This window comes from Rhinatrema bivittatum, chromosome 4 (genome assembly GCF_901001135.1).
Source record: "Rhinatrema bivittatum chromosome 4, aRhiBiv1.1, whole genome shotgun sequence".
NCBI classification, from domain to species: domain Eukaryota; kingdom Metazoa; phylum Chordata; class Amphibia; order Gymnophiona; family Rhinatrematidae; genus Rhinatrema; species Rhinatrema bivittatum.
The window spans coordinates 328,715,091-328,776,038 of record NC_042618.1 but is presented as its reverse complement, the minus strand read 5'-3'; the positions used below and the strand labels follow the sequence as shown (position 1 = coordinate 328,776,038).

Below are 60,948 nucleotides of genomic sequence, written 5' to 3'. Positions count from 1 at the left end.
AGGGAAGAAGTAAGATGGTGCTGGGAAGACAGCATAGGAAATGGCCTACACTCTATTCTGCCTACAATATGAGCTCAGTGCAGCTGAGCCAGTCAGTAAGCTTGTGCCTTAAGTGCACCGCAGCTCAGGATCAGGTTACTACGAAAGAATTTGCTGGAGGCTATCAATTGCACTCTGGTGAGCCAGTGGAAGATGCTCCCTGAGTGGTGGGAGAACCACCTAAGGCCTCGATTGGAAGAGAGGCCTTAGGTGGTTCTCCCACCTCGCCACCTCCTCCTCCGTTCCCTGTACATCCAGAGCCATTAGAGGTCTGTTCTAGCATAGCTTTACCTGGTCCCTTGCTGTCTGGCATGAATTTATCTGTCCTCGTAGGTGGAGGGTTTTTATTTATTTATTTTGAAAGGTTTACAAACCTTTTGTATGGGGTAGGAAGCACCGTGTTCAGGATCCAAAGAGCATCCCCTGCCAGGTCCGCCTTCCTCTGGCGAAAGGAAGTGCTCTGTTCCTCCCCCTTCCCTTTCTTGCATGTGACAGACAGCAGAAAGGAAGGAATGGGGACAGAGGACGATAAGGATGATCAGGTGTCTTGGAGGGTTCCTTGGATGAGTTTAACACCTCCCCAGTGGGAGTAGGGAGATTGAGAGAGGATAGAGAGATTTCCCCCAGAGCAGAGACACAAAGAACTATGCTGTGGCTTTTCCAATCGGGATGGGGAATCCATGTTGAGCTCCCACTCACTGCAGCTGAAGGAGGAAGAGATGGATTCATCTAAGCCTCAAAAGAAGGATCCTATAATGGTCAGTTTGCAGAAGGCATCCTGTTTTTTCCCTCTCCATGAGGCGGTACAGGAACTAATTGATTTGGAATGGGGTGCTCCACAGGCTAATATTGAAAGGGGAAAATAGTGGGCATGTATGCTCTGAATCCTCACATAAAGGAACAATTTTGTTTTCCCGAAAGTGGGACACCTTAGTGGGATCTGGGACTAGCACCAGTTTGGGGGAAGGTGGGGCTGTGCTTAATGATTCACAAGAGTGGAAGATAGAATCTATTCTGAAGCAAGCCTTCAAGGCTATGGTCGTGATTTTGCAGATCTCGGCTTGCTGCTTCAGGAGGCACTGGGAGAGTGTGTGCCTTTTTTAGAGCCAGCAGCAGCTTTCTTAATTTATGCAGGCTCGGATTTGGCATGCACAGAGGGTTGTGGGATGGTCGCTGTGGGAGTAGCTCAATGTCTTCTGTAGTTATGCAACTGGCAGATAACATTTCTAAATCAAATTTCATAAAGTTGCCCTTCAAGGGATGCCTTTCGTTCAGCCACAAGTTAGAAAAGATGGTAAATAAATGGGGAGATTAAAAAAAAAATCCTTTGGTTGATGGAAGTTAGAAAATCATCTGCATGGGCCACCTGTTCATGACTACAGAAGGTTTCACTCAAACAGAGGATCAGGAAGTCTCTGTCCTTCCGGTCTGGAATGTTGCTTCTTATTTTTCACAATGAAGTTTTGAGGATCCATTCTACAGTACCAGAGAAAGATGGACATCTGTCTCTGATAAAACTGAGGTGGACTCATATTATTTCCAATCATGGTGAGGAACGGTTATGCCCTGGCGTTTATCTGACTGGTTGCAGACGTTTTTATGGTTTCTCTAATGGCTCCATAGCAAAAAGCCACCATGCTAATCAAGTTGCAATGGCTAATTACATTAAAGGCTGTAGTCCCAATTCTGAAGGATCAAGAAGGTACGGGTCATTCTATTTATTTTGCAGCTTCCAAAAAGAAGGTTCTTTTCACTCCATATTGGATCTGACTTGGGACAAGTTTTTATGACTGACCCATTTCAGGATAGAAACCCTGCAGTCAGTGGGCATGGCAGTACAGAAGGGAGAATTTCTCACTTTACTAGATCTGATGGAAGCCTATCTTCACATTCCACTCCAGAAAGAACATCAATGGATTCTGCACTTCACGGTGCTCGGCCGTCATTACCAGTTTCGGGCCTTGCTGGTCGGCTTGGCTTCAGCAGCTAGAACTTTTTTGAAGGTAAGGGTGGTGGTGGCAGCAGCACTTTGCAAAGAAGGAATCTTAGTCCATCCATATCTGGATGACTGGTTAATCAGGGCCAAAGTGGCTGTGAAGAATCTTACCATGTCTTGCAGAGTAGTTCAGTTGTTGCAGGAGCTTGGTTAGGTGGTCACTCTGTCCAAGAACAATTTACTGCCCTCTCAAGATTCTTGGCGTATTTGGGAGTTTGGTTCAATACAGCTGGAGGCAAGGTTTTTCTTCCAGAGCAGCAAATTTAGAAACTTTGGGGGCAAATATGGGCCTTGCGATTGGCTGAACAGTCAGTCAGAATGGGCATTCCTTCAGACACTAGGGTTGCTTCTGTGGACAAGGGCGCACTTGCGTCTGGTTTAGAAGACATTTATCTTGGTGGAGCCTCAGTCCTACGAGTACATAGTGCTGCCTCTTCAGTCAGTGGTGAAGCAGCATTTATTCTGGTGGCTGCAAAAGAAATAACTTTCCAAGGGGGTGCACTTGGAGATTCCTGATTGGACAGTAGTCCCCACCGATGCAAGTCTCCAAGGCTGAGGAGCTCACTGCCAGAAACTGGTGCCAGATGGTCAGTAGTCTCCTGAGGAGATAGGTTGGTCCATCAATAGGCTGGAAGCTTGAGCAATTCGGTTGGCATTTCTCTAATTTGCAGACCGGTTGATCAAGAGAGCAATAAGGGTGATAGACAATGCCATAGCAATGGCCTACATAAATCATCAGGGAAGAACCCAGAGTCAACGGGTTTCTCTGGAAATGGACATCCTTCTACCATGGATGGAGAAGCATTCTCAAGCGCAGTCAATCTCTTACATAGCAGCCATAGACATTGTCCAGATTATTTCAGTCACGCTATGGACCCAGAAGAGTGGGAATTGGTAAACAAGGTTTTCCAACTTGTCAGATTTGATACCGAGCTACGTAAATGCAAAAGGACGTCGCTTTTACAGCTGCAGATGGGATCTTCAAGCACTCAGAGTTATGTTCTCGTACAAAGGTGGCTACAGACCAAGATGTTAAATTTGTTTCTTCAGTGGCCCATGATCAGCAGGTTGCTGCAGAAGATAACTCAGCACCCAAGTTTAATAGTTCTGATGGCTCTGGACTGGTCTTGGAGACCTTTGTATTTGGATCTTCAGCATATGACCATCAGCAGTCCTTTACCATTTGCGATATGCAGGGACTTGCTGCACCATAAGAATACAGATCCATTAGCTTCAGTCATTAGCAGGGGCTTCTTCGTCAAGGGCTCATCTTCTCGGATCCAGTGGATCACTTTGGTCTCACAACTTGGCTTGTGAGGAGAAACTCAATTGAAAGGGTACTCAGTTTTGTCTTACAGTTTGGCCCTTAAGAGGGCTTGAAGCAGAGTTATTCTTTAATGGTGGTGAGCACCTTGTTGCGAAGTCAATTTTTGTACATCATTGGCATACGTGCAAGTCTGGAGAAATTTTGAGAATCGGTGCTTGGAGTGGAAGTGTCAGCCCACTCGAGCAATGGATTTCCTTAATTCTGGAATTTCTGCAAGAGGGTTTAAGGGGTTGGCCCTTAATGCAAGTTGCATTAGGGACATGTTCAAGGTAGAACTCTCTCCTTGCACCCAGATGTTTCTATATTTTTGAAGAGGGTTAAAAATATTCAACTGCCACTGAGGAAATGTACAATGTTTAAGTTTAATGGTTGAAGTTTTGTTTGGTTGTCCACAGTTAGCTTTTCCAGGAATACTGGTAGGCTGATCTTAGTACAGTGGTATGTGAGAGTGATATCAGCGAGTCTGTTAATCTAGTCTCTCCATGTACATAAACCCAGTTGTGTGGAATGGAATGGCCTGCCTATCCTAGAGGAAAATAAATTATCAGGTAAGAAGTAATTTCAACATTTAAAATAATGTTGCTGCTTAATGTCACTCCTCAGAGTGCTACAATATTTGATTACCACAGTGCTCTCCTTGCTTAGTTGTTTGTGCATTCCAAAGTCTATGTTTCAGCTGCTGTGTACAAAATATTCCTTCTCAGGCCTGATGTATAATTGCATTTTGTTTATCGTAACCTATTCTAATTATATATTTTTAATGAAAGCTGCCTAGAACACTGAATGCAGCGGCATACCAATCTTTTAAATAAAAATAAATCAAATTCACATCATAATAACAGCAAAAAAAAAAAAAAAAAACCCAAATTAGGTTTTGTTGTGGAGAGTGAGGCTGTGCAAAGGTCCACGATTTCATCAGCTCCAAGTCAGTCCAAAATGGAAATATATTCTGGTAAAGACCAACTTCAAAGCAAATTTTAGCAATGTTATTAAAATATTTCCACATGAGACAGCTTCAGGCTGCCTATAGAAGTCAAATGCATTTTTAGGATTTCTGCCTGGATTGCCCAGGCCCAGTTTCCCACTTTCAATACACATCCATACAATGGGTGCATAAATACAATGGGTGGCTTGATCCACAAAACATTTTTTCCTGTAGACAAAATTTTGAAAAATTGGTTAAAAACAGGCACTAATATTCTTAAAAACAAAAGTTCTTTAAAATACATCCATTCTAAAGATTCAGTTGTTTTAATCTTACAATACAATGAATGTCCTTTAGAAGTTTAAAAAAAACACAAATTAAGTCAGCAAATATTTTTTTGTACCTTTAATAATGGAGGCGGATGTCAATTAAAAAAAAAAAAGTATAAAATTACAAAACATAAAAAAACCCTACTAAAGTCAGAACAAATAAAAGGTAAATAACGTTCATCTCTTTCGTACCTTTTGAATGTTTCCGGTACTGAGGTGTACCACATGGTACACATTAACAGCACTCCAGCAATCTGGGGTAAAGTGTGTGATTTTGTTTAAATCATAATTAGTGACAAGCTCAATGACATTTTTTTTAAAAAAAGGTATTAATGCACAATAAAATTCAAATGTTCTCTTGTTAAATAATAGCAATAGCATCCTCACATTATCCGCTTTCTCTTTTAAGGTAACAGAAGGTAAAGAAAGCTTGGGAGGAGAAACTGAAATTCTATTGAATAATTGTCTCAGCTTTTTATATTTAATGATGCTGTATCTGTCACGCAGTATTTTTCAAAAGAGTTTCATTTCACACCCCACTAGAGGTTCTTCCAAAGCTTATCCGTTTGTCCTGCTCTCTAGGAATGTTTTAATTGCGCTAGCTTTACATGTTATACTTTGTGGACAAGTATTGCAGCACACTTTATCTCCTTAAGCACAAGCCTAGAAATACTACTAGAAGCGTGGAAACTAAATTATTTTAATCTATGCAGTAGACTGGCAAGCAGCAAGTTGGCCAGTTAAAAGTAACTGGCTAATTTCAGTTGGGATATTCATAAAGTCTGAACCAGACTGTAAACAGAAAGTATACAACATGCCCAATAATGTGTACAAAGCAGAAGAAAGTTTCAGAAAGCCACAGGACTAACAACAAATGTACATAATGTCTCTGAAATATCAGACTGCCAAATTCTGGTTTTACTAAAGATCACCTTTCACTGTAATTTTCCAGTTTCCTTACTTTGAAACAAAAGGGGGAAACCTTTGACAAGTTTTTGTGGTAACAGTACTGTGTGCTGCAACAGCTTCCGTCTCACAACTACAACATGCATTCCCTGTCACTGAAATCCCATGAGCCCTGGCATCTGTGGGCCAAGGAACTAGGATGAAATCTTTCACTAACTCAGCCATGTTACCCGTTTTAAAAAGCGGAAGAAAGAATCATTTACCTACAAGAAGGAAGATGAATAGGTTTGAGAACTGGTATCCAGCCTGTCCCATAGAAGGGGTTTTTAGAAAATACTGGGTAGAATGATGCCGTTTAATGGTTCGGAGCACACAGTTTTGTCACAATTTAAATTAATTGCTCCCTTCTGAAGAAAGGCCGAGCAAGTTAGGGTTCTTCAGCTGGGAGAAGAGATGACTAAAAGGGGCTATAATAATAGATTATAAAAACATGAGAGGAGAAGAACAGGTAAATAGGATACAATTATTTATTTCAAAAAGTATTAGGACCAAGGTAGTATTTCCCAACCAATCTGGTTTTCAGGATATCCATAATGAATATGTATGATTATAGATTTGCATACATTGGAGAGCCAATGCACTGTTGTGGATAGGATGCTAGGCTCAATGGCCTATTGTTCTGACACAGCATGGCAAATCTTCCATTCTTAACAGAGATACAAAGGCAATCAGCGTTAAAATACTAATCTTTCCTTTCAGTAAGCATTAAGGTGGTGTGCTAGACAGGATGCGCTGCAGAATTTGGCTTTTCTGATGCCCCCATGAAAATGTGAACCAGAATTATTTCTTGCGAACCATCAGTTATTGCATTTGCAAGGCCGCTTCCATGCACACAAGACTGATGGACGGAGGAAGACAGGAGCAAGCAATTCCAGACTTTGAGGACCCCTAACCAGTTGGGTTTTCAGGACATCCATATGCATAAAACAGATTTGCATACAATTGAGGCAGTGCACATGCAAGTCTCTCATGCATATTCATAAGGGATATGCTGAAAATCCAACTGGAAAGGGGCCTCATGGCGTAGAGTTGCCCACTCCTGAGTTAGAGAGTTGGGTAATTTAAATTGAGTGGGTAAGATCTCTCTTCCAAAGAGGAGCAGAGGATACCATTTCAGGGCCTTGCTACCTGGTTGGGTCTTGCACTTTTAGTCATACCTCTAGCAGAAAATCTCTCCTGCATGCTTTAATGCTAAGGAGGAAAGAGAGTGATGCCCTTCATGCAAAAATGGCTCTTTGAAGCAAGAAACAGAAAGAAGTTAGGCATGCACTCTATGCCAGAGAAAGGGAACTCTAAGCCAGGGCTTCCCACACATGTTCACATATAGGGTCTCCCATTTTTTTCTATGCCTATGCCTCACTTCCATGTGAGACTTCTATATTTTGGGACTCACCTACTGATCCAGACTATTAAGACCCACCATCTCCACACCTCATTACAGATTCTTAGTGACCCCCAAACTCTAAATCAACTGGCAAAATCGGGGTTTTATATGTGTAAAGTACCTATTAATTCACCATCTCCAGTGAATCTAGTTTTAGAAATGGAAGTCATTTTTTAGGCTTTCCATTGTCAGAGTCTAGGAGTTCTTTGTAGGATGCAATACCTATTTGCATTGAATTACCAGCACCTTATCCCTTTCTGGGCTTAGAGATTGTAGGCTTTCACAGATGCAATACTGTTTTTAAATAAATTGTTTTGCAATGACAAACATGTCATACAGCAAGGAGCATTTGGCAACAAAAAGCCAGTGCAAAAGACGTTAAATACTGTAAAAGGTATCCAGCAATGACCAGTAACTCATAGTACCAATTAAATATCAAACAAAAATATGCTTGTGGGATCAACAAAATCCAGTTCCTGTTCAAACCCCAGATCAGTGGGTTTTACATCCCTACCAGCAGATGGAGGCAGAAAATAAAAACTTTTCAGGCACTGCTACATAACAGAGTGCCACCTGCAGTCTCTCTGTATTTCTCTGTCTCCAGCAGTTGGTAGAAGTACAAACCTGCAGTATGGAGTTGAGAAAAAAAAAAAAAAGATGAAGAATCAAGAAAGAAGAGATTGTGCTCCCTAATGTGCTAGGTTCCTTTGTGGGAACCTAGGTAGAGAGGGCGAACAGGGGTTGGATACCCTTGGTCTGTCTCAACATGAAGGCTCCAGGGGACTGTAAATCCAGGGGTCCTGGTTCCCTTGGTCGCTCTGAGACCCCTCATCCATTCCTGGCATTGGCATTCAGGAATGTGTTCTCCCTTTCTACCTTTTCAAGTTACTGCCTTCTTTAATGAAGCAAAAAAAAAAAAGAAAAATACGTCCAAGTAGGGCTCAGAGGAGTTAAGAGCGCATGTGCATTCATGTTTGGTGCTCTACAGGAAGAAGGGAGCCCTCCGTCATGTGCCCAGAGTCTGGGAGGGTGAGGCGAGGAACTGGAATGTCTGGTCGGTGCACATGCGAAGTGTGACGCTGGCCACGGCAAACATCCTGTGTGGATCTAGCGCTTACAGCAGTGAACAGGATCCATTAGCTTCAGTCATCAGCAGGGGCTTCTTCGTCAAGGGCTCATCTTCTAAGATCCGGTGGATCACTTTGGTCTCACAACTTGGCTTGTTGAGGAGAAACACTTTCAATTGAAAGGGTACTCAGAGCCAGTTATTGCTACACTGCTTTCAGCTAGGAGACCATCCACTTCCCAGGCGTAGGTCAGAGTGTGGAAAGTGCTTGAATCCTTGAGCTTGGAGGAAGGTGGACATTTATCAGCTGCAGGGCTTGGCAAGGAGCAGCCCAAGAATATCTTTGAGGCAAATGACAGGGAATCAAGCTTTTCCATCCGCTGATATATAGAAAGTGTCCGGCCTGCAGCCTTAAGTTGGTTTCTGCAAATTCTAGGTGAACCTCCTTTTGAGCCTTTTTTGTGACAGTCGTTGGAGGGCTTCACCTTCAGTTCAGTCTTTCTGATGGCATTTTGGTCAGCCATGCAGATTTCAGAGCTTCAAGCTTGGTCCTACAGAGACCCTTTCCTGAAGATTTCGGGTGATGGAGGGGTAGTTGCGAACGGGGCCTTCGTTTTTAACAAAGGTGGTTTTCCTCGTTCCATTTCAACTGGACGGTGGAGTTTCCTGCGTTTCTGATTTGTTATCTGCAGCACCGCATGTGAGGGAACTTCTCTTATTGGATGTTTGTTCAGCTCTGTTGCAGTGCCTTAAGGTCGATCACAGGCTTCATCATAAGAACATAAGAAATTGCCATGCTGGGTCAGATCAAGGGTCCATCAAGCCCAGCATTCTGTTTCCAACAGAGGCCAAACCAGGCCAGAAGAACCTGGCAGTTACCCAAACACTAAGAAGATCCCATGCTACTGGTGAATTAATAGCAGTGGCTATTCCCTAAGTAAACTTGATTAATAGCAGTTAATGGACTTATCTTCCAAGAACTTATCCAAACCTTTTTTGAACCCAGCTACACTAACTTCACTAACCACATCCTCTGGCAACAAATTCCAGAGCTTAATTGTGCGTTGAGTGAAAAATAATTTTCTCCGATTTGTCTTAAATGTGCTAATTGCTAACCATGGAATGCCCCCTAGTCCTTCTATTATTTGAAAGTGTAAATAACTGATTCATATCTACTCGTTCAAGACCATTGCTTTGTTTTGTTCAGTGGAGCAAAGATAGGAGTGTGTATTCTGATTCTCAAGCAGCCATATGGGTGGAGTGGCAGTTGGTGTCGCCACAGCAAATCCAAAGGGCTGCAACATGGTCTTTACTTCATGCTTTCTCCAGACATTACCGATTGGTTGGTCGGGCACCAGAGGAGGCGAGTTTCAGTGAGGGTGTTCTGCGAGTGGGTCTTTTGTGTGCCCACCAAGGGTAGAGGAGCTTGGATACATTCCACTTGTTTGGACTGATCTGGGATACTTACAGGAAAGGAAATTTGGTTCTTACCTGCTAATTTTCATTCCTGGAGTACCACTGATCAGTCCAGAGGCCCACCCCTTGCTTTCGAAAAACCGCTCCTGACGCCATAGGTGGAGAAATTACTACTTATCTAATAATTTTTGTTTTTTCTTAATGTAGATAGATGGACTCAGGACCAGTGGGTTATGCTCCCCTGCCAGCAGATGGATTCGGAGCAAGCTGACGTCACAGTATATATACTCCTGCAGTGTTCCCAGCCTGTCAGTGCTCTCTTCAAAAGCAACTGTGGACAGAACAGCAAAAAACTTGAATAAAAACAGTCAACCATTACTGTACTCAACCAACAAAAACACTGAACTCAAGTAAGGAAAATATGTACCCCAATCTAGGGACTTGATGAACACTTACCAGTAATCCCCTGGAGCACACAGCCCCACAGGAGGATTATCGTCACAGTCATTTGGCAACCAAGGGTGGGAAGCTGAGTCCATCTGTCTACACTAAGGAAAATGAAATTCAGGTAAATCTTAATTTCTTCTTTCCTAGCATGTAGACAAATGGACTCAGAACCAACAGGATATACCAAAGCTACTCCCAAACAGGGTGGGAGGCTGCCTGTGGTCCAGTCCACACAGCACATGCAAAGGCTACATCCTCCCAGGCCTGCACATCCAGATACTAAAACTTGGAAAAAGCATATAAGATCGATCATGTCGCAGCTCAGCAAATGCCAATGGGAAACAACAATCTAATCTCCGCCCATGACACTGCCTGAGCACTAGTGGAACAAGCCTTAATCTGAGTAAGCAACGGCTTTTCGGCATCCACATACTGTGGCCGCGACTACTTCCTTAATCCAGTGGGCTATAGTAGCCCGGGAAGCTGGTTCACCCTGCTTTCTTCCACCATGAAGGACAAACAGGTGGATCCATCTTTCGGAAAGGTTCAGAAAACTCCAGATACCACATGACAATTCTCTTGACATCCAAGGAACATTGAAGGCGATACTCCTCCGCGTCCCTGACCTTATCCAAGGACAGCAAGTAAATGGACTGATTCAAATGAAATTTCAAGACCATGCCCCTGAAGTCACCCAAAGGAACAGCTCCCAGTAAGACGAGGCCTGAAGCTCTGAAATTCGACCCGCAGAACATATAGCCACCAGGAACCCTGTCTTTAAGGTCAATAACCGCAAGTAAAGGTTATGCAGCGGTCAAAACGTAGGGCCCACCAAGAATTCCAGCACCAAATTAAGACTCCACGATGGAACCAGTAACTTCAAGGGAGGCCGAAAATGCTTCAAGCCCTTCAAAAAAAAAAAAAAATGGACCACAGTAGGCTGAAACAACAAGGAATCACCATTCACTGGGCCTCTGAAACAGGTAATAGCCGTAACCTATACCTTCAAGGAATAAAGGGCCAATCCTTTATTTAATCTATCCTGCAAAAATTCCAGAATGAGCGGGATCTTAACCAAACGAGGAAGAACACCTCGTTCCTCACACCAAGCTTCAAACACTTTCCAAACCCATAGATAGGCCAAGGAAGTGGAAAACTGCTACTTTGCTCCATGCGCAGAAATCACCACAGAAGAATAGCCACGCTTCAACAAGCGAGCCCTCAAGGGTCAAATCATATGACAAAACAGAGTCGGATCTTTGTGAAGTAAAGGTTCCTGCTGCAACAGATTCTTGTTCGGCAGAAGATGAAGTGGGGGGGGGGGGGGTTCTCCACCAGGAGTCTTCATGGATCTGCATACCAGTGTCGCCTGGGTCAATCCGGTTCCACCAGGAGTACTATCCCCCTGTAGCCTTTGATCCTGCGAACTATCCAACAAGGGCCACGAAGGAAAAGCAAAAAGCAGCTTGCCTTCCAGCCAGACCTGTACGAGAGCATCTATGCCTAGGAACCAAAGATGTCTCCTGCGACTGAATAGAGGAACCTTCACATTACGAGATGTCACCTGCAGGTCTAAGCACAGAAGGCCCCAGGAATCCACTATCAGCTGAAACGCCTCATCTGACGACACCCATTCTCCTGGGTCCAGACTCTCCCTGCTGAGAAAGTTTGCTCTTATGTTGTCTTTTCCTGTAATGTGAGAGGCCGAGATCATACATATATGTCCTTCCGCCCATTCCATACATTGGTCTACTTCCTGTGACACTTGCTGGCTCTTGGTTCAAAACCCTGTCGATTGATGTAGGCCACCATCGTTGCACTGTCTGACGTCGCTCGGACTACTTGACCATGCAGTCTGTGGCTGAACTGCAAGCATGCCAACAGGACCGCCTGGGCTTCCAAGCGATTGATGCTCCAGAGGGACTCTTTGGCATTCCAACATCCTTGGGCCGTCAGCTCCTGACACTGAGCTCCCCAACCCTGGAGACTTGCATCTGTCGCGAGTATCAATCAGTTTGGGGAGGTCAAGGAAACACCCTCTCTCATATGAGCCTTCTGCAACTACCACTAGAGGCAAGAGCAGATTTCCATCAGCAAGTGAAGCCGAACCGAATAGTCCTGAGACTGGAGGTTCCAACGAGAAAGCAGTGAGCACTGAAGAGGATGCATATGTGCCCTCGCCCACAGCACCACTTCAGGATTGCTGCCATCAAACCGAGCACCTGTAGATAGGAGCACACTGTCAGGCGTATAGTGCTCACCAACTGACACACCTGTGAAATCAATTTCTGAATCCCAACTTCTGGCAGGAAAGCTTTGTCCTGCTGGTTGAACAGAACACCCAGATACTCCAATGACTGAGATGGCTGAAGACTGCTCTTGGCCAGGTTCATCACCCAACTAAGCTCATGCAACAAGGAGATCACCTTGCGGGTTACCAGGCAGCTCTCTTCCTGAGACTTGGCTCAAATCAGCCAGTCATCCAAATATGGGTGTACCAGGAACCCATCTCTTCTCAACACTGCTGCTACTACCACCATAACCTTGGAAAATGTTTTGATCCAGCCACCGCCCCCAGAAGGCAGCACCAGAAACTGATAATGGCGTCCCAACACTGCAAAATGCAGAATCGCTGCTACGCCAAACGGATGAGAATATGAAGGTAGGCCTCAGACAGATCCAGGAAGGTCAGAAATTCCCCCAACTGCATGGCCATTATCATTGAGAGTAAGGTTTCCATGTGAAAATAAGTCATTCTCAAATGACGGATTACACTGGAGATCCAGGATGGGACGAAAGAGCCCTCCTTCTTGGTCACAACAAAAGAAATGGAATATTGTCCCATACTTTCTTGAGACATGGCTACTGGAACCACAGCCCTCAGCCAGATTAACCTTAGAAGCATAGATTCCACTACCTGCTTCTTCTGTGGGGAGTTGCAAGGAGACACCCTGAACATGTCCTGAGGAATATTGCGAAATTCCAGCTCATATCCTTCTTGTATCACCTCCAGGACCCACTGATCCGATGTGATCTCGACCCACCTCTGATGAAAGAGAGAGAGGCGTCCCCTATCCTGTTCTGGAAGGTGGGTCAGCAAACTTTCACCGGTGAAGCTCGGGAGGATCCGCGACCCAAGCCCACTCCTCTCTTGGGCTGTCTGGGACGAAAGTACCGAGACCTACCCAAAAGGTTGAGTCCTCGGAAAGATCGTCGCTCTGTAGGGACAAAAACGCTTGGTTCCCTGGAGACAACCCCTCATACCAGAGGGGTGTTGCAACTGCTTCCTATCCTCCGGCAACTGAGGGACTGGAGATTCACCCCACTTACTGGCCAATTCTCCAACTCACTCCCAAAACAAGAGCAAGCCTCTAAAAGGCATTTTCTTAAGGATAGCTATAGAGGCTGCATCTGCTGACCAATTTAGCAACTATAGTTGACACCTGGCCACCACCAAAGCCACTCTCAGTATGGACCAAATCGCAGCCCACACCTGCTAAAAAGGCAGCAGCAGGTTCCATAACCACGCCAGAATTCACTCCAGAATCATCAAATTCCTGAGAGAGAAGCAGACAAGATTGTGCCACTAGGGCACAACAGGAAGCTTTCTGTAAAGTCATCACCATTGCGTCAATGGCTTAAGGACGGCCTCAATCCTCCTATCATGCACATCCTTCAAGGCCACTCCTCCTTCCACAGAGACAGTCATCCGCTTAGAGAAGGCACAGACCAGCGCATCCACTTTGTGAAAATGCAAACACTCTCTCACTGCTAGATCCAGGGGGTACAGGCCTTCCAATGTCCAACCCTGTTTCAAATTTGTCACTGGGGTGCCCCCTTCAAGATCAATCAATTCCTGAATGGCAGCCATAAGAGGGAAAAAACAAGAAGCTTTACACAAGGAAACCAAAATAGGATTCTTCAGCTCAGACATGGAATCTGCCCCAGGAACATCCAGCATCTCTAATGTCTGGGAAATCAGGGCCGGCACTTCATCTCTATGAAAAAAATGCAACATGGTTCAATACAGTTCCAGTCCCGGAGGAATTTCCCCATCTTCCAGGGAATCAGGATCTGCCTCATCATGTGCTGTCCGGGTTCCTGTCAGGAATACCCACAGCGAACTGAGGCGTGCTCCGGCACTTAAACATAGGACTATAAGAGGGAGGGGCCATGAAGAAAGGATTTCAAACCAAGAAAACACTCTACCCAAGAAAAAACAGCTAAATCCAGGCCAAAACCAGAAGGAAAGGGGAGTGGAGCCCACTGAAATGCCATCCCCTGCAGAGGAATCAGTCAAGGGAGTACCAAGATCCGGCATACCTCCAGACAGATCTTTAACCAGACCGTCATCAGGCTGGGAGGATCCAGGCTTAGCGAAGTCAGAGGAAGATAACTCTCCCTGAGCCTCTAAACAGCACAGACACGTTAGAGGACACGTCTGGCTGAGATGACTGAATATGACAGGCAACACAGAGAGAAAGCTGCTTAGGTTTCTTGCTTACCGGCGCCATCAGTGCACAGCTGATGACTAACGTGCGTCCACCCAGCTCGCTCTAAAATATTGCAAGCGCCCAGAATTTACATGCACACAATTTAGGTATACCAATAAGAAGTGCCACAAACACACACACAAACTATGCGCCAGAACCAGGGCACACCACCAAGCTTAAAAACTTGTGCGCACAAATGTCATGCCCAAAACTGGATGCACAGTGAATGCGCAGAGCCAGACACACTATGTACACTAACATACTGTTAGAGGGCAGTAAAGCACGCACAGAAGCACTCAAAATCACCACCACAGTCTACCACGCGGCGCGCAAGAAAAAAGCCTTACTGTGGAACCTGGCCCACTGGGGCCACTCAACCCACCAGGCTGCCTAGTTCTCCTAACCCCAACGTGAGCAGGAACGAATGTCGGTACAGCATGCCAAGCACGGAGCCAGAGGAAGTCCTGCAAATCCCTCTACAGTGTGTCTACCTTCACTAGATTCTTAAAATAAAAAAAAAAAAATATATATATATATATATATATATATATATATATATATATATATATATCTATATCTTTTTTTTTTTTTTTTTTTTAAACTTACCTGAGCTCAGCTTTTACAGGCTGAGTACAGAGATGGTCTCCTGCTGCGGGGGGAGAGAGCATTTGCCATCACCACTATACTCTGCCTCCTGCACCCGCTGCCTTTAAGCTGTACAATTAGTAAGTTCACACTAGGAAACTCAGCTACTGGCCAAGGCACACATCTGAGGGACCACGGAAATCACCACAGGAATTCTCAACTGAGGGAGGGACCATCTGGTATCACTGCAGGAGAGCGGGGCTTTTCTTTTTCTAATTTGAAATTCTCCTTCCAAAATCTAAAGCAATCCCCATAGGAAGATGCATGTCCACCATCTGCTGGAGATGGAGAATATTGGCAGGCTGGGGTCAATGCAGGAGTATATATACTGTGAAGTCAGCTTGCTCAATCTCCATCTGCTGGCAGGGGAGCATACCCCACTGGTCCTGAATCCATCTGTCTACATGCTAGGAAATGTTATTAATGCAGCACTGTATGTAGGTGTTCAACTTTTAGGGCTGAAGGATTTCCAGTTCCTTTGTTGGATGTGAGGGGCTCCAGTTCAGGGGATTTGCCCAAAGCGGAGAGTTAATTTGTATTTGGAGGGTTGCACTCTATTTTGGCTTGGGTACAGGTCAATAATGAAGGACTGCAGGTGGAACTCTCGGTTATGTATCAATGTCTGAAAAGTTTTTATTCTCTGCCTCCATCTGCTGTTAGGGATGCAAAACCCACTCTGGACTGATCTGTGGCATTCCAGGAACCAAAATTAGCAGCTAAAAACCAAATCTTCCTTTTCACCATTTATGACTGATAATTTTGAGAACACCCAACTGGATATTCACATGAAGACATTGGGGTTTGCTCAGCATAAAAATTGTAATGTTAAAGCAGAAGAAAGTAATTCTGTAGAACCAATGAGACAAGCAAAACATGAATTAACTTACTAGAGCCAGTGTAACTTCGCAGAAAAGCTCTGAACGAAAACTGTAACCTGGTCTAAAGCGGGGTACTGAATCACAATATGGCAAATACCTGGAACCTAGAGAGATTCTTAGGACTGTAAACTCACAAGAACTCGTGTCCTTTTATTACAATATGTCCAAACCGTGCAAAGGATTTTGAAAACCTCCTACAAAGATGCTCAGTCCTCTTTGGTGGGCTCTCCTGGGTCACTATCGTCTGTGTCACTGCTCTGTGAAAGACGTCTGTCCCGATTCACCCCGAGGTCCAGCTCCAGGAATCCAGTAATTAGTTTTGCAACTGCTTCCACATCACTAGAAAACAAAGGTGAACTTTAAAAAAGGAGATTAAGCACTAAGCAATGAAGCAAATGGTTACATCTTGTCATCATATTATAATTCCTGGCCTTCTGCCATTTGGCTTGTCTGTCTGCAACATGGATTTCTAAGTTTACTTATTTTAATTGGTTGACTAACAAAGACAGATTAAAGCAAAACACCTTGTTTTCAGGAAGCACAGGGAGAAGTGACTTGCTCAAGCTCAGACAAAGTCAGCAGCAGATGAGGCTTGAACTTGTCCCAGGACATCTGAATCACAGGCCAATGCTCTAAGCACTAAACCACTCCTCTTCCCCATGACATTGGGGACCCAGCTTGAGTACTACTGTGTAGGGGAGATGGGCACTGTCCCAACTTCCCTTTGTTCGATGGAATACTGAACTTCATTTATTGCTCTTTCTGTTGCTGTGTTCATGTGAATGTTATCATGCTAAGGAATGTACAGATTGCATAATATGAAATTAAAGACAATGTGAGCATCTTGGGGCAGGGTGCTCAGGAACACAGTGTCATCCAACACAAAGACAGAATGAAAAGCAAAAATGTTAAGAGGATACTCCAGAAGACTTAGAGGGTAACCTTCAAACAAATCTACGCAGCCCCATTTACACTTACGATTTTATAACCTATAGGTAGCTGATATACACAGATTATAAAATAAGACTACCCCCTAACATATGCATGTTATGTTTCCTTGCACGTAAAAATCTGCAATGCATTGAAAGCATAGTCTTTTTTGACCTATTTTAAAAAACATAAGTGCAAAAAAATTGTAGTTTGCTCGCGTAAAACCCTGTTTATACAAGGAAGTTGCACGTTATTGAAATCACTAGTTTGCCAAAACCTCCATCAGTTCACCCAGTCCTTCTCCAGGTCATTGAGACTCTCCTAGTTCTTCACTCTGAACTTTCCCCAGTTCAACCAAACCTCCCAGCCAACCAATAGTAAATAGACAAGTCCGTTATCAATTGTACAAGATAATTAGTAAGTGAAAAAATTACATGAATAAGTTGCCAAATGAATGCGCACAAGTCTCGTGCAAAATACCAACTTGGGAACATATCTCTTGGCCCACCCCAGAAAGCCAGTAGACCACCCCTTTTTTCCATGAATGTACATGCAAGACTGAAAATGCACATGTAATTTTGTTAATAAAATAGCATGTACAAGTTACTTGAATACATATATGCTAACTTCACACAGCCAAATGTTTTGGAAATTCACCCCTTCATTTACAGGGGAAAGACTTACTAAGCAGCAGTTAGTATCTCATACAGAAAATCCGTTTCTTAAGCCCTGATCTAATTATCTAACTGAAATTATGTTTTAAAAATGCACAAACTGCAATAGCTGAAAACTGTACAAAATAGTTCTCACTGGCTCCTAATTAGAACATGAAATGATGAAGATAAATATAAGTTCTGTAGTCGGACACCTTTACTCCTGGTCATGTGACAAGAAGTCTGTAGCCATATCAATATATCATCATCACAAACTTTGGGCCTGGAGAATCATCTCCACAGTAATCCACTTGGCTATAAAGTCCTGTACTGCAGATGCCTCGTGACACTAAAAATATTAAGTAGTGGTAGGAGTAATGTAGTTTACCATATGTCATTCAGTAAACATTTAGTTTCCAAATTGACCTTTGGGGGCTCCCTCAAAAAAAAAAAAAAATGCAGTAGAAAAAATAAAAAGGAATATGCATGCATAAAATATTTCCAAAATTGTGTGGCTGCTGTGTTAGACCACCTGAATGCATGGAAATAAGGGTCGATAAAAAAAAAAATATATATCTATATATATATAGATAATATTACAACATTTAGTCTATGATGTATGCGTAGGTAGCTATAGTGACAGAAAAATAATTCCCAAAAGAGAGCGAAAAAGAGCACTAATGTTCGATATGTGATATGATAAAATCAAATCTTTATTAACTTTCTTAAAAAATAAAATGAGCACCTGTACAGATTAATATCTAATTTAACACAAGTACATTCATACATATAACCATGCGTAATATACATAAAAACTAATAGCTACCTAAACATACATCATAGACTAAATAATGTTGTAATATCAGTCATGAAGACACATGAAGCGTGGTGGATCTCCACTTACAATGCATCCTATACAATATCAATATTTAACATATTCAACAAAAAAGTTAATTGAAAGTGCTCACAATCATATTCATGAAGTCAGAGAACTATATGCACACCAAATTAACTGTGGATGCCTCCCAACACACAATGATTTGTAAATCAATTGTCTAGCTTACAGGTCAAACCCTTTAACAGTTACAAAAAGAAATTAAAATATCCCTTGACTAGAGCTGTAAAGTCCCCTTCACCTCACTTATGCTATCTGTGATTATACATGTAAGTTACTACCTGATGTTTGAAATAAAATACATTTAATCATAGATCGGTATGCCGAATATAGGAAAATCGGTTCTTACCTGCTAATTTTCATTCCTGAAGTACCATAGATCAGTCCAGACAAGTGAGTTTATGCATCCCTACCAGCAGATGAAAGCAGAGAACAAAACTTTGAGGCACTGTTACATAACAGAGAGAGACACCTGCATTCCCTCAGTATTGACCTGTACCCAAACCAAGATGTCTACCTTAACAAATCCCAATAAACCTTGCGCAGAATCTTAAAAGTTGGAGCCCCCTGAAACTAGACCCCCTTAACACAAAGCATATACCAAACTATGTGCACTTTTCATTAATCCGAGTATAGCACATACCAGCTCAGCAACATCAAGCGAGGAAGTCTTTTGAAAGATGGGGTTGAGTCTCTGGAATAATCTGTGGTACTTCAGAAACAAAAATTAGCAAGTAAGAACCAATTTCCCTTTCCTGTTTGTACCCCAGATCAGACCAGACAAGTGGGATGTACCCAAGTCCCTCTATTCTGGGTGGGAACCCGAAAGACCTGCGCGCAACACACTTTCCCCAAAAGACACCTCTTCCAGCACCCGCACAACCAAGCAGTAATGTTTGGTAAAAGTGTGAAGAGAAGATCACATCACTGCACGACAAATCTCCTGCGGAGACAGCAGACACTCCACCCATGAGGTTGATTGCGCCCTAGTGGAATGCGCTCTCAGCCCCTCCAGCACCAACCAGCCCTTACAGATGTAAGCTGAAGCTATCATCTTTTAACCATCATGCAAGTGTGCACCTGGAAGCCTTATTTCCCTTCTTTGATCCACTGAACAGGACAGATGATCAGATCTTTGAAAGGCATTTGTCACCTTAAAATATTGCAAAAGAATTCAACACACATCCAATAAATGAAGATCTCTCGCCATAGCAGAATCCACAGACAAATTCAAAGAAGCCATATGCTCAATCACCTGATTAAGGCAATAGGAGGAAACCACCTTAGGCAAAAAGGAAGGAACTGTACACAGGTTCCCTACACACAATGCTTGCAGCTCAGAAATCCTTCTAGCTGAACAGATAGCCACCAGGAAAACAGCCTTCAGGGTTAAATCCTTTAAAGAAGCCCTTGTAACCAGTTCAAAAGGAGGACCACACAGCACCTGAAGAACTTCAGATTCCATGCTGGACAAATCTTCCGGACCGGAGGACAAAGATGTTTTGACCCCTTGAGGAAATGAACCAAATCCGGAGGAAACGCCAATTTCCTGAAACAAACCTCAAAGGAATCCTAAGGCTGCCACCTGAACCCGAAGGGAATTATAGGCCAAACCCATAGCCAAGCAGTTTTGCAAAAAGGCCAGAATCTGCAGAATGTCCACCTTCAAAGGCTGCACCCTATTCTGCAATCACCATAATTCACTCTCCACACTTGGACATAAGCCAACGACGTGGAAGGCCTCCTTGCCTGAAGCAAAGTCGCAATCACAGGATCTTAATAACCCTTCAAGCGGAGCCATCACTTTTCAAAAGCCAAGCCGCTAGACAGAAGCGATCCTCCTGGTCTGAAAATACAGGCCCCTGCCATAACAACCCTGACAGATGGGCCAAGAAAATGGGACCGTCCACCGCTAGACGAAGACGGTCCGCAAACCACGGCCGGTGCAGCCATTCGTGTGCCACCAGAATCACCCTGCCCAGATGAAGCTTGATGCGCCACAGCACTCAACCTACAAGAGGCCATGGTGGAAACACGTATAGCAGCAGATGTGTCGGCCTTGGTTGAATGAGAGCGTCAATTCCCTCCCATCCAACCTCCCTTCTGCGACTGAAAATCCAATCCGTATTCGCATTTCCTGAAGTCGCCATGAGATCCACCACTGGTCTGCCCTACCTGGCCTGAATCAAGGAGAAGGCTTCCACTGACAACTCCCACTTCTTCGGATCCAGACGCTATCTACTGAGGAAGTCTGCCTGTATGCTGTCCACTCCGTCCACATGAGAAGCAGATATTCTTGCCAGATGTTTCTCTGCCCAAATAGTTCTTGTGCCTCCAGCGCTACTAGACAACTCTTCGTTCCTCCCTGCCAGTTGATGTATGCCATTGTCGTCACATTGTCTGAGAACACACGCACCGCCATGTCTTGAATGAGTGGATGAATCGCCAGTAAGGCTTTGCGCACTTCCCTGGTTTCCAGCCAACTGATGGACCAAGTCGCCTCCTTTGACGACCATTTCCCCGGGCCAATTTTCCTTGACACATCGCCCCCCCCCAACCAGCAAATCTGGCATACGTGGTCACCACCACTCAGTCGGGCACTTCCATATCCATCCCTTTCTCGAGATTGTGCAGAGACAGCCACCATGAGAGACTGGACCTGGCATCCTCCAGCAACGCAAAGGAAGCTGAAATTTCTCTGAAAACGGATTCCTATGGGATAACAGCGCCCTCTGCAACAGGCGCGTGTGAGCAAAAGGCTCATGGAACTAACTCCAGCATAGAAGCCATGTAACCCAGGACCTGCAAATAATCCCAGACCCTGGGAACCAACAGATGCAGCAGCCGAAGGACCTGACTCTGCAACTTGACTACCCCTTCTGTAGTCAGAAACACCTTCCCCATCCGGGTATCGAAGCATGCCCCCAGATATTCTAACAACTGGGCCGGCTTCAAATGGCTCTTTGCCAGATCCATCACCCACATCAATGAATCCAGGAGCTGCTGGACTGAGCGACAACACTCCATTTCCGCCTTCACCCATACTAACCAATTGTCTAGATTTGGGTGCACCAGGATACATTCCTTCCTGAGCGCCGCCACCACTACCACCATCACATTTGTGAATGGGTTGGCAACAGCACCGCACATGAAGGTAAGGGCTTGAATTGGAAATGCTCCCAGAGTTCCACAAACCTCAGGAACCTATTGGTGTTCAGCCCGAATGGGGATATGGAGATAAGTTTCCGATGAGTCCAGAAACTCCTCTTTGCGCATTGCCACTATCACCGTGTGCACCCATCTCTAGCTGAAACTGCAACTCCCCAAGGGCAGCATTGACCTCTGCAGATCAACAATGGGCCGAAAAGTCCCCTGCTGTTCAGGCACCATGAAGTACACGGAATACCAATCCCATCCCCTCTCCTGAGAAGGCACTGGAGCAATGGCGTGCAGGAGCTGTAGCCATTGCAAAGTATCCCGCATCGCCTCTCGCTTGGACCGGGAAACGTGGCGGGAGATTACTAAGGCATTACCTCTTCCAGGACCCACTAATCCGAGGTGATCCTGGTCAAATCCTTGTAAAAGAGGGACAGCCTCCCTCCAATAGCCACCAGAGAGGAAACCAGCCCGCCTTCATTGACCAATCTTATTTCTGCCCCCTCCCTGGAACCCACCATCCCTCAGAGGTCCAATGTTGGGCTCGAAAGGACTGCTGCCTGCCAGAATTCTGGTTTTGCACCACCGGCCCAGGTCTCCTGCCAGTGAGAAACCTCCTCACCTCTCGGAAGCAAGCTCGCAGAGGAAAAGACTTCTTGGAAGTCTTCCAGTCCTCAGCAACTTATTACCCTTTAACTCCTCCAACTGCTTAATGAGCTGCTCCAGATCCTCCCCAAACAGCAGCTTGCCCCTGAAGAGGAGGTTAGACAGCTGGGCTTTAGACCACACATCCGCCAATCAATTTCACAGCTATAAAAGATTCTCTGTGCCACCACCGCAGAGACCATGCTCCTGGCGGAAGTCCAGATCATGTCATACATGGCATCCACTACATAGGCCACTCCTACTTCCAAACGGTTAGCTTGAGCCGTCTCAGCCGCCATTTTAGACCGTTTATAGTGAGCCATCTGCACCCAGCACAAGCAAGCTCTCTACATCAAGTTTCCACCCACTGCCACATGCTGACTCAAAGCTGAAACCTCAAACAGCCTTTTAAGTAAAATTTCCAGTTCCCAATCCTGGATATCCTTCAAGGCGGCTGAACCTGCCACTGGGAGGGTCGTCTTCTTGGTAACCATGGAAACTGCCGCATCCATCTTGGGAATCTTCCATGACTCCAATGTCTGTTCCAGCAAGGGATATTTAATGACTACACCAACACCTTTTTCCAATTTTAGACACCATTCCAAAAAACCTTTTTGTCTTTATATCATGACCATCATACTAGGCCTCATCGTATAAGCTTACGCTATTTAGACTCAGCCTTATTTATAAGAATTTAAACATACGTTTGACGAGCTACCTGCCGTATTCCTTTCCTGTTTGTACCCCAGATCAGTCCAGACAAGTGGGATGTACCCAAGTCCCTCTATTCTTGGTGGGAACCCGAAAGACCTGCACGCAACACACTTTCCCCAAAAGACACCTCTTCTGGCACCCGCACAACCAAGCAGTAATGTTTGGTAAAAGTTGGAGAATATTGGAAAAAGTTCCAGCACATCCGTGTGGTTGCGATATCAATAGAGAGTTAAATCTGAAAGAGCAACAGTGGATTTTTAAATTGAGGACTGTATCACCTGAAGGTTTAAATGCCTCCCTCCATTGAATAGTACTCCCTCATTTGAGAGGGGAGGAGTTCACTGACGTCATTTACTTGACAGGCGTATTCTTGTGCTGAATAGTAGCCGTATTATGTGGGTGGAGCTTTAGAGATGTCACTATTACATTATTTAAGCTAGTTCCGGAAATCAGAATATCGAAGTGAACAGAAACACTGGTTTGCCATCTTTTGAAAAAGGTTTGTTAAATCTATGAGTACCCTGGGAGTGCGGCTGTTTTTAAGGAATAACAGTTGGGCACTATGAATGAATAAATTGTTTGAATGTGTGGTATCTTCATTGTAAAAATGACTTTTTTGACGCAGGATAATTCACCCTTGAAAAAGGACTGGCACAATGAATTAGCAGTCCGAAACACGGCCCCATGTCGGGTTACCAGCTTCTTGTCAAGAGACGAAGGACCGTCATGAATAGTGAATATTGGAACATCACAAGTACTTCATTCTTTTAGAGTTTTAATTGCATAAAAAAAATTTGTTCCAAAAAATAGAGACTGTCGGGACTTTCAAACCAAGAATGATTTATGATTATAAATAAGGTTGAGTTTAAATAGCGTAAGCTTATACGATGAGGCCTAGTATGATGGTCACGATATAAAGACAAAAAGGTTTTTTGGAGTGGCGTCTTGGAACGGTGTCTAAAATTGGAAAAAAGTGTTGGTGTAGTCATTAAGTGTTTGTCGATCAATACATTCCATTACATAATTTTTATTCCACCTCCTGTTTAACTATAACCAGCAAGGGATATGACAGACATAGCCCTGGCCAGATTCAAGCCCGCTTCAGGAGATTACCACTCCCAGATCCACCAGTTTCACCATCTTCTTCAACAATGGAAAAGCATTAGAGGGTCCCCAAAATCTCTCTAGGACCGGGTTTACCCTTTCATTAGCCGAATCCTCCTGAGTGACCTTAATCCCCAGCTTTCTCCAGCACCTTGGGAATTAGTGGGCCCAGCTCATCCCTACGGAACAGCCAAGCCACTTGAGAGTTGTCACCGTCCGCGATCGGAACCTTGTCCAGTTCCTGCATTGGATCCTCCAACGCACTAACAGGATCCTGATCCTGCATCAGGTCTACAAAGGTGCTAACAGAGTCTGCATCCGCCCTCCCTACATCTGATCCAGATCATCCATCTCATCTGAAGTGTCTTCTACCGCAGCCCGTCTGAGATCCAAGGCTCGCAGGATCCTTCCAGACTCTGCATGCCCCCGATCCCTAGGTTTCTTAGCCATCTGGGACTTTTATGAGCAAAGGCCTTTTGTCCCTGCTCCCTTCCTGGCCAAATAGGCCTTCTGGAACAGAAGGACAAAATCTGTGGAAAAATATTCCAGATCTGACAAAGAAGGGTTCGGATCCGGGCCCCCCTGTGTTTCTCCCTTCCCCTACTATCAAGCAGGGTCCTGATCCGCAGGAAACAGCATGAGAAGGAAGTTCCGAGGCTCTGCCACAGCAGCCTGACTCACAGCATGTGCTGACAAAATGGCCGCCAGCTCCTTTGAACCCCCCGGGGCCTCCAGAACCAGCCCAGCTGACCTAGTGTTTCTGCCACCCTCCGAGGTCCCAGTCCCCCCGAGACACATTCCCTGCAAATCACAGTCGAAACGAGGTGAGCCCATTTGCCACAAACTTTGACACACTGAGCAGGAAGCAGCATGCCTGCACGATTAGGCCTAAATATAGCTCCTGATGATGCAATGAGAAAACAGCGCTATCCGGTGCTGAAAACAGCCCCCAGGCCCAACCAGGGAACAAATTCGGACCCCTTCCTGGCAGAGAAATCCAGCCACCTAACTACCTCAGCCCTGCTCCTCTTCTTCCTTTGAACAGGTCTCTTTTTTTTCTAAGAAACTTAAAACACAGACACTCACATACAGGGCCAGGGAAGGGAAGAAAGTTCAAACACTTCCCTGCTTCCGAAGGATGCTGAGTGCTGAGGGTGCCAGGGTCCCAGGACCCTTGGCTTTTACCCCCCCCCCCCCCCCCCCGATGACAAGGGCTTAGCCAGAACAGGTATCTCCAACCCCTGCTCGCTCTGCTCTACCCGAGGGATGGCCCAAGAAGGAACCTAACACCTCAGAGAGCCGAAATCTCCTTCAAATTTTCTCTCTTTTTTTTTTTTTGAAACTTCAGACTGCAGGTTTGCAACTCTACCATCTGCTGGAGACAGAGAAATAGTGAGGGACTACAGGTGGCACTCTCAGTTTTGTAGCAGTGCCTCAAAGTTTTGTTCTCTGCCTCCATCTGTTGGTATGGATGCATAAAATACTTGTCTGGACTGATCTGGGGTACGAACAGGAACCAGGGTATATCATCAAATCTCCAAGGCCCTTATTTCGCCAATGCCAGCTTCTACAGAGGAAACCCCCTTGACAAAACACCGTGAAATCTTTTAAATGCTCCCCTTGATAAACAAGAGGAGCCGTATCATTAATGAGTTCCAACCATCGACTAAAATACCAAGGAGGTAAAAATGTTTTATTCAAGGCACCTAATGAAACTGCCCAGAGTGGGCGAGGTGCATACTCAATATGATCGGCATCTCTGTATAGTGTAACTGCCTAAGCTGGTCGCCAGAGTGCTGTGAAGCCCAAGTGGGCATTATTACTTAAAGAGCAGTCAGCAAAAGCCAGAGTCAACTAGACTCCAAATGCTGCGATCTGAAAATGAATGTTTCTTTAAATATTAAATTACAAATAAAGCTTCATCAGGGATTTGACATCATACCGATCTATGAATTAATGTATTTTATTTCAAACCAAGGGTATATTAGACATCAGGTAGTAACTCACATGTATAGTCACAGAAAGCATAAGTGAGCTGGTGGGGGGGGGGGCTTTACAGCTCTTCTCAAGGGATGTTCCCTGTACGTACCCGGATCAGTCCAGACTCCTGGGTTTTGCCTCCCCTCCAGCAGATGGAGACAGAGAAGTTTTAACGGACTCAGTCCTATAACCCTGAGGTGCCACCTAGAGTCTGTCAGTATTTCTCTATCTCCAGCAGATGGTGGAGGTGTGAAACCTTTAGTCTGGGTTTGGTGTTAGGTTTTTAGTTTGTTGGTATTCGTTCCTTCGGGAATCTTAAAAAGACGAGGATTTAGTAAACACCAAAAAACAAAGAGAAGATATCTCTTTAAGCCTGGCTGAAGGAAGCTATTGTTTTGGCTTACCTTGTTCAGGGCCGTCTGCTTCTGGTTGGTCTTAAAGCTCATTCTACTCTATCGCAAGCGGACTCGTGGGTGGAATGTCAACAGGTGTTGCCGCAAGAAATCTGTGGGGCGGCTACCTGGAAATCTACACACACTTGTGCTAGGCATTATCGTCTAGATGTCCAGGGCCCTGAGCCCGGTTCCGTCAGGGCCAGTGTACTCCGAGCGGGACTCTCTCAGTCCCACCCTGGTTAGAGAAGCTTTGGTACATCCAAGGAGTCTGGACTGATCCAGGTACATACAAGGAAAGGAAAATTGGTTCTTACCTGCTAATTTTCGTTCCTGTAGTACCACGGATCAGTCCAGAGTCCTGCCCATGGGAAAACGGAGAGTCCGCTCGGCCGGTAGTTAGTCATATTTCTGCAAGTTTACTGAATGCCCCCCTTTTCAGGGAAAGAGTATGGGCATGGTTTCGTTCATTGGAGGTTGTTTATGTGGAAGTTATGCTTTAATCTTTCTGCTTGGGTACAGTGTAATACTGACAGACTCTAGGTGGCACCTCTGGGGTATAGGACGGAGTCCGTCAAAACTTCACTGTCTCCATCTGCTGGAGGGGAGGCAAAACCCAGGAGTCGGGACTGATCCATAGTACTACAGGAACGAAAATTAACAGGTAAGAACCAATTTTCCTTTTTTATTTCTTTTTGTAACTGTTAAAGGTTTGTCCAGTATGCTAGACAAGTTAATATGGGGTTCATATACTTCTCTATGACTTCACGAACATGAATATGTTTGTGAGCGTTTTCAATGAACTTTTGTGTTGAATGAGTTAAATACTGATATTATTGTACAGGATGCATTGTAAGTGGAGATCCACCACTTTCATTTGGCTTCATGACTGATAATATTGCATTATTTAGTCGGTTATGTTGTATGCGTAGGTAGCTATTAGTTCTTACGCTTACTACGCATGGTTATATGTATGAATGTACTTGCATTAAATTAAAGATTAATCTGCAGAGGTGCTCATTTATTTTATGTTTAAAGAAAGTATTATGATGTAAAATCAAATCTTTCTTATCACACATAGAACATTAGTGCTCTTTCTCTCACCCTTTTGGAAATTATTTTTCTGTTCAATGACTGAGCACTTCACTCAATATACATATTGCCTAATTTCTGATAGTTCTATAGATAGGCACATCATTTTATTGGACTAACGTAAAACAACCAAATCAAAGCAAGAGAGAATGTTGTCGGAATATACAAGCAAATCAAAAATATCACAGTAGTGTTGGGAAGGGGAATTTGAAGGGGGGTGAATGTTTCATAATATGGATTCATCAACTACCCCCCCCCCACCTCCGCAGTCACACCACTATATAATTTGATCTTTGATTCACTTGTATGTTCAGGCAAAGTCATCATTTGCTGTGACTTTCTCATTTTGTTTTGACCTAAGGGAGGGTCAGCTCCCTAAAGCTATCAAGAAATGTATTAATTTAGTCCAAGAACAAGATATCACCTTTTATTTTACTGGCTTTTTTCCACCTAGAAAGTAAGAAATGTTTGCCTATAAATAGGGGAGATATACTCTAAAAAAGCTCTCTCTGCATATTTTGAACAGTTGATAAATACAAGAGAAGCTGGTGGAGGGTAGCTCACCTTCTGGCGCCCAGTACCGCACACTGTGTCAGTGGGTGTGAGAATCCAGTCACGAAGCGCAAAACAATCAGGTAGCCTTTCCCAAAGTAGCGGACCTTCTCCTCCTCCACGTTTACATCGCGAATCTCTGTCAGCTGAACTACCGCTGTGCAAACAGAAAAATGAAACATACAAATTAAAAAGTTGCCAGACTTGTGTAGCTTACCTTTTTTTTTTTTGGTGGGACTAAAAAAATAATCCTTTTTGATCTGGCATATTATTAAGACCATAGGAATTCTGCTCGGGAAGAAGCTGAAAGTTTTGTAAATTCCATAAATCTTTGCAAAAAGAAAGAACATTTCTGCATAGAAAACTAAATGGGGAGCAAATCAAAAGACAATTGTCCTAATAAAATCATGAGCACGTGCAAAAAAAAAACCCTTCCTTTATTAAGAAGGCTAATCTGCACATTGGCTCTTCGCCATTCGTTCAGAGAAAGACTTTTAGCCATTCCTTGGTTTTGACCTTGCACCCTCCCCACATCCCCAGCACACTGTGGTATCTGTAGCTCTGCCTCTTCCTTTTGAAATCAACCTGATGGACACCAAAAGGAAGATGTGCAAGAGCCAAGACCAGCCTTAAAAGTCTCCAAACATTAGGTCGCTTGGCAGCTTCCACTTAAGTCACCAGAATCACCTCCCCTGTATGCAACCATTTCACCTTCAGCATGTAGAAATTTATTGCATCTACTTCTCCTCCCACCCCCCCCCCCCCCCAAACCATACACACACATACAAAAATATATATATATTCACAGCGAAACAACTCTTTGAAACTCAGCTCACTAAAATGACTTGGTAAGGGGCAAAAGGTTGAGTACTGCTTTCCCACTCAACTCACTCATTCCCTCACCTTCTCCACAGCCTCCTCGCCACAGGGTCAGGAGCCTTTTGTAAAGATTAAAGGTCTTCAGGGTCACTTTCCCAGTGTTCTTGTCAAATACAGCTTCCTATAAAATTACCCAATTGATTACTGTGTTGTTTTTACTGAAGAAAGGCAACTGAACAGATCATTTCAACTTGATAGAAAATTTTCCAGTTATACCGCATCACTCATATATAGCAATTAAAGTGTGCAAATAGCACTAACAGCAATAATTGCACAGCCCAAAACTGAAATTATATTAAATCCTTTTCCATTATTGGCTTACAGAGCCTAAAATTCCTCCTCCAATCCCACACACACATCGCATTACATATATCCCATAGCTCAGCAAAGTTAGGTTGAACATGGACAGACATGCTGTTTCCAGTCAACTGGGGGGTTTTTGGGTTTGGTTTTTTTTTGGGGGGGGGGGGGGGCTCTACTGTTTCCTCTGGTTTCTATGTTTCTCTTTTAGATCCATATTTTAGTTCATATATTTTTGCATTTCTTTGAAGGAAATAGATGCACACCTTTTTATGCTACAACCCTACTGAAAAATTTCCTTCAGGCTTTTAATGGTTTGTGCTGTATTTATACTTCACGTTTATTAGTTCGATGGTTTCCTGAGGCTCCAGTGAGGATCAGAGAAAGACACAGTAGATGATGATAGGAAGACCAACTGACCCATCCAGTCTGCTCAGACATTCCTGTTCATACTGCCAAGGATATATACCCGCTGCCACTCGCAAAATGTGACATCATGTAGGATATCACAGAGGGTGGGGGTAAATGGAGTTTATTCTAAAGAAAGGTGATCAGTGGAATGCCTCAGGGTTCTGTTCAATATATTTGTCAGCAATATTGCAGAAAGGTTAGTAGATAAAGCCTGTCCTTATAGAGGTTAAATCAAGAGCTGAAACAGAGTGGATACACATGCAGAGGTAGACAAAATGGAAAGCAACATAAGGAAGCTTTAAGTGTGGTCAACAGCTTAACAGCCGTTAATTTTACATGCATGCAATTGGGATGTAGAAATCCAAGGCATCACTGAACAGGAAAAAGACTTCAGGATGATCATAATCTTTATTTTATTCTTTATTTATATTCCACTTACCAGTACTTCAAAGCAGATTACAGTCAGGTACTGCGGGTATTTCCCTGTCCCCAGAGAGCTCACAATCTAGCCCCTAGATTCATCAAAATGTGTTACCGCATGGATAACGCCCGTGATAAAAAAAAAAAGGGGGTGTGTTTATGGAAATTTTAAAAGTTACAGCACCAATCGAAAACATGACGCTTCGCATCGGTAGTATCACATGGTGCGGTAAACTTATCGCACCCCGCGATAATTCCTATTTTCATAACTTGCGCTGAGAGAGAGAGACTATCTACAAGGCCTTCATAATAGTCAGGTATTTATATCTCTACAGGAGGGCCATCTAATAGCTCGAGGTAAAGTGTTGGTATAGGGTTTAGAGGCCATTTTCTCATGTAGAGTAAGACGTACAAACAGCACAGTACACCTAGGTGAAGATCTGACATCATTTGGAGTGAGGAAAGATGCCATTTCTACTATGTTCTCTCACCCTAGCTTGATGGACTCTATAAAAGGGTACCATCAAGCTAGGGCAAGATAACATAGTACAAAATTTCATCTTTCTGAGACTTTCCGCACTCCAAAAGATTTCAAATCTTCACCTAGGTGTCTTGTGCTGTTCATACTTCTCCCTCTACATGAGAAACTGGCCTCTAAACCACCACCAATACCTCACCTCTACCTATTAGATGGCCCTCATATAGAGATATAAATAGTTGAATACTGTGAGGGCCTCCCCAGAGGCTCTCTCTTTCTCCATTCCACCCCACTCCTCTCCCCTATCAAGCCCAGAAATGACTGAAATGCAATTCTAAAAATGTATCGCAAATTGCGTTATGGTCATTTTGGGCATATTGCGCAGCTTAACACCAGGAAAAAAGGTGTAGTTATTTCCAGCATTAAAACCATGCGATATTGCCCCTTATTTTCATAAATCCTATCCAAACTCCTTCCTAATCCCACCCCTTCCAAAAATGTGCATTCATGCCATGTGCTGCTGTAATTATTGCATGCATTATGGCGCCTGGTAGATCTCGTAGCAAAACAGTGCTACAAGACAGTGATCAGAGGCAGAAGAATGCTAGAATACACAGGAAGAGTCATAACTAGTACAAAAAAAATGATGTAATAATGCTGCACATAGCATATTGTGTCCTTTTCTGGGGGCCATATCTGCAAAATGATGAGTAAACAAGAGGCGGGAAAGAAAAAAGGACTACCAAAATAGTGTTGAATCTATACCAAAAATCCTACCAGATGAGACTTAACCTAAATATGTATACCCTAGATACAGAAATGTGAAAGCCTATAAACACAAAACCCAGTTAAAAAAAAACCAGGAAAAATTCTACCCCCACCCCAACCAGGCTAGAAGTTGAAAAATTAGTAATTCTGCAAAATTTTCAGTTTTTCCACTTCTAAATCTGGGGAAAAAAGTATGAAAACATTTGTTTTTGGAATTTTTCTGAGGAATAATTCAGGTTTTCACAACTCTACCTAGATGAGAAGAGAGAGAGATGGAGTATGATAGATTTGAAAATATCTCAATGACATAAGGCAAAAGAAATGAGCATTTTTCAGGGGGCAGGAAGTTCTAGAAAAAGACATGATATAAAGCACTAAGACAGTAGGATCAGAAGTAATACAGGTAAGCCACTCTTTCTTGTAACAGGTGTTCTTTCGAGGACAGCAGGATGTTAGTCCTCACATAAGGGTGACATCACTGGATTGAGCCCGGCACAGAAAACTTATATCAAATTTTCTAAACCTTTGACTGAGCCTCATTGAACATATTCAGCATGCATTATATCACCCATCCATGCGGGGTCCCCTTCAGTCCCCATCTGCCTTAGAGAATTTAAGGATAAAAATAAAAAAGGAGAAGAAACCCACATAATGGAAACCCAACTCCGCGGGGTGGTGTGTAGGTTTCATGAGGACTACCATCCTGCTTTCCTCAGCAAACACCTGATTCATATAAGCAACTTTGCTTTTTCAGTGGACAAGCAGGATGGTAGTCCTCATACATGGGTAGATCCCTAGCTACAAGCTGCCCCCCAACAAAAAAAAAAGGGGACCAACAAAACACCCAAACTAGATGCCAACGAGCACAACAGCAGGTTTTGATGACAACAAGGCCGGAACAGAGTTTGGTTCTACACCTCAAACAGGTTCCAGCAGACAGACAGAGCAAACCTACTATCACGATGGCCATCCCTATCCAGATGATAATGTGATGTGAATGTGTGGAGAGAACTCCACTATGCAGCTCTGCAGATCTCCTCCATGGGAAATGCTCACAAGCAGGCCACCGACGCTGCCATGGCTCTAACAGAGTGAGCCTTGACATGGTCCCCAAGATGCAGTCCCACCTGAGCATAACTGAAAGAGATGCAGTCTGCTGGGCAACTGGAAAGCATCTGTTTGGCATTGGCAATGCCCAGTTTATTCCTGTGGACTGTCTATGGGCTTCTGTCTGCATCTCTTTCAGTTATGCTCAGGTGGGACTGCATCTTGGGGACCATGTCAAGGCTCACTCTGTTAGAGCCATGGCCTGCATGAAACGTACAACTATAAGCTGTACAGAGATGGGCGTACCATCTACACCATGGTGGTATGCGCCAATTGCACTCAGATGAACTCTAACAGACAGGCCGATACAGTAAGGACGCAGTAGAAAGAGTGCGGCAGTGCCGGGCGCACCCGCGTTTGCCGCACACACAGTTCGGATCACATACCACTCGATACAGTATTTAAATGACATGCAAATGCAAGCCTCGTCCATGAAGCGCGTCCAAGAAGCGCAATCCATTTTACTGTATAGAGCGCTATACAGCGCCTATACAGTATCCTGGGTGCGCTGGTACCTGTCATTTCAAATGTCATTTGAAATTGCAACAAAAGTAAACTTACTGCATGTGAATGACAAACAGTCCTCTCTCCCCTCCTCCTGAGGCGCGCACCGCGGCTCCCCTGCCTCCTGGGGGCAGCCGGCGATGAAAGCGGCTTCCAGCAGCCCCCGCCGGCGAAGGTGGATGAACGCACGCCTGTACATGCAATTTGGGCGCTCAAGGCAGCGAAGGCGCATGAGCGCACGCCGTGCGCCGCCGGCTGCCCCCAGGAAGGAGGGGAGAGAGGACTGTTTGTCATTCACATGCAGTAAGTTTACTTTTGTTGCACTTTATTCACATTTGCTTTAACATGTCGAGTCGATTTTGACCGGAGCCTGCCTATTGCTGTCTCTCTCTGCCGGGGCTTGCCTGACGCTCCACACTAACGCAGGGGTAAGGGTAGGCGGTAAATTAGCAGGTTAAACGCGCAGCAAAACTACAGGTTAAAAAGGTGATAATTGGGGCGCACGTTACTGTATGGGAGGGAATAGCTAATCCGATTGTTTACATATCATATACATGCCGCGGGCGGAAAGGATGGGTTAAAAGGGATAGTGAATCACGGGTTGGACTAACGCAGCCAAATTGTGAGTAGAAAGCGTGTTAGAAGCAGGGTAACCGCGGCCGCGCTTTACTTAATAGGCCTGTGAGTTGGTCTTTAAGCCGGCTTCTGATAGTGTAAAAAGATAGTCAAGCAGTTTGTGTGTGGAGCCGAAGAAAGGATCTAGGGCCTTCTGCTCACACCACATGGAAAACCTCCTCCACTTCAGTCCATAGGACTTTCTAGTAGAAGGCTCTCTCGAAGGTACCAGGTCATCTTCTGAGAGATTAAGTGGCTGCAATATTAACCTTTCAACATTCAAGCTGTGAGTGACAGGGCCTGGAGGTTGGGATGTCGCAACATGCCTCGATTCTGCATGACTAGATCTGGGAAAGTCCCCAGACTGATAGTTTTCCAGATGAACAACTTCCGCAGGAGTGGAAACCAGACCTGTCTCGGTCAATAAGGGGCTATGAGGATCATAGTTCCTGTGTCCTCACAAAGCTTCAAGAGTCTTCGCTAACACTGGAGCTGGAGGATACGCATACAGAAGACCTTCACCCCAGTGCCGGGCAAGGACATCTGAGGCTAGTTTGCCGCATGTCTTGTACAGGGAGCAGAACTGAGAAACCTTCCTGTTCCAAGGTGCTGTGAAGAGAACCACATCCTGATTTTCCCAGGAGGTGGAAGATCCGATTCACGACACCTTGGTCCAGAGACCATTTATGGGGTCTGAAGGCACGATTCAGTCTGACCCCTATCACATTCTCCATTCTGGCCAGGTACATGGCCCTGAGCATCACCCCATGGGCAAAGCCCATGACCACATCTGAACTGCCTCCTGGCCCAGGAGATACAATCCTGTACCTCCCTGCTTGTTGACATACCACATTACAACTTGATTGTCTGTTTGAATCAGAACAACCTTGTCGGGCAGCCGATCTCTGAAAGCCCATAGAGCATATCTGATCACCCAGAGCTCCAGGAAATTGATTTGAGACAGATGTTCCTGGGTAGACCAGAGACCCCAAGTGGTGAGCCCCCTAACCCAGAGTGGATGCATCCATGGTTAGGACAATTTGGGTAGGAGGACTTTGAAAGGAGATCCCCTGTTCCAGATTTGAAATTACCCACCCAGGACAAAGAGTCCCAGAGAAGAGAAGTGACTCAGATGCAATCCTGGAAATTCTTCGGGACATGGTGCCACTATGCCCTGAGGGTCTATTGGGCCTTTTACATATACAAACGTGCAAAGGGAGTGACGAACTGTCGCGGTCATATGGCCCAACATGTTCAACATATGTCAAGCTGACACCTGCTGGCTCTGTTGACTATCTGCCGCAATGGTCATAAGATTGATGGTCCTTTGTTGAGACAGGAAGGCCTTGGCCTAGCCTTATCTAGCAGGGCTCCAATAAAGTCCAGTTGAGGTGACAGACTGAGATGGAACTTGGGGTAGTTGATGATGAACCCTAGTGTCTCCAACACCTGGATGGTCGAGTGCATGGACATGTTGGTCCCTGCCCGAGAGGTGCTCCTGACCAGCAATTGTCCAGATAAGGGAAAATGTAAACTTCCAATTTGCGAAGGTGTGCCATTATCACAGCCAAGAATTTCGTAAAGACACATGGAGCTGACATGAGCTCAAATGGCAGCATACAATACTGGAAGTGCTGTTTTCCCACCACGAATCGGAGATACTTCCGGTGACTTGGGAAGATCTTGATGCGAGCGTATGCTACCTTTATATCAAGGAAGCATAGCCAGTCCTTTGTTTGCAAAAAGGGGATCAAGGTGCCCAGGGAAACCATCTTGAACTTTTTTTTTTTATGAATTTGTTCAAGGCCCTTAGGTCTAGGATGGGACGGAGTCCTCCTGTTTTCTTTGGTATCAGGAAGCACTGGGAGTAAAATACTCACCCTCTTTGCCCTGGTGGAACAGGTTTGACCACTCTGGCCATTAAGAGGGAGGAGACCTCCTTCAGTAGTACCTCCTGACATGCTACTGGGCCCCAAAATGGGCTGGGGGGGGGGGAGAAATTTGACTGGGCATCCAATAGGATCAATCGGTACCCTTGGTGGATGATGGACAGAATCCACTGATCTGAAGCTACACTAGGCCACAGGTTCACGAAGAATTGCAGCTTTCCCCTGACAGCAGCTCCATCACACTAGGTATGGGTGACTGGGCTATGCACTAGTCAAAACACCATCCCTGGAGCTGACAGACGCTGTGGTTTCAGGGCTCTTTGCTGCCTGGGACTGCTGCAAGAGCTCTGGTGGTGTTGACAGGAGTGAGAGGGCAGAGGATAGTACCTCCTCAGGCAGAAGAAGGACTTCCTCAGCCCCAATCTCACCATTCTTCTAGAGGAGGAGGAAAGGTTCAGAGTGCTGGCAGAGAGCTGCTGAAGGGTCGCATGGTGGTCCCAGATTGTGGCCACTGCTTCCTTAACCTTATCTCAAAATAAATTCTCGAGTATTCAGCATGTCAACGGGTTGCTCCTGTACCTCTGGTCTGACACTGATTCCGCTGCAGAGAACCTCAATGCCACTTCAAAAACATCGTAGGTCAAGCAGACCTCATGTTTTCCGCACTTCAGGCCCTCCAGCGACAGAAGTGTGTCTTGCTGCTGCCGAGGCAGTTGCTTGGCAACATCCTGCACCTGCTTCCAGATATCCCACATATACTGACTCATATAGATCTGGCAAGCAGCTATGCAAGCAATAAGCATAGCCAATTGGAACACCTTTTTCCCAAGAGCATCCATCACTCTGTGATCCTTCCCCAGAGGCAAAGAGGAATGGGTCCGAGAACACTTGGCTTTCTTGAGAGCAGATTTGACTACCAACAATTGGTAGGATAGCAGATGCTTGTCGAGCCTTCTAGATGAGATAGACTGCATCTACCTTCTTATTCACAGGATGCACTGTGAGAGGGTGTTCCCACATCCTCAACAAGGATCTCATGTACTGGGACTGCCACAATCTCCTTGGAAGGCTCCATGAACTGGAGGGATATCTAGCATTTTGTGCCTGGTATCCTCTTTAGTCATCAACTGAAAGGGGATGGCTTCTGCCATCAACCTGACAAATCCTATGAAAGAAAGGTCCTCTGGTGGGGGAATTCCTTCACCTCTGGAGGAGATGGATCTGAGGGGAAACTATAAGAAGCCTCGTCGGATGCCACTGATGAGTCATCCCCCCCCCCCAGGGATCATAGGTACCCTCATCCACACCATCATCAACTAAGGATGGGGCCTTGGATGCTCGGCCTTTGCATGGCAGTGAAAGGCAGCAATGGAACTGAACGTGGAGCCATAGGCCCCTATGCCTTTGCTGGTGTGGGGAAACCTTCCCTCCCTTGAGGAACCAGCAACCACGACCAGATCAGGAGGGTGTGGCAGAAGTGCCCAGAAGGGTATCAATGCTGTCCTGGGAACCAACACCAGGTGGGTCAGTAACATGCTGATGAGCGTGTGCAGAGATTCTACCAGTGGCTCGAGGAACGACTGTGCCAGCACCACTGGTGCTGCAATGCTGATGCCCCAATCGCCTTTGCGATGGCCAGTTGCACATGCCTCTCCATTTCCTCCTCGAACACTGCTGATGCCAAGACAGGCTAGGACAGAGGAGGAGTGACCAGATCCTCTTCGGACGATCTTCCGGCAACTTATGTACTTTATTCTCCCCGAGCGATTTAATGAGTTGATCCAGCTCCTCTCCAAACAGCAACTTACCCTTGAAGGGGAGGGAGCAGAGTTGAGATTTGGAAGAGGAATCCGCGGACCAGTTTCTGAGCCAGAGGAGGCGCCTAGTGGAGACTACTGACACCATGGACCTGGCCAGCACCCTGAGATCATCTGCCTCCAGGGGGGGAGGCACAGCAGGCAATAACGGCTTCAAGCCTTTCTGCCTGCTGTGCCTCCCCCCCTGGAGGCAGTTCTTGAGCACCGAGCAGTTGTTGGACCCACCGGAGCCCTGGTCTCTGCATTAGGGAGCTACAAACCACAGCCCTAACTCCCAAGGCGGACACCTCAAAAACCCTCTTCAAGCATACCTCAAGTTTGCGGTCCTGCAAATCCCTGAGGGCTGCTCCTCCAGTCACTGGAATAGTGGTCCTCTTCATGACTGCTGATACCGACACTTTCAACTTCGGTACCTTAAGTAGGACCAGGGACTCCTCCGGGAGCGGGTACAGCTTGTCCATTGCTCTGCCAATCCGCAGAGAAACCTCCGGAGTCTCCCACTCCCTGGACAGCAATTGGAGGAGCATAGGATGAAAAGGAAAGGTCTTAAATGGTGGCCGCAGTCCTGCCAGGACGGGGTCACCTTTCTTTGTCGCAGTGCTGGGGCGCCTCAATATCCAACTCGGCCAGGACATGCAAAATGAGCAGATCCAACTCACCACTCTGGAAAAGGCGCAGGACCCAAGGAACATCCCCCTCGACTTGTGCAGAGGGCGTAGGGTCATCTAGATCAGGGTCCACTGCAGGGTCAGTCGGAGGTGGTGGGTCAGGAATGGTCGGATGGGCAACCGGCTGAACCCTCGAAGACTCCGGAGGAGCAACTGGTACGGAAGGACAAGGGATTACTGGTGCTGTACCTATCCTCGGCGGTCCCAATCCCTGAGGTATCCCTTCTATGTCAGGGGATTCCCCCAGTCTGACTACTTTAGGTGGAGGTGGAGCCAGGGCAGTGTCCTGGTGCTGGCTGAGCCTTGCCAGATAAGCATTATGCATCAACAGAATTAATTCTGTGGAAAAAGGCTCCAGGGGAGGGATGGCTGGAGAGAGAGCAGGAGGGTCCTCCGCGGGCGGCTCTGCGTCGGGGAGATGAGCTGGAATGAGAACCGGAGGAGAAGAAGCTTGGTCAGGGTCTGAATTGGCAGGGAGCTGCGCCGGAGCAGATATCAATGGATCCAAAATGGCCACCGTTCCCACGGTAGACGGGAACGCGGCCAACATCCTCAAAGCCTGGTGCATGTTTGCGTGCAAAACAGACCGCCCCTGAGGGCTCGAGGTGCCCTCCCCACCGGGGAGGCACAGAGCACACAGGCTTTCCTGGGAGAGCCGCGATCCGGGCTCCCCACAGGCACTGCATCGTGTAGGACGTGGCATGGAGGTAAGGAAGGAGCTTCAAAGCTAAGACCTCCGTAAGCTGTCGATCGCGGGGGGAATGAGCAAAATCCCGCGCTGCCAAAATAACTTAGTCAACCCGTTCACTTAAGGGGCTTTTTTTTTTTTTTTTACACAAGCCAGAGGAATGCTGTGTCTCTGAAGCTTAAAGGCTGCCCTGAGGAAACGGCATCTCAGGGCAGCGGGTCGCTATCGAGGGGGGAGAGGTTGGACCACCAACTTTCACCCCTAAGGCAGCAAATAACACTCCTGTAAAAGGTAAAAACTTACAACTTACCCCCAAAGAACAAACACAGCAATAATAAATAAGGTGACAGGTCTACCACTGAATGAAAGTTCTGCCTGCAAGCCTTCAGCAGAACAGCACATGACTGTAAAGAAAAAAACAAACTACTTTCTTAGAGAAAAAAAAAAAGGATAAATAAATCTTCAAAAGACTATTTTCTCAAAAGCAAACTGGGGAACCAAAGGTGCAACCTCTCATCTGCTGGAGTCAGAGAAATACTGAAGGTTTACGAGGGCGCACCAATTTATGAGAGAGCGCCCTCTCAGTTTTTGCTCTGACTCCATCTGCTGGAAGGGGGAGGGGGGGGGGGGACACAACGCACTGTCTGGACTGATCCTGGTACGTACAGGGAACACAGTTTTCCAAATCAGGCCAAGTACACCAAAAGTCAAAAAAAACAGAGGCTCTCACCTGACCGCGAAACAACAGGCTCCGCGGAAAAGAAGAGATTGAAGGGGACGCTGGGTGGACGAGTGGTATAATGCATGCTGAGCGTGCTCAATGAGGCTCATTCAAAGTTCTAGAAACTTTGATATAAGTTTTCCGTCTCAGGCTCCATTCAATTATGTCACCCATGTTTAAGGACTAACATCCTGCTTGATCTCAGAGAAAATGTTTATTCAAGGAAAGGGTGGTGCTTTCAGAGGAGGAGGAAAAAAAAAAAGAGGATTCCTTCTGGTGAAGAAGTAAGGAGAAAACCAGATCAACTGGGATCTATGACGTGTACCAAAATGTAAACTGGGAAGACTAGATGGGTCTTTTGGTCTTTATCTGCCATCAGATCTATGAGCCTCTTCCCATTTTATTTAGATTTGTAATGGTGGGAATGGTTACAGAAGAAATTTCCAAACCTTACGATAAACCCTAAAAGAATCCTACTCACAAGCTCACTAATGCCAAGCATCTTAATTGGCTTTAACAGGGAGTCGCTGTTGCTGTAACCCGGGGCTGTCCCCAAGCATGGGGACATGGAGGAGCGGGAGAAAAGGATTCTAGGACAAGGCTGGGAAGTGGTGTGGAGGCCACAGGGAAAAGAAAGAAAAAAGGAGGGGAGGTGAAGAAAGGAAAGAGGAAGAGAGGAAAGAAGCTGGATGGGAGAGGGAAGTGGAAAAGGAGTAAAGAAAAAAACAAACAAAGCAACTGAGAGAAATGCATAAAGGGAGCAAAGCCAGGATCAAGCTGGGGGAGGGAGGTGTGCAAGCAGGTAAAAGCCCACAGGCAAGCTGGTGCAGTGACACATCAGCAGTGCATGTGGGACATGCTTAATAGTATCCAATACATCTTGAATTGGCACTAGCAGGTTTTGAGTGGAATTTGAGGGTTGCTTAATCATGTGGTACAAATTCATGTGGGTGGCCTAATCATGTGGTACAAATTATATATCTACTACCAGACCGTACTTTTAGTCAGTAACATCGCAGCTAGCCAAAGTAGTTCTATCAATGCCACCGCACCTTAGCAACGCGCTGTGGAGTACCCCACTTACCTCCCACTCTTCTAAGTTTTGTGTTGCCACAAAGAGACAACCAGTCACGTAAAAGAGCTTCCAAGCCAGGTTATCTACACATTAAAAAAGACAAGCAGGCAGGTTTGTTTTTGTTTAATACTGTGTGAAAAATACAGAACCAAAAAAAATTACTGTGCAAGTTGAACGGCAAAATATACCTGTAAGGTAACAGAATTCTCAGCCAGTCAGAGGTCTTAAAAATTGCTGAGAAAACAGTACCTTACAGGAGCTCCTTTTTCAGATGTGACTCCTGCAGATACTAGAAGGACATGGAGTTGGGGGAGCCACTATTACAGAGGAAGTTAGAAAAAAGAGTGAAGATTACATTAAATCATGGGAAGTGGCTTAAGAAAGCAGAGAGATGTAAGAAAAGTGCAAAAAGTGGAATATAAAAATCTAAATAAACAAACAAACAAACAAACAAACAAACAGGCACCCTTTGGCCTTTAGCTTCCTTCCAACTGCAACTTCCAGTTTGATTAGCACGCATCAGATGCTGGGAGTTGTAATATCTGTCACTAGCATGGAAATCTGTACCTTCGCCATGACTGTTTGGGCACAAACATCTGAAGCACTACATGGTACACGTTCACACAGAGCCTGCTAGGTACAGAGGTATTTTCTTGTTCAAGAAAAAATTAAAGTAGTAAATTATGCCACAAAGATATTACAGCCTAACAAGCAGCAAGCACTACCAAAAGAAAGGCCATGGCTCAAGCTATGCATTAGATTTTTACCTGTAACTACCGACTTCTGTGACGACACACAAAGTACAGGCATGCAAAGGAGAGGGATTCAAGTGCCATTCAGTATATCAGAACAAAGTTTCGGCACACACTGAAGCACTCCATAGTGCCATATTCTATTTTCCAACTGAGGATCTCAAGATCTGAGCCCGTACCCATCTGACCCCAAACTAGGGACTCTCCTACTGATCTAACAGAGCAGCCACTCCCCCTCCTGAGCTAGGAGAATTCTACCTAATTTAGCCTCATGGCTCATATCCCTCCAACATACTTCCAAAACCAGCATTTCAAAGAAATGTCCCTTTCTTAAACGCTGGCAAGTGACTTATTTTGTCCACAATGAATTAATTTTTTGGAAACCTCTCTACGTTGTGGAGAGCTCACACCACCAAAACAACCTTGGTAGTGGCTCCAGACATCCTTGTGTTATTACAAAGTCATCACATATTTGCACCCTTCCTTATTAAATGCTGGCAAACGTAAAATAGGACCTTGCACGCACAGCCAAGTCCCACCCCCGTGAAACCAGCCCAAGCTGTACAAAGGAAACAAGACATAACATGGACAAGTATTGTTTCTTACCTGAGCTATAGTAAGCTGCAGCAAGACCTATGGATGCTATGCCTTAAAGAAAAAAAAAAAAAAACCAGAAACATTTAAAAGGTCAGACTAGCTCAAATTTATTGCACCTTCTCTGCTAAACTATAAGGAACTAGAGAGTATTCAATCAATCATTCACAATATATCTTTACTCAGAAATCTGCTGAACATTTTGCTTTTATTTGTAGATACCGCATTGCAAGAGTCAAAATATTTAGAAAATCTAGGCACCAGGCAAAAACCTTTTAGGAACCAGGGAAAATTGTACTTTTTCTTTTTGTCTATTTAGCTCTTCAGTTTATTTTCCTATTTTTTTTATTTTCTGCTTTCTGTTGCTCTCCTCTTCCCAATTCTGGCACACCTCTCCCTTCTTGCCCTCTCTTTGGGCTAACTTCTTTCCCTCGGTGTGCAGATAAGAGTCACAAATTTCCCTTGGGGTGGGGAGTAAGGGGGCTCGCCAGTGACAGCCGCTGCAGCAGCACCTGCCACCAGTGTGCTCCTCTACCCAGTGAGTGCGTTTTTCTCTTCTGTGGCTCTCGGCCTTGCCATAATCGCTTATTCAAGTAATGAAGACGCAGTGCTGTTCATTTTATAAACAAAATTAATTACTGGTTTTCCACACCATTCCCATTCCAGAGTAAAATAAGATTTGCAAACATTTTATCATCTCTTGTGGGAGAAGCACAAAGTGATGCAGAGCAGATCTTCTCCTGTACAGTGAGAGATCATCACGCTGGAGTACTAAGAAAGACAGCTTGCAGAATCTAGTAATTTCTTACAAAACACATGGAAGCAAAAACACAGTTTTTTTTAAATTAAATTTCATTGCTCAAATACTAAAGTAAAACAACTTTTACATCAGTATACTTAAATATAATAAAGAAATTTAGCACATCACAATTTTTAATATAGTTTGCATACCCAGCCAACCTCCTCTATCCCCCATGAATCCTGCACACATAACAGAGATCATAACATATTCATCTGAATTATAACAAATAAACTAAACTAAGAGCAAGCTATATCTTAGAAAATGAGTCCATCCATACAAGAAAGAAACTCTATAAACTTTCATAAGAACATAAGAAAATGCCATACTGGGTCAGACCAAGGGTCCATCAAGCCCAGCATCCTGTTTCCAACAGTGGCCAATCCAGGCCATAAGAACCTGACAAGTACCCAAAAACTAAGTCTATTCCATGTTACCATTGCTAATGGCAGTGGCTATTCTCTAAGTGAACTTAATAGCAGGTAATGGACTTCTCCTCCAAGAACTTATCCAATCCTTTTTTAAACACAGCTACACTAACTGCACGAACCACATTCTCTGGCAACAAATTCCAGAGTTTAATTGTGCGTTGAGTAAAAATGAATTTTCTCCGATTAGTTTTAAATGTGCCCCACGCTAACTTCATGGAGTGCCCCCTAGTCTTTCTACTATCCGAAAGAGTAAATAACCGATTCACATCTACCCGTTCTAGACCTCTCATGATTTTAAACACCTCTATCATATCCCCCCTCAGCCGTCTCTTCTACAAGCTGAAAAGTCCTAACCTCTTTAGTCTTTCCTCATAGGGGAGCTGTTCCATTCCCCTTATCATTTTGGTAGCCCTTCTCTATACCTTCTCCATCGCAATAATATCTTTTTTGAGATGCGGCGACCAGAATTGTACACAGTATTCAAGGTGCGGTCTCACCATGGAGCGATACAGAGCCATTATGACATTTTCCGTTTTATTCACCATTCTCTTTCTAATAATTCCCAACATTGGGGTAGATTTTCAAAAAACACGAATAGGCGTACTTTTGCTGGCGCATCAGGCGCAAGCAAAAGTACGCTGGATTTTAGTAGATACGCGCGGAGCCGCGCGTATCTGCTAAAAACCTGGATCGGCGCGCGCAAGGATATTGATTTTGTATAGCCGGCGCGCGCCGAGCCGCGCAGCCTACCCCCATTCCCTCCGAGGCCGCTCCGAAATCGGAGCGGCCTCGGAGGGAACTTCCTTTTGCCCTCCCCTCACCTTCCCCTCCCTTCCCCTACCTAACCCACCCACCCGGCCCTGTCTAAGCCCCCCCCCTTACCTTTGTCGGGGGATTTACGCCTCCCAGAGGGAGGCGTAAATCCCCGCGCGCCAGCGGGCCTCTTGCACGCTGGGACGCGACCTGGGGGCGGGTACGGAGGGCATGGCCACGCCCCCGGACCGCCCCGGGCCGTAGCCACGCCCCCGTACCCGCCCCCAAAATGCTGCCGACACACCCCGAAAACGCCGCTGCGCTCAGTCCCGCCCCCCCAACACACCCCCCTCCGAAAACCCCGGGACTTATGCGAGTCCCGGGGCTCTGCGCGCGCCGGTAGGCCTATGTAAAATAGGCTCACCAGCGCACAGGGCCCTGCTCGCCTAAATCCGCCCGGATTTGGGTGGATTTAGGCGAGCAGGGCTCTGAAAATCCGCCCCATTCTGTTTGCTTTTTTGACTGCCGCAGCACACTGAACCGACGATTTCAATGTGTTATCCACTATGACGCCTAGATCTCTTTCTTGGGTTGTAGCACCTAATATGGAACCCAACATTGTGTAATTATAGCATGGGTTATTTTTCCCTATATGCATCACCTTGCACTTATCCACATTAAATTTCATCTGCCATTTGGATGCCCAATTTTCCAGTCTCTCAAGGTCTTCCTGCAATTTATCACAATCTGCCTGTGATTTAACTACTCTGAACAGTTTTGTGTCATCTGCAAATTTGATTATCTCACTCGTCGTATTTCTTTCCAGATCATTTATAAATATATTGAAAAGTAAGGGTCCCAATACAGATCCCTGAGGCACTCCACTGCCCTCTCCCTTCCACTGAGAAAATTGTCCATTTAATCCTAGTCTCTGTTTCCTGTCTTTTAGCCAGTTTGCAATCCACGAAAGGACATCACCACCTATCCCATGACTTTTTACTTTTCCTAGAAGCCTCTCATGAGGAACTTTGTCAAACGCCTTCTGAAAATTCAAGTATACTACATCTACCGGTTCACCTTTATCCACGTGTTTATTAACTCCTTCAAAAAAGTGAAGCAGATTTGTGAGGCAAGACTTGCCCTGGGTAAAGCCATGCTGATTTTGTTCCATTAAACCATGTCTTTCTATATGTTCTGTGATTTTGATGTTTAGAACACTTTCCACTATTTTCCCTGGCACTGAAGTCAGGCTAACCAGTCAGTAGTTTCCCGGATCGCCCCTGGAGCCCTTTTTAAATATTGGGGTTACATTTGCTATCCTCCAGTCTTCAGGTACAATGGATGATTTTAATGACAGGTTACAAATTTTTTCTAATAGGTCTGAAATTTTATTTTTTAGTTCCTTCAGAACTCTGGGGTGTATACCATCCGGTTAAGGCTGTTCAGCTTGGAGAAGAGACGGCTGAGGGGGGATATGATAGAGGTCTTTAAGATCATGAGAGGTCTTGAACGAGTAGATGTGGCTCGGTTATTTACACTTATAGAAGGACTAGGGGGCATTCCATGAAGTTAGCAAGTAACACATTTAAGACTAATCGGAGAAAATTCTTTTTCACTCAATGCACAATAAAGCTCTGGAATTTGTTGCCAGAGGAGGTGGTTAGTGCAGTTAGTGTAGCTGGGTTAAAAAAAGGTATGGATAAGTTCTTGGAGGAGAAGTCCATTAATGGCTATTAATCAATTATACTTAGGGAATAGCCACTGCTATTAATTGCATCAGTAGCATGGGTTCTTCTTAGTGTTTGGGTAATTGCCAGGTTTTTGTGGCCTGGTTTTGGCCTCTGTTGGAAACAGGATGCTGGGCTTGATGGACCCTTGGTCTGACCCAGCATGGCAATTTCTTATGTTCTTATGTACTACTCTTCAGTTTGTCAATCAGGCCTACCACATCTTCTAGGTTCACCGTGATTTGATTCAGTCCATCTGAATCATTACCCATGAAAACCTTCTCCATTACGGGTACCTCCCCAACATCCTCTTCAGTAAACAGCAAAGCAAAGAAATCATTTAATCTTTCTGCGATGGCCTTATCGTCTCTAAATGCCCCTTTAACCCCTCGATCATCTAATGGTCCAACTGACTCCCTCACAGGCTTTCTGCTTCGGATATATTTTAAAAAGTTTTTACTGTGAGCTTTTGCCTCTACAGCCAACTTCTTTTCAAATTCTCTTAGCCTGTCTTATCAATGTCTTACATTTAGCTTGCCTACGTTTATGCTTTATCCTATTTTCTTCTGTTGGATCCTTCTTCCAATTTTTGAATGAAAATCTTTTGGCTAAAATAGCTTCCTTCACCTCCCCTTTTAACCATGCCGGTAATTGTTTTGCCTTCTTTCCACCTTTCTTAATGTGTGGAATACATCTAGACTGTGCTTCTAGAATGGTATTATTTTAACAATGACCACGCCTCTTGGACATTTTTTTACTTTTGTAGCTGCTCCTTTCAGTTTTTTTCTAACAATTTTTCTCATTTTATCAATGGCTAATCAGAGGTCCCCATCCCAAAGTCAATACACTAACAAGACTATGACCTATTAGAACACTGCTACCTCATAAAAGGATCCCACATCTTTTCAAAATTTCACTAAGGTACAATGCTTCAAGACTGTCAATTTATGTAAATAAAACTTCTCTAACCTACTCACTACAGCTGCCAATAATGGTGAATCAACATCTTTCCAACAATAGGCTATACCTTACCTTGTCTCAGCGCTTCCCGGTCTCGTTCCGGGCAGTCTCCAGCTATGGGGGGGGAAGAGGGAAAATACCTTCACCGCCACACTCGAAGTTGCACCCGCTGCCTCTCAGCCTCACCCCATGTTGGGGGCTAGGTCCCCACCGAGGGTCAGCCGCCGGACCGAGGCTTACCTCCGAGGGATTGCGGAAATCACCTCAGGAATTCTCAACTGGGGGAAGGACCCAAAGAGCATCACCGCAGGAGAGCGGGGCTTGTCTGTAGAGGTAAGATTTCTTCTTGCTTTGGTTTTCTTTGTTAAATTACTCTAACGCTGTGCTAGCGTGGATAGAGTCCCGAACTGCTACGGAGACGGAAAATACTGAAGAGCTGCACTTCCTGCAGGGGTATATGTACTAGGGATGACGTCAGATTGAAATCTGATCAGTCTCCAACTGCTATCAGGAGTACACTATACCCATTGGTCCTGAGTCCATCTGCTACACGCTAGGAAAGAGGCTATTTCACACCAATTAACAATAAAGATCTTTTGAACTAAAAAACAAGTAAAAGCTGATGTCTGATCAACAGGGAGGCTCGGGAGAGCACTAACGGGAGAGTCTAATTACTATAAATCACAGATATCCTTAATTAAGGACTTCCCACCAAAATTCCTTTATGTTAGGGCAAGTCCACCACACGTGGTAGAACGTAATTCTTTACAACCCCTCCAACATAATCCCCTTAAACCAGGAAAAGCTTTACGGAGACATTCCGGGGGTAAAATAGCATCTCAATAAGATTTTAGAACTATTTTCTGTAACATACACAGATATGGATCTCTTCTTCGTGTTAATACAAATTAAGTCCCAATCAAATTCAGATAACTCTTAACCTAAATCATGTTCCCAAGCCCTTATATAGGATAGTTAAGTAGTTGGGTCATCATTAAGATAGTTATATAAATTAGGTATCATCTTCTGTCTAAAAGCAACTCTTAAAATACCTCTGGATTGCAAAAAATGCTTAAATCCATATAGGAAAACGTGAATTTTATCCAAAAAGAATACTTATCACAAAGTTCCATCTGCCCAAAAAGCACCCAACCTCCAATTCCTGGTCTAAAATCCAAAATTATGATTAATAAAAGGCGCTAAGAAAATAACGCCAATTACCCACAAGCATTTTATGCCATTGTTTCTAAACGCTCAGGGTAGTGTCTGTTGACAACGGAAGAGTATTAATCGGTCTCCAAGTAGATTCAGGTTGCCAAATCATTGCCCCTAAAGGCATATGTCCTTCTAAAGCCTGTTCTAACTGAACCCACTGTTTGTGTTCCTTTTGTCTATTGCAATCTATAATAGCTCTTAGTTGTGCAGCCGCATAGTATCTCCCAATATGGGGAACCCCCAATTTAGATCTATACATAACATTCCTCAACACCCTAGGTTTCATTTCCATATAAATTGTCTCTTTTGCCACCTTTTAAGGAGTGCATTAGAAATATCTATTGGTCAAGTTTGGAAAAGATAACCCAGTCTCAGCAAAACATTCAGTTTTAATCGCCGCCATGCATCCCAACCAAGAAAAAGATTAGTCCATCTACTCCTCCATATCAGAAAATATGGAATTAATCAGAGGAGAGTAGTTTAAGGGCAATACATTGTCCAACCTGCTACTCACATTAATACCTATTTAAATGGCCAATTTAAATACCTATTTAAATGGCCAATTTAAATGAGAACTGATGCTTCAACAAAGAAGTCTGGACTTCTGGTACCAAGAGACCTAAATTGTTTCCATATTTAACTTAAAGCCTGACACCCTTCTAAAATGTCTCATCTCTTCAACCGCTCCCTGTAAAGAGTTCACTGGGTCAGTTAACGTGAACAAGATATTGTCTGCAAAGAGCGAAAGCTTGTACATGTTGGACCCCCACATGTACCCCTTTTGTAGATGTAGATTTATGAATACAAAAATCACCAGGGGTTCCAAAAATAAAGCAAACAGCAAAGGTGAAAGGGGACAGCCCTGTCTAGCACCTCTTTGAATTAAGAACGGATCAGGGTATCTCCATTCACCTTTACACATGCTCTAGTAACATTATAAAGCTGCCGGAGCCAACTCAAAAAACAGGGCCCAAAATTCATCCTCTCTAACACCTGAAACAAAAAAGGCCAGTGTACCATATTGAAAGCCTTTTCGGCATCTACAGACAATAGTCACCCACCCAATAATGTTAACTATTTTCCGTACATTGTCTGCCACCATCCTGCCAAGAATAAATCCTGCTTGATCAGAAAGAATCAGTTATGTCATTACCCTGACCAAGAGGTTGGCAAGAACTTTGGATAAAATTTTTAGATCTATATTAATTAAATGAGATGGGCCTATATGATCCACACAAGGTAGGGTCCCGCCCTAGCCAGAATAGAAATCTCTTCCATATTCACTTCGGGTATCAACATGCCACTATCCTGCAGAGAGTTGAACATATCCAATAAAGGGGAAAGAAGCTCATTAGAAAACGTTTTGTAAAACTTGGCGGTAAATCCATCCAAATCAGGGGCCTTATTCACCTTGAGGTCTTTTAACAGTAAAAGCACATTCTTTGTAGATAAAAGGGCCAATAGCTCTGCTTTCCAATAAGATAACTTTTTGATTCCCTTACTGTCTGCATTTGTTCTCATGGCAAGTAAAGAATTCTCCCTTGCTTGCATGACAACAAAAAGGTTAGAATTGTTTAAGCCTTCTTCCCTTCGTCATCACCAGCTTCCCATTCTCTTACCCCAATTTTCCTCCTATGGTAAACACTTGCCCCATGGCAAGAGTCCACCATGCAATTAGTGCAAATGTTTGATTGGATTGTTTTTGCTTCAGGGGGAGGAGGCCATCTTCTTCCCAGTGCTGTCGTACCAAGCTATCCTATAGTCTCCAGTGGGTAATGAATGCCGATAATCCTCCTCAAGACTGTGTGCCACAGTGCCACCAGAAGGTGCTCCCTAGGAGCAAAATCATCATCTCTATGGCTCCCTCAATCCAAGGCACAAGCTACATGAGGTCAGTCCCAAACAGGTGGCACATGTGTACATCATCCTAACCTCAGTCATCCTAGAGCAGGGGTGGGCACTTCCGGTCCTCGAGGGCCACAAACCAGTCTGGTTTTCAGGATATCCCTAATGAATATGCATGAGAGAGATTTGCATGCACTCTGCCTCAGTTGTATACAAATGTATGTCATGCATATTCATTAGGGATATCCTGAAAACCAGACTGGTTTGTGGCCCTCGAGGACCGGAAGTGCCCACCCCTGTCCTAGAGGGTGGGCCTCATTTGGCCTATTTAAATTGTGATCCATAAGCCTCTCGCCTAATACAATCGTTTATCAGGCTAATATGAGAATAAACTCTACGAATACCAAGCTATGAAACTGTGCTATCCAAAAGCTTATCATCTTTTTCTGTGCATGGTATGCAGTGAAATTTTGGCTCTTACCTGGCTCACAATGAAGTTTCCAGGAATCTAGAAAAATAATCCTGCTAGAGCTGCCTAAAGGAGTCTCCCTTAAGCTCTGTTCTTAGCACTCACATGATATGATTAAAGGGATTTAAAATGAAGCACATAATCACATGGCAGCCATTTTCTGGCTGCCTCAGAAACAAACCTTGAAGAAACTGCTCAGGAAAGCACAGTTGCTCGTACTAGAGTTGTGGAGTGGAACATTTTCTATTGTTTCATAAAATTATCAGTAACAATATATGGATGCCAATGCAGTATTAAGCAAGGCTGACAATGTCAATCTCTGTTTCAGTATAACATTTAAACCATATTGAATGTTGTTACTGATCTTTCCCCTAATCACATATGTCAGTTCAACTACTTGGCTACTTGAAAATCTTTCAGATACAGCATACCAAAATATGGTAAGAGGTTTTTACTAAATATATAGGTCAAATGCATGCCAAATCAAATCACAAATCTATTATGGCATCAGGAAAGTTCACATAGTAAAGTTTTTCAGGAAAAATTTGTATGCAAAAAAGAAAATAATTTAGATGGAAAATATTTCCAGAAAACCCACATCTCTGCTCTATACCGAATCAAAGAAAGAATCTGGAATACTTACCAACAAAGAGAGACCAGGACCTAATGCTGGGAGACCTCTTCAGGTGAAGAAGGGTACCTGTGCGGCTTTCTACCTGCATGTACATCTTCCACACAAGAAATTACTGAACCCTAGAACAGAGTAGTAGAGTTCATTAAACAAAACCAGGGACCAAAAGGCTTGTCCACAACACTCCCATACTAGAAACCTGTGTTTTAAGTCTTCCAGCGGAGTACAAGCACAGCATAAAGATATGAAAGGCAAAGCAATTTTTTATATTCTGTTTTTTGGCACTTCAAAGCAGATTACATTCAGGTACTTCAGGTATTTCCCTATTCGCTCGGGGCTTACAATCTAATTTTGTACCTGAGGCAAGAGGGTAAAATGACTTGCCCAAGGTCACAAGGAGCAACAGTGGGATCCTTCAAGAATATGAATATATATGAGAGATTTGCATCATATGCAAATCTCTCTCTCATGCATATTCATAGTGGAGATCTTAAAAACTAGGCCTGTTTTAGGCTCTTGAGGACCATAGTTGGCCATCCATATATGAAAGGTTTTCTCCTATGTTGTTGTGTCTATGGGAAATGCTTGGTACACAAAGCCCTAAATCATGCCAGACCTTGGATCTCCCTTGTGAAAGTGCACAGCATTATCAAGTGAGCCAATGGGATGATTTCTGGCCAAAATGTACATCTTCAGTGTAAATTTATCATACTAATGTGCCCTTCCCACCACACCCTGACAACTCAAGACATAATTACTAGCACTCACCAAGCAAGGAAAATTAGTGAGGCAGAGGCTGGGCTTAAAAAAAAAAAAAAAAGGGGAGCAGCACTGTCTCAAGCCATTACCATGCTAGGCTGCTTAGCATGAATGCATCTTATAGCAATCAATGTCTTATGTATGGAAATTAAAACCAAAAACGGAATAGTGCCCTTCTTCAGTTTTTGGCAATCTGTGTTGGTTGAACTTTAGTTGCTTTCATGTCTATTTGAAGCTGATGAAGGAAACAGATAATGTTCACAGTTATGTAATATATATTTTACTATTACTCACTATATGCTACATCACATTCCTATTTGTGCATTGCCTCTCTCAAAAACTGATCCAAAGCAGTTCAAAACAACGTAAACTTTTTCGTTTAGCATGTCTTCTGTTTTCAATGATAATTATTTAAATAATTGAATGTTAGGGCCTGAGATAAGTAATTCTGTCAGGGTTTTCAGACCTTTAATATTGTATGTACATTAGATATAGAAGGCTAGATTCCTACTGGGCTCCCCAAACACTCAAAGAGACTCGGTTCACACAAGATTAGATTCGGGTTACAGACAAACATTCATACTGGTTTACAAATACCTGTATTAGAAAAAAAAGAACCAACGATGAACATTAGGAACTACAATAACAGTTTTCACTATAATTTAGCATCATAATCCAGTTAGTAAAATGTGGTACAGTTTTATTATGCACCAATTTACTCTGTGTTTAGGAATTGTTCCAGCAATAATGTTTTATCAGATCTGTCTTTAAGGCTAAGATTAAATGTAAAATCCGAGTCATGACCTGCAGATGGTACCTCATGGCCGAGATCAAGATCTTGTACAGTATGTCTGGGGCCGATGCGATAAAACACGAGTACAAATGTGTGTCCAAAATGGGTGCCCGTTTTTTTTTTTTTTTTTTTAACGCGCGCGCCACAACTTCCTGAGAGCCCAATGCAGTATTCAAATCAAACAAATGAAAAAGGCACCAAAAAAAGGGTGCATTATTGATAAAAGCGTGTCCGTATTTCTCTGCGGTCTATTGCATCTGGCACCCATATTGCCTCCATTCTGTCAATGAAATGTGTCAGTCTATTTAAAATTATTTTGAAATTCAGAGGTGCACACACCCCCCCCCCCCCCACCATGACATCATAATGTGAGGTCATAAAGCTGCAGCATGTATAAATAGATGCAGGGAATCCAACAGTCCTTTTGTGCTCAGTCCAGACTGGATCTGTGCTCTATGCTTCCTGGTATTCTACATTCCTGGAGTTCAACACTGCTGGATTTTCCACAAGTAATTGCTTATTTAAATGTTGTTCTTTTTTCTAATCTGCACTGCTTGATAAATGTTTTTATTTTTATATTTAGTTGTCCAGTTTGTAAATTCTTAAGTTTCCACTACTTGCAATTACCTTTTCTTTCACGATTGTGATGGTTGCTGTGATCTATGTTCTCTTTCTCCCCTGTCCTTCCAGTAACTGCTTGCATTCCTATCTGTCCAAGCTAGCATGTGGCTTGTTCCGACCCCATAGTGTTCTATGCTCTGTTTCTCCATGTGCTTCTGGTAACTGCTTATGTTTCTCTCTGTTCATGGAGCCATGCGGCTAAACTTGTTTCATCCAAAGGCACCTGCGACAACTAAGAAAATGATTTGGTCTATGATTGCTGTTTGTGCCAGCACCCTTGCAAGGAAGGCACACGATGTCAAGTAGATCCAGCACTGCTGCCGTGTCACCCGCAGAGAGGTTGAGAAGACGGCAAAAATACAGGCGTCACAGCACAGGAGTGGGGGTGGTCCTCCATGCTCTATAATTTTGATCACACTAAAGGAGCTTATACTTGCCACTCTGTGTCCTGAGGTGCTGGATGGATTGATGCACCCAACGGCTGTGATACAGAAAGGAGGGAGGGTACATTTTGGAAAAGGCTACTGTTTGCATTAGATGTTTCTCTTTTGAGATCTTTGGTGGTTAAGAGCTAACTAATAAGTTATGACCTACAACTTGTGTTCCTCTGTTCTTTCTGCAGGGCAAGATATCAGCGGCAGAGTCACAGATTATGAATGAGGGCCTAAGAGAGTAAACAGCCTCCTTCCATGCCATCATTCTCATTTGCCATGGACAGTGAAGCATCCCTGCAACTGGAAAATGACAGTCTCAAGGAGAGGCAGCCCGAGAACCCTTCGACTATTAGTTTGGAGGCAACTGTAGACAAAACACCACTGCATTTCACAGAGACAATAACAGCCCCCAAACATCTGGAAGAGGAGGTGCAGGTTATGGCGCCCATCATCAGCCTCGACAGGGTGGATGAAAACTTGGTGATCGAACTGATGTCCCAGCAAGAGTGGTATGATCAAGCTGTTGCCAAGTGGTGGCATGCCGTCCAATTGGAGCTCAGAGAAATGTGTCAGTAGAACATTGCAGCCATGACCACTATAGCCAGCATAATGGCCAACCTTAGGAAGGCTGTCCAGGATCTCGCCAGTGCATTTAGGCTGGCAAATCATCCCGATGTTCATCAGCTGCCAATATGACAGATGACTGTGGTTACAGAAAAAAAAATGTTTATTGTCTGAACAAAATGAGTTGCATATATATTTATTTTTTTTTTTAAACCAAAAGAATGACTATTCTGCTTGTGGCAGTGGGGTGGAACATCTTGGGATGGTACAGAAGGGAGGTGGGAGCCATTGGCCTAGCAGAACCTGTTTCATTTCCCTCCACCTCTATCGGCTACCGTTCAAGGGCTGTTAATCATTATTTTGGGTTATTAAAGGCTACAAAGTAAGTAAATGTTTCAGGATAGGACTTTTTTTTTTTTTTTTAAAGGAGTTTTATCTTGAAGGTATTGTCCCAAACACACACATCTATATAGCATTTCCTGACAACTGGAGAAGCTTTAAGACTATAAAGGGCAAGTTGGCTGGGGGAAAACCACACTATTTTGTTTTTAGCCATGGGGCACTAATCACTATTACGTACATGAAATTATTTTTAATATTGCCCCTGCAAAAGGAAACTGCATAGTGGAGGAACAGACAATCCATTCTTCCCTGAATTCTGACCCAACTGTGTGAAAACTAGACAATCAGCACCTAGTTAAAACAAAATATTGATATTTATTCCCAGACTGAAATAAAGTTTGCATATAAAAATAAGTAAAAATGTGTATCATCAGGAAAATAAGAAGCTGCTACATCAAAATTGCGAAATATTTCCCCCCAAAAACAAAAATGGGGGAAGTGGAAGGGTCCATGAGCGATGAATGTGGAGTCTTTAGGGGGTTGGTGGCCTACATGGTCATGGCTAGGTCATCACCATGAGTGACAACTGTAGACTTTGCAGCCTGCAGCTCAATCACTTGCTCCTGTACAGTGATTAGCTGCACCTTACTGGCCACCATCACCTCCCATTGCCCTTCAACAGTGTCCATACTGTGGCTCAAATGGTCCAGAAGAGCAGGCGCAGCATCTAAGAGTGCCCCAGTGGAAGCAGGCATAACTCCCTCCTGGAACCCTTCCTCTGATGCAGTATTTTGCTCTTGTACAATTGGGCCAACTTCAGGGACAGCACTGGAGGGCACGTCCTCTAATAGATGACAACCTCCTCACCACCCAGAGACAGAGGGGGGACAACAAGCAGGGCTGAAGCTTTCCAGTGGGGGGTGGCAGTGCCAGTACCACCTATTTCACAAGTAGTGGTGAATCATCCAATTCCACCGCTGGTGGGGGTGGAGGTGGCAGCCTCTGCCCAGGCAGTGCTTCACGTCGCCGTTGTGGGCAAGGTGGGGGGGGGGGGGGGTCTCTTCCTCCAAAGTGCTTTCTGAAATGACAAAGAAAAGCGTTACCAAACTCCCTATGGGGGGTGGTGGAGAGGGAGGGAGGCAAGCATCTATCTCCACAACAGAATGGAACATAATTTGTATTAGAAATTCTCTACAGAAACTACTTGCGGTTACTTGATTTGTGCACTTACTCCCCCACTGCCACCCACGCACCAGGTCCAAATTATTTACCCAGCAATGAAGGACCCTTTATCTGATTTCTTGCATGCCCACCTCCTCTCCTTCCCCCCCCAGTACCATAACTCAAAATGGTGCCACAGACATGCTACATAAAGCAATGTAAAACTGCTTAGAAGCAGCAGCATAACTGCAAGATGCGTTTTTCTAACTACAACTCACCTTCCTGCCGGCCACACTCAGTGCGCAGGACCTGGAGCCACTCCCGATCCTCTCTGCGCAGCTTCTTCGCCCACTTCTTCAAACTTTCAGATACAAATATGAAAAAAATACATTGATAAGCAAGCTAACAAGGCTGGTATACTTGTCGTCCACCTTCAAACAAAGGTTTTTTTTCTCCTCAAGGCCGATGCAGAAGTGTTTTAGCCTGCAGTTCTGCACCCCTTTTCTGCGGGCAATTTTTACTACCAATACAGGAAGGAGTTGTGCACGCAGACAATGTGCATACTTCAAGCAGAGTAATACTTAGCGCACACACACACACACACACCCCCCCCCCCCACCCCCAACATTAAAAATGTGCATTCAGCCTGTGCCAAATACTTTCATAGTTTATATGCGTTTTTAAATCCAGATGTAGTTAGCATAGTGGATGTTACAAAAAAATAATAGGAGTGTTAAAAATTGTTCGTTTGAAATCAGTGCACACTTTTTCATGCTCAGATTGATTCAATGCCCTGTTTTGTTGACCTCCAGAATTTACCTCACAGGGGGAAGGAGGCTTGGGCGTTGAACTGAACCGGCAGTTCCCACCAGGCTGCATCAGCCCAGCCCTGGTTCCTTTTTCTTCCAGGCCTAAAGAAAAGGAGGTGCTCATCAGCGACAATCCTGAGCCAGGAGGCACACATCTCTCTTAGTAAAATTGGTCATGCGCCCAGAGGCATTTTACTATGCATAAGGCCCCACACACAACTGACGTCCCGGCATGGCCACGCACGAGGGGTGTACAAGACTACACGTAAATAAGGGACTCCCAGCGCTCCACATTACTTTGACATCCATATAATGTGTGTCCATTATATGCATCACTGGCCTTAATGGACGTCCATGTCATTATGTGCGTCATAAGGCGCACAGGTCCTGGACGTCAATGCTAGGCACGTAACCTGGGTGTGTTACCTGCATTACAAAGGTTTATTGAAAATGGACGTCAGTGAAAGACGTGGGACCTAGGCATCCATTGTGTGTGTTTGCAAGGGACTATATGAAATGGACACACAAGTCCTGGATGTCTGTAGTGCTCCATTGTGGCTTCCTATGCAAACCCCCCCCCCCCCCCACCCCAAGCAAGCACTTATGTGAGAGTGGCCTATGAGAGGGTGACGGAAGGCACGCCAATGCTGGGAGCTTGTGAAAAGGTGAGGTGGCACATGCCAGTGTTGGGGCCAGGGGGCTTGCGAGACGGTGAGGGAGGGACACAGGCAGACAACAGGGGCACACGAGGATGTGGTGGACATAGGTATCATAGAAACTTTGCTCCACACGATAGACTCTGTGAATGAAACAAATTTTTATTGATCAATAAAACAGAAGGAATTTTCAGTGCCGAGCCCATTCATCGATCTCAGATTCAAACTCCTGAAATAAAGCACAAGGCAACAGAGTTACCTTTATGCACACAAAACATTTTGCTTATTCCAGACAGGTAACCTAGCTGGACAGGTGAGAGGGGTTATTGCTATCAGCGGCAAGAACTTACACGAGAAAATAATCAGCGATGAGCTTTTGCCAAACCTTGGAGCCTCTGCCGCTGACTGCAGGGGTAGATCTGGCGGCAAGTCACTGGTAATCTCATCTTCCATGCGGAAGTGCAACCCAATATTATGTAGCATGGAGCTGGCCGTTACAATTCATGTCACCGTACCTTTCCAAGCACCTGACACGGCTGCCTCGTTGTAGCATCTTTCCGCTGCAGTACACAGGGGCAAGCAACCATGGCTTACAGCCATAGCCTGCACCACCTATAAATGGGGATACCAAAATTGCATCAAAAAAACTGCACACCAAATGCTTACACTACTCTCATTGTCATATACCTAGCCGGCACATTTTTACACACACCCCCCCCAACGAAAGGGGTCGTAGCCCATGATTTTAGCATGCGTCTCCTGTTACTGATTGTGTAGCAAGCGAATAAATACTAAAGAAATACTTTCATAAATAAATCTTACGCAATGACATCCACCATTTTTAAAGGTGAGATAAGGGTCTTGTACTGAGCCCCACATCCCTCCACCCCATGTGGCTATTACCCCTCCCCTATCCACATTACTGACCCATAGCAATTATTACTTACCGAGCAGGCATCCAATACCGTATTTTCCCCTATGCAAAATTTGACTGGGTAAGAATGAAGGAATCATGGTAGCTCCCAGGAAATCTTAACCCGATGTTCAGAATTTTAAGATGTGCATCACACACACAACCTGGACAGTCATGAAGTGCTTTCAGATGCAGAATGTAATCTCCTGATCTGGCGTTTGGATGAATCAGATATGGGTGCAGTCTATTGCGCTGACCACATTGAGCATTCCAGCAATTTCATAGAACCCACACCTGATCTCCTAGTTTTGCGCTGGGTCCTCAGGATATTTGATATAGTCCTTCATGCGCTTCATCACTGCCCATAAGACTTGGCCGAAGTGCCTCAAGAATGAGGACTGGTCCATCCCACCAATGATGTCAACGGTATTCTGGACACTTCCAGTGGCAAAAAATGCAAAGCACCAAGCAGTTTCACCAACCTAGGTATTGCATGATTGCGAGAGGTGAGGAGGTCAATGTCATTACACAGGTCCTCATAAAAGCTCAAAATTGCCCGAGAGCTTAAAACCAGTATCTTCATAACACATCTGTCTCAGGCAATCCAACGTGGGTTGTCTGTAGCCGAAGCATACACTGCCTACATGGTCTACGGATTATGGCTCTTGGCTGTACCTGTACCACATGGTCCTCTCATCTTCTATCTTCATTGTTCTCGGGATTGTTAGCTTCACCAGTTACCTTCCATTCTCTGGCAGTTCTTATTCTGGCTTGCACACGCAAGAAATAGCTCAGCAAAGCAAAAGTGCAGAAAATCCATCATGAAAATGCCAGGGAAGCCTTCACCAACCTTCAGCTACCGCTAGCAAGTTAACTCCAGGGACAGATCTGGTGCTAAATTTCAAAGTTAAAACACACATAAACGGATGTGCAAGATTTGGATGCACATTCCTGCATTGAGGGGTAATAGTTAATAGAGTCATTTACGTGGAATTTAAACGCAATAGGCACTATTTGGTACACATTTGTTAGCACATGCATTACGGATCCACTAATTCCTAGATTACACTGGATGCACATTTAGCGTGTCAACCCATGCGCTAAGCTGGGCACACTTATTGCGTCGGGCCTGTCAGCAAGTATACTAAACTATTTGGACCCTGGCTAAATCATAAGGCTTAAAACCTTACATTAAAAAAAAATGGAATTAAGTTTAAAAAAAAAAAGTCTCTTCTTTCATCCAGATCAAATACATGACAAAATGGAAGTTAAATATTCAACATATGAATATTTAATCTTCTACACTATAAAGACAGCTTCTTAAAATAAATTTCAGTCTATTTATTGAGGCCAAAACAAATATGCATATGAGCATTTTAATGGTTCATCTAAAAATGTGTAAAATATTTTTAGCTGACCTATAATAAAGTTCAGGATAGAACTGAAAACAAATCTACAAATGACCTAGAGTAAAATATTAATACTTACACTGGAATCAGAAAACCACATATTAACTGCATTCAAATTAAGCAGATTGCTTACAAGTATAATCATTAAAAAAAGTTTGTTGTGGACCTAAAAAACGACATAACAGCATAAAACAGATAAGGTTATGGAACTGCTCGTGAATCAAATAAAAAAAAATTAAGGAATTTTGAGTGCGCATTTCCAAATGGGTCTCCTCCAGTTGTTAAACTTAAAAAAAAAGGAAGACCGTTAGTCAAAAAAAATTGTTTTTTTTCCAGCGAGCCCGAACAGAGTCAAAAAACAGAAGTGCCCCGCCGTAGCCCTGCTCGGCGTTTGTATGGTCTAATAGAGAAAAACTGGACCTGAGCAAAACCTGGGAAAGGAAAGATAAGGCAACAGAAGAAACAAGAAGCTTATACCTGGCCGCTACTTGGAGATCGCAGGAGATGCTGCCCACCAGGTATTCACTAGTTAAAACCAGCGTGAGCTTCTCATGAGAAAAGCCCAGGGCTATAACCTCACGCTTCCTACTTCCGGCTTTGCGTGAAGACGTCTCCACCAGCAGACATTGCCGTCGTCCCGTACTATAGAAACTGCAGGGAGTGGAGCATGCTGGGATACTGGATGAGAGACCCTACTGAGACAGTGGGCAGGGCAGACCAAAGCAGAAAGCTAAGAGTAATCGTGAAAATCAGCGCCCAGAGTGCAGGATGAGTCGGGTTTTTTTATTAGGATTAACGCAGCCCTGAGAATTGCTTCAAATGAGGGTTCTAAATCTAGCCAGTAATAGTTACTAGTTGCTGAAAAAAAACCAATGTATGTGGTTATATTCTCGCTTATTATTTAGCAACTTTTGATCTCCTGGAGTTGAGATCGGATCAGTCCAGATGAATTCAGATTCAAGAGTAATGATGATAATTTGGAAAGAGGAGCACACAGGAGGAGTATAGAAAGAAGAAAAGATTGGGTCATAAATACAATACAGCTGTTGCTTTGTTTTTTGTTTTGTTTTTTTAATTGAAGTGGCTTCTCAAGGAAATAGAATTTGGGGAAAATTCCGAGTCTTTAAACTCCAATCAAAACTACAAGTAAACACAGAGTTGTAAACAATTTCAATGATTATTACAAGAATTGATTGATTGCAATTACAAATCCTTGCCCGAATGTATTAATGTGCTTCTCTAATTTTATGCTTGAGGGAAAATGCTTATTACGCTGATCATGTGCGTAATAGGTAACGGAAACTGCAAATTAAGATTAGAGGAAACTAGTTTCTCATAGGTTCTATGGTGTAATGGTTAGTGTTCTGGACTTTTAATCCAGTGATCTGAATTCAAATCTCAGTAGAGCCTACCTTGTCTGTTTTTTAAAATATACTAGTAAAATTATCCATTACAAGGGTAAACCATTTACCAAGTAAAAGGGTTTGAAAATTGCCCACTCTTGTGGCACAACATGCACACTTTTATCTCAATGAGTGGAGGCTTTTGGGAGAGGAGATAGAGGACAGGGAATGCAATAACAGGTGTAGTTTTGCATTTTCAAAACTACATCGGTTATCTGGAAGGGAAAAGCGGATCAACTCCAGATCAATTGCCAACAATTGTAATGTCACCAAACTAGAATAAATTTAACAGAACCTTCATACTGGGCATGCTAAGGCAGTGGTTCCCAACCTGTAATTCGCAAACTCCTAGGGGTCTGCCAGAACATAATAGAAGCTCCACGGGTCGTGAACTATGAAATCAGAGAGGAAAGCCTGCTTCGTGCCACGAATTAGGTCTGACAAACCACAATGGACTCCAGGGAGAACAAACGTGTTGAAGGCAGGTTCCCAACGGGTTACTTGCAATGTAGACCAGTCAAGCTAGGGCTGGTGCTGACAAATC

General features: G+C 44.3%; 1 protein-coding gene across 1 annotated transcript; it reads right to left on the bottom strand.

The window, feature by feature from the left end:
* Positions 1–15,355: 15,355 nt before the first annotated feature.
* LOC115090822 (cytochrome b-245 chaperone 1) lies at positions 15,356–59,665 on the bottom strand. The gene is made up of 7 exons (XM_029600356.1): positions 59,479–59,665; positions 50,553–50,662; positions 41,723–41,764; positions 40,374–40,447; positions 28,928–29,024; positions 28,037–28,181; positions 15,356–16,250 (listed from the first exon to the last, which is right to left on the bottom strand). The coding sequence occupies exons 2-7, from the start codon at positions 50,635–50,637 to the stop codon at positions 16,118–16,120; spliced, it is 576 nt and encodes a 191-aa protein (XP_029456216.1). The 5' UTR covers positions 50,638–50,662; positions 59,479–59,665; the 3' UTR covers positions 15,356–16,117.
* Positions 59,666–60,948: the final 1,283 nt, after the last annotated feature.

Excerpts from the sequence above, each read along its gene's own strand:
- LOC115090822 (XM_029600356.1), bottom strand. The coding sequence starts at position 50,637 with ATGTACATGCAGGTAGAAAGCCGCACAGGTACCCTTCTTCACCTGAAG. Across the intron at positions 40,448-41,722 it reads TGCAGCTTACTATAGCTCAG|ATAACCTGGCTTGGAAGCTC; the intron begins GTAAGAAACAAT and ends TTTAATGTGTAG. Across the intron at positions 29,025-40,373 it reads AAAACTTAGAAGAGTGGGAG|GAAGCTGTATTTGACAAGAA; the intron begins GTAAGTGGGGTA and ends GTAATTTTATAG.